This window comes from Pseudophryne corroboree, chromosome 1 (assembly GCF_028390025.1).
Source record: "Pseudophryne corroboree isolate aPseCor3 chromosome 1, aPseCor3.hap2, whole genome shotgun sequence".
NCBI classification, from domain to species: Eukaryota; Metazoa; Chordata; class Amphibia; order Anura; family Myobatrachidae; genus Pseudophryne; species Pseudophryne corroboree.
The window spans coordinates 226,996,576-227,068,664 of NC_086444.1; positions in this window are offsets into that span (position 1 = coordinate 226,996,576).

Genomic DNA, 72,089 nt, shown 5'->3' on the forward strand with positions numbered 1-72,089 from the left:
CCTGTCCCCATTACGGCGCTTCCACATGGGAGCGACTGAATCGCACTCTTTCCCAAAATGCCACCAGAGTGAGGCTGATACCTTTCACTGTCTGTGGGCATGCCCGATTGTGCAATATTTCTGGCATTTAGTTTATGATATGCGGAGGCTAACCTAATAACCTATGTGCCCTTTACCCCTGAATGGGCAGTTCTGGGTATCATTGATCCTGCTCTCCGCATGCCATCGGAATGTAAAAAAAATACTGATAGCCTTAAGTGCGGCAGGGAAAAAGACGATACTACAGGGATGGATAAACAGCACACCACCACAGATACCACTATTTTTAAGTAAGCTAAATTACATTTTTAGGATGGACTGGGTGGAGGCTATTGTAGATAAAGGTAAATTCGTAGAACGATTCTTTAATCTTTGGGAATCCTATATCTCCACTTTACCCCTTAATACACGCCTACACATTCACAACAGCCTCAAGAACACAACATGGTACCTTACTAGAAAAGGAATTATTTCCCCTCACAGCGCTGGTGTTCAGCTGCTCAACTCCAATCCCAGGTGTACACCAACACCTGTAATTAAATACTGCACAAAAGAAAAGGTTTTGGAGAGGAGTATATAGCGCTGAAAACCCCTAAAATCCAGATATGCCTATGTATTTAACACAGTGCCGAATATATCTTCACACATAAAAAGAATAAAAAGTGTACAATAATAAAAACTCAGGTGAGTATCTTAATAGATAAAGAAAACATCTGATATAAAGAGTGTTAAATCAAACATAGGGTAATTGTTATGCAGACTTTGTATCCAGCTGATTGTCAGTGATGAGATCAATTTAAGCAGAGTCCCCGATTTGGCTGTGTTTGCTTAAAGACTGACACTCACTTTAAAGAAACCAATACCAGTTACTTAAAGGTATCTTTATCTTGTCTGGCACCCTCTGGATTCGACACTCCAATAGATCAATACCAAATAGGTAAAAAGAAGTATCCCCATAGGGACTTTATTCACAAGAACTAAACAGATTTTTCTTTAAAAAGGACACAGAACGCATACCCGCTCCCAGATAGAGGCTGTGCTTCACTACTGAGATGTCCGGAATATCTCAGTCCGCTGTAACGGCAAACAGCCTCAGGCGTGCGGGTAAGTCACGGTTCCCTCCTGGATCGATTTCCACGTCACTGCAGCATCAAACAGCTTCAGGCGTGCGGATAAGTCACGGCTCTCTCCTGGATCGATCTCCACGTCACTACAGCACGTCACTGTTTAGTTCTTGTATATTATTTTAATCACACCACTTACATAGCACTTCTGTGCTTCTTATTAACCCCTATTAATTTTCACCTGTGTGCTGACCTGGGGTGGCCGACCTGTGCCGACATCGTGGGGTCCTGCACCCCAGGCCCATACCTAGTATTGGGGACCCCCAGTGACGGAGAAGCCTTGTCGATCGGCCTGGGGGCTTAACCCTATATCTGCAGATATACGCAACTAAGATCTCCGTATAATCTGACTATTATTATGTAGTAATATTACTCACTCGGTGTGCATTAGGGAACACAGTTTTTTTCCTACCCAGAATTACCCCTCCCCTTTTAGCACCTGAGTGACATTACAATTAGAGATGAGCGGGTTCGGTTTCTTTGAATCCGAACCCGCACGAACTTCACTTTTTTTTCCACGGGTCCGAGCGACTCGGATCTTCCCGCCTTGCTCGGTTAACCCGAGCGCGCCCGAACGTCATCATGACGCTGTCGGATTCTCGCGAGGCTCGGATTCTATCGCGAGACTCGGATTCTATATAAGGAGCCGCGCGTCGCCGCCATTTTCACTCGTGCATTGAGATTGATAGGGAGAGGACGTGTCTGGCGTCCTCTCCATTAGAATAGAGATAGATAGATTAGATAGAGAGAGATTGTGCAGAGTCGCAGACAGAGTTAGTTTACCACAGTCAGTGACCAGTGCAGTTGCTAGTTAACTTTTATTTAATATAATATATCCGTTCACTTCTCTCTGCTATATCCGTTCTCTGCCTGAAAAAAAAAACGATACACAGCACAGTCAGTCACACAGTGTGACTCAGTCTGTGTGCACTCAGCTCAGCCCAGTGTGCTGCACAGTCATCAATGTATAAATTAAAAGCTTATAATTAATTGTGGGGGAGACTGGGGAGCACTGCAGGTTGTTAGCAGGAGCCAGGAGTACAATTATATTAATTAACAGTGCACACTTTTGCTGCAGGAGTGGTGACCAGTGCCTGACCACCAGTATAGTATTGTTGTATACTACTAATATCTCTTTAAATATCAACCAGTCTATATTAGCAGCAGACACAGTACAGTGCGGTAGTTCACGGCTGTGGCTACCTCTGTGTCGGCACACGGCAGGCAGTCCGTCCGACCAGAATTGTATTATTTATTATTATATACCTACCACCTAACCGTGGTTTTTTTTTCATTCTTTATACCGTCATAGTGTCATCCTAATTGTTACGAGTATACTACTATCTCTTTATCAACCAGTGTACAGTGCGGTAGTTCACGGCTGTGGCTACCTCTGTGTCGGCACACGGCAGGCAGTCCGTCCGACCAGAATTGTATTATTTATTATTATATACCTACCACCTAACCGTGGTTTTTTTTTCATTCTTTATACCGTCATAGTGTCATCCTAATTGTTACGAGTATACTACTATCTCTTTATCAACCAGTGTACAGTGCGGTAGTTCACGGCTGTGGCTACCTCTGTGTCGGCACACGGCAGGCAGTCCGTCCGACCAGAATTGTATTATTTATTATTATATACCTACCACCTAACCGTGGTTTTTTTTTCATTCTTTATACCGTCATAGTGTCATCCTAATTGTTACGAGTATACTACTATCTCTTTATCAACCAGTGTACAGTGCGGTAGTTCACGGCTGTGGCTACCTCTGTGTCGGCACACGGCAGGCAGTCCGTCCGACCAGAATTGTATTATTTATTATTATATACCTACCACCTAACCGTGGTTTTTTTTTCATTCTTTATACCGTCATAGTGTCATCCTAATTGTTACGAGTATACTACTATCTCTTTATCAACCAGTGTACAGTGCGGTAGTTCACGGCTGTGGCTACCTCTGTGTCGGCACACGGCAGGCAGTCCGTCCGACCAGAATTGTATTATTTATTATTATATACCTACCACCTAACCGTGGTTTTTTTTTCATTCTTTATACCGTCATAGTGTCATCCTAATTGTTACGAGTATACTACTATCTCTTTATCAACCAGTGTACAGTGCGGTAGTTCACGGCTGTGGCTACCTCTGTGTCGGCAGTCGGCAGGCAGTCCGTCCATCCATAATTGTATTATTATTATAATATATACCACCTAACCGTGGTTTTTTTTTCATTCTTTATACCGTCATAGTGTCATACTAGTTGTTACGAGTATACTACTATCTCTTTATCAACCAGTGTACAGTGCGGTAGTTCACGGCTGTGGCTACCTCTGTGTCGGCAGTCGGCAGGCAGTCCGTCCATCCATAATTGTATTATTATTATAATATATACCACCTAACTGTGGTTTTTTTTGCATTCTTTATACCGTCGTCATAGTGTCATACTAGTTGTTACGAGTATACTACTATCTCTTTATCAACCAGTGTACAGTGCGGTAGTTCACGGCTGTGGCTACCTCTGTGTCGGCAGTCGGCAGGCAGTCCGTCCATCCATAATTGTATTATTATTATAATATATACCACCTAACCGTGGTTTTTTTTTCATTCTTTATACCGTCGTCATAGTGTCATACTAGTTGTTACGAGTATACTACTATCTCTTTATCAACCAGTGTACAGTGCGGTAGTTCACGGCTGTGGCTACCTCTGTGTCGGCAGTCGGCAGGCAGTCTGTCCATCCATAATTGTATTATTATTATAATATATACCACCTAACCGTGGTTTTTTTTTCATTCTTTATACCGTCGTCATAGTGTCATACTAGTTGTTACGAGTATACTACTATCTCTTTATCAACCAGTGTACAGTGCGGTAGTTCACGGCTGTGGCTACCTCTGTGTCGGCAGTCGGCAGGCAGTCCGTCCATCCATAATTGTATTATTATTATAATATATACCACCTAACCGTGGTTTTTTTTTCATTCTTTATACCGTCGTCATAGTGTCATACTAGTTGTTACGAGTATACTACTATCTCTTTATCAACCAGTGTACAGTGCGGTAGTTCACGGCTGTGGCTACCTCTGTGTCGGCAGTCGGCAGGCAGTCCGTCCATCCATAATTGTATTATTATTATAATATATACCACCTAACCGTGGTTTTTTTTTCATTCTTTATACCGTCGTCATAGTGTCATACTAGTTGTTACGAGTATACTACTATCTCTTTATCAACCAGTGTACAGTGCGGTAGTTCACGGCTGTGGCTACCTCTGTGTCGGCAGTCGGCAGGCAGTCCGTCCATCCATAATTGTATTATTATTATAATATATACCACCTAACCGTGGTTTTTTTTTCATTCTTTATACCGTCGTCATAGTGTCATACTAGTTGTTACGAGTATACTACTATCTCTTTATCAACCAGTGTACAGTGCGGTAGTTCACGGCTGTGGCTACCTCTGTGTCGGCAGTCGGCAGGCAGTCCGTCCATCCATAATTGTATTATTATTATAATATATACCACCTAACCGTGGTTTTTTTATACCACCTAACCGTGGCAGTCCGTCCATAATTGTATACTAGTATCCAATCCATCCATCTCCATTGTTTACCTGAGGTGCCTTTTAGTTCTGCCTATAAAATATGGAGAACAAAAAAGTTGAGGTTCCAAAATTAGGGAAAGATCAAGATCCACTTCCACCTCGTGCTGAAGCTGCTGCCACTAGTCATGGCCGAGACGATGAAATGCCAGCAACGTCGTCTGCCAAGGCCGATGCCCAATGTCATAGTACAGAGCATGTCAAATCCAAAACACCAAATATCAGAAAAAAAAGGACTCCAAAACCTAAAATAAAATTGTCGGAGGAGAAGCGTAAACTTGCCAATATGCCATTTACCACACGGAGTGGCAAGGAACGGCTGAGGCCCTGGCCTATGTTCATGGCTAGTGGTTCAGCTTCACATGAGGATGGAAGCACTCAGCCTCTCGCTAGAAAACTGAAAAGACTCAAGCTGGCAAAAGCACCGCAAAGAACTGTGCGTTCTTTGAAATCCCAAATCCACAAGGAGAGTCCAATTGTGTCGTTTGCGATGCCTGACCTTCCCAACACTGGACGTGAAGAGCATGCGCCTTCCACTATTTGCATGCCCCCTGCAAGTGCTGGAAGGAGCACCCGCAGTCCAGTTCCTGATAGTCAGATTGAAGATGTCAGTGTTGAAGTACACCAGGATGAGGAGGATATGGGTGTTGCTGGCGCTGGGGAGGAAATTGACCAGGAGGATTCTGATGGTGAGGTGGTTTGTTTAAGTCAGGCACCCGGGGAGACACCTGTTGTCCGTGGGAGGAATATGGCCGTTGACATGCCTGGTGAAAATACCAAAAAAATCAGCTCTTCGGTGTGGAGGTATTTCACCAGAAATGCGGACAACAGGTGTCAAGCCGTGTGTTCCCTTTGTCAAGCTGTAATAAGTAGGGGTAAGGACGTTAACCACCTCGGAACATCCTCCCTTATACGTCACCTGCAGCGCATTCATAATAAGTCAGTGACAAGTTCAAAAACTTTGGGTGACAGCGGAAGCAGTCCACTGACCAGTAAATCCCTTCCTCTTGTAACCAAGCTCACGCAAACCACCCCACCAACTCCCTCAGTGTCAATTTCCTCCTTCCCCAGGAATGCCAATAGTCCTGCAGGCCATGTCACTGGCAAGTCTGACGAGTCCTCTCCTGCCTGGGATTCCTCCGATGCATCCTTGCGTGTAACGCCTACTGCTGCTGGCGCTGCTGTTGTTGCCGCTGGGAGTCGATGGTCATCCCAGAGGGGAAGTCGTAAGCCCACTTGTACTACTTCCAGTAAGCAATTGACTGTTCAACAGTCCTTTGCGAGGAAGATGAAATATCACAGCAGTCATCCTACTGCAAAGCGGATAACTGAGTCCTTGACAACTATGTTGGTGTTAGACGTGCGTCCGGTATCCGCCGTTAGTTCACAGGGAACTAGACAATTTATTGAGGCAGTGTGCCCCCGTTACCAAATACCATCTAGGTTCCACTTCTCTAGGCAGGCGATACCGAGAATGTACACGGACGTCAGAAAAAGACTCACCAGTCTCCTAAAAAATGCAGTTGTACCCAATGTCCACTTAACCACGGACATGTGGACAAGTGGAGCAGGGCAGGGTCAGGACTATATGACTGTGACAGCCCACTGGGTAGATGTATGGACTCCCGCCGCAAGAACAGCAGCGGCGGCACCAGTAGCAGCATCTCGCAAACGCCAACTCTTTCCTAGGCAGGCTACGCTTTGTATCACCGCTTTCCAGAATACGCACACAGCTGAAAACCTCTTACGGCAACTGAGGAAGATCATCGCGGAATGGCTTACCCCAATTGGACTCTCCTGTGGATTTGTGGCATCGGACAACGCCAGCAATATTGTGTGTGCATTAAATATGGGCAAATTCCAGCACGTCCCATGTTTTGCACATACCTTGAATTTGGTGGTGCAGAATTTTTTAAAAAACGACAGGGGCGTGCAAGAGATGCTGTCGGTGGCCAGAAAAATTGCGGGACACTTTCGGCGTACAGGCACCACGTACAGAAGACTGGAGCACCACCAAAAACTACTGAACCTGCCCTGCCATCATCTGAAGCAAGAAGTGGTAACGAGGTGGAATTCAACCCTCTATATGCTTCAGAGGTTGGAGGAGCAGCAAAAGGCCATTCAAGCCTATACAATTGAGCACGATATAGGAGATGGAATGCACCTGTCTCAAGTGCAGTGGAGAATGATTTCAACGTTGTGCAAGGTTCTGATGCCCTTTGAACTTGCCACACGTGAAGTCAGTTCAGACACTGCCAGCCTGAGTCAGGTCATTCCCCTCATCAGGCTTTTGCAGAAGAAGCTGGAGGCATTGAAGAAGGAGCTAACACGGAGCGATTCCGCTAGGCATGTGGGACTTGTGGATGCAGCCCTTAATTCGCTTAACAAGGATTCACGGGTGGTCAATCTGTTGAAATCAGAGCACTACATTTTGGCCACCGTGCTCGATCCTAGATTTAAAGCCTACCTTGGATCTCTCTTTCCGGCAGACACAGGTCTGCTGGGGTTGAAAGACCTGCTGGTGACAAAATTGTCAAGTCAAGCGGAACGCGACCTGTCAACATCTCCTCCTTCACATTCTCCCGCAACTGGGGGTGCGAGGAAAAGGCTCAGAATTCCGAGCCCACCCGCTGGCGGTGATGCAGGGCAGTCTGGAGCGACTGCTGATGCTGACATCTGGTCCGGACTGAAGGACCTGCCAACGATTACGGACATGTCGTCTACTGTCACTGCATATGATTCTCTCAACATTGATAGAATGGTGGAGGATTATATGAGTGACCGCATCCAAGTAGGCACGTCACACAGTCCGTACTTATACTGGCAGGAAAAAGAGGCAATTTGGAGGCCCTTGCACAAACTGGCTTTATTCTACCTAAGTTGCCCTCCCACAAGTGTGTACTCCGAAAGAGTGTTTAGTGCCGCCGCTCACCTTGTCAGCAATCGGCGTACGAGGTTACATCCAGAAAATGTGGAGAAGATGATGTTCATTAAAATGAATTATAATCAATTCCTCCGCGGAGACATTGACCAGCAGCAATTGCCTCCACAAAGTACACAGGGAGCTGAGATGGTGGATTCCAGTGGGGACGAATTGATAATCTGTGAGGAGGGGGATGTACACGGTGATATATCGGAGGGTGAAGATGAGGTGGACATCTTGCCTCTGTAGAGCCAGTTTGTGCAAGGAGAGATTAATTGCTTCTTTTTTGGGGGGGGTCCAAACCAACCCGTCATATCAGTCACAGTCGTGTGGCAGACCCTGTCACTGAAATGATGGGTTGGTTAAAGTGTGCATGTCCTGTTTTGTTTATACAACATAAGGGTGGGTGGGAGGGCCCAAGGATAATTCCATCTTGCACCTCTTTTTTCTTTTCTTTTTCTTTGCATCATGTGCTGATTGGGGAGGGTTTTTTGGAAGGGACATCCTGCGTGACACTGCAGTGCCACTCCTAGATGGGCCCGGTGTTTGTGTCGGCCACTAGGGTCGCTAATCTTACTCACACAGCTACCTCATTGCGCCTCTTTTTTTCTTTGCGTCATGTGCTGTTTGGGGAGGGTTTTTTGGAAGGGCCATCCTGCGTGACACTGCAGTGCCACTCCTAGATGGGCCCGGTGTTTGTGTCGGCCACTAGGGTCGCTAATCTTACTCACACAGTCAGCTACCTCATTGCGCCTCTTTTTTTCTTTGCGTCATGTGCTGTTTGGGGAGGGTTTTTTGGAAGGGCCATCCTGCGTGACACTGCAGTGCCACTCCTAGATGGGCCCGGTGTTTGTGTCGGCCACTAGGGTCGCTAATCTTACTCACACAGCTACCTCATTGCGCCTCTTTTTTTCTTTGCGTCATGTGCTGTTTGGGGAGGGTTTTTTGGAAGGGACATCCTGCGTGACACTGCAGTGCCACTCCTAGATGGGCCCGGTGTTTGTGTCGGCCACTAGGGTCGCTTATCTTACTCACACAGCGACCTCGGTGCAAATTTTAGGACTAAAAATAATATTGTGAGGTGTGAGGTATTCAGAATAGACTGAAAATGAGTGTAAATTATGGTTTTTGAGGTTAATAATACTTTGGGATCAAAATGACCCCCAAATTCTATGATTTAAGCTGTTTTTTAGTGTTTTTGGAAAAAAACACCCGAATCCAAAACACACCCGAATCCGACAAAAATAATTCGGTGAGGTTTTGCCAAAACGCGTTCGAACCCAAAACACGGCCGCGGAACCGAACCCAAAACCAAAACACAAAACCCGAAAAATTTCAGGCGCTCATCTCTAATTACAATCTGATTGAGCAGCTTTCCATTTTGTGTATTGTATATAGAGAGGCATAAATGGGTCAGCATTAGGAGGGATTGCTGACTCCAGAAGTGCCATAGGGGAAGCCAGGGGTATCCCCAGGTAAGCTGGCTCTCAGATGCTGTAGGTGCCATTACCATGTGGCCTTACACTGGGAATTTAACCCAGATATATTTGTAATTATTTATGGGGTGGGTGTGGGGTGCGGTGGCCCCTGTGTCGGTATGGCTGGGCTGCTTCAGGTCGGCACACCCTAACACTTTATTAACACTTATTATTTTTCCTATCACTTTGTATATATTATTTTAATCACACCACTTACATAGCACTTCTGTGCTTCTTATTAACCCCTATTAATTTTCACCTGTGTGCTGACCTGGGGTGGCCGACCTGTGCCGACATCGTGGGGTCCTGCACCCCAGGCCCATACCTAGTATTAGGGACCCCCAGTGACGGAGAAGCCTTGTCGATCGGCCTGGGGGCTTAACCCTATATCTGCAGATATACGCAACTAAGATCTCCGTATAATCTGACTATTATTATGTAGTAATATTACTCACTCGGTGTGCATTAGGGAACACAGTTTTTTTCCTACCCAGAATTACCCCTCCCCTTTTAGCACCTGAGTGACATTACAATCTGATTGAGCAGCTTTCCATTTTGTGTATTGTATATAGAGAGGCATAAATGGGTCAGCATTAGGAGGGATTGCTGACTCCAGAAGTGCCATAGGGGAAGCCAGGGGTATCCCCAGGTAAGCTGGCTCTCAGATGCTGTAGGTGCCATTACCATGTGGCCTTACACTGGGAATTTAACCCAGATATATTTGTAATTATTTATGGGGTGGGTGTGGGGTGCGGTGGCCCCTGTGTCGGTATGGCTGGGCTGCTTCAGGTCGGCACACCCTAACACTTTATTAACACTTATTATTTTTCCTATCACTTTGTATATATTATTTTAATCACACCACTTACATAGCACTTCTGTGCTTCTTATTAACCCCTATTAATTTTCACCTGTGTGCTGACCTGGGGTGGCCGACCTGTGCCGACATCGTGGGGTCCTGCACCCCAGGCCCATACCTAGTATTAGGGACCCCCAGTGACGGAGAAGCCTTGTCGATCGGCCTGGGGGCTTAACCCTATATCTGCAGATATACGCAACTAAGATCTCCGTATAATCTGACTATTATTATGTAGTAATATTACTCACTCGGTGTGCATTAGGGAACACAGTTTTTTTCCTACCCAGAATTACCCCTCCCCTTTTAGCACCTGAGTGACATTACAATCTGATTGAGCAGCTTTCCATTTTGTGTATTGTATATAGAGAGGCATAAATGGGTCAGCATTAGGAGGGATTGCTGACTCCAGAAGTGCCATAGGGGAAGCCAGGGGTATCCCCAGGTAAGCTGGCTCTCAGATGCTGTAGGTGCCATTACCATGTGGCCTTACACTGGGAATTTAACCCAGATATATTTGTAATTATTTATGGGGTGGGTGTGGGGTGCGGTGGCCCCTGTGTCGGTATGGCTGGGCTGCTTCAGGTCGGCACACCCTAACACTTTATTAACACTTATTATTTTTCCTATCACTTTGTATATATTATTTTAATCACACCACTTACATAGCACTTCTGTGCTTCTTATTAACCCCTATTAATTTTCACCTGTGTGCTGACCTGGGGTGGCCGACCTGTGCCGACATCGTGGGGTCCTGCACCCCAGGCCCATACCTAGTATTAGGGACCCCCAGTGACGGAGAAGCCTTGTCGATCGGCCTGGGGGCTTAACCCTATATCTGCAGATATACGCAACTAAGATCTCCGTATAATCTGACTATTATTATGTAGTAATATTACTCACTCGGTGTGCATTAGGGAACACAGTTTTTTTCCTACCCAGAATTACCCCTCCCCTTTTAGCACCTGAGTGACATTACAATCTGATTGAGCAGCTTTCCATTTTGTGTATTGTATATAGAGAGGCATAAATGGGTCAGCATTAGGAGGGATTGCTGACTCCAGAAGTGCCATAGGGGAAGCCAGGGGTATCCCCAGGTAAGCTGGCTCTCAGATGCTGTAGGTGCCATTACCATGTGGCCTTACACTGGGAATTTAACCCAGATATATTTGTAATTATTTATGGGGTGGGTGTGGGGTGCAGTGGCCCCTGTGTCGGTATGGCTGGGCTGCTTCAGGTCGGCACACCCTAACACTTTATTAACACTTATTATTTTTCCTATCACTTTGTATATATTATTTTAATCACACCACTTACATAGCACTTCTGTGCTTCTTATTAACCCCTATTAATTTTCACCTGTGTGCTGACCTGGGGTGGCCGACCTGTGCCGACATTGTGGGGTCCTGCACCCCAGGCCCATACCTAGTATTAGGGACCCCCAGTGACGGAGAAGCCTTGTCGATCGGCCTGGGGGCTTAACCCTATATCTGCAGATATACGCAACTAAGATCTCCGTATAATCTGACTATTATTATGTAGTAATATTACTCACTCGGTGTGCATTAGGGAACACAGTTTTTTTCCTACCCAGAATTACCCCTCCCCTTTTAGCACCTGAGTGACATTACAATCTGATTGAGCAGCTTTCCATTTTGTGTATTGTATATAGAGAGGCATAAATGGGTCAGCATTAGGAGGGATTGCTGACTCCAGAAGTTCCATAGGGGAAGCCAGGGGTATCCCCAGGTAAGCTGGCTCTCAGATGCTGTAGGTGCCATTACCATGTGGCCTTACACTGGGAATTTAACCCAGATATATTTGTAATTATTTATGGGGTGGGTGTGGGGTGCGGTGGCCCCTGTGTCGGTATGGCTGGGCTGCTTCAGGTCGGCACACCCTAACACTTTATTAACACTTATTATTTTTCCTATCACTTTGTATATATTATTTTAATCACACCACTTACATAGCACTTCTGTGCTTCTTATTAACCCCTATTAATTTTCACCTGTGTGCTGACCTGGGGTGGCCGACCTGTGCCGACATCATGGGGTCCTGCACCCCAGGCCCATACCTAGTATTAGGGACCCCCAGTGACGGAGAAGCCTTGTCGATCGGCCTGGGGGCTTAACCCTATATCTGCAGATATACGCAACTAAGATCTCCGTATAATCTGACTATTATTATGTAGTAATATTACTCACTCGGTGTGCATTAGGGAACACAGTTTTTTTCCTACCCAGAATTACCCCTCCGCTTTTAGCACCTGAGTGACATTACAATCTGATTGAGCAGCTTTCCATTTTGTGTATTGTATATAGAGAGGCATAAATGGGTCAGCATTAGGAGGGATTGCTGACTCCAGAAGTGCCATAGGGGAAGCCAGGGGTATCCCCAGGTAAGCTGGCTCTCAGATGCTGTAGGTGCCATTACCATGTGGCCTTACACTGGGAATTTAACCCAGATATATTTGTAATTATTTATGGGGTGGGTGTGGGGTGCGGTGGCCCCTGTGTCGGTATGGCTGGGCTGCTTCAGGTCGGCACACCCTAACACTTTATTAACACTTATTATTTTTCCTATCACTTTGTATATATTATTTTAATCACACCACTTACATAGCACTTCTGTGCTTCTTATTAACCCCTATTAATTTTCACCTGTGTGCTGACCTGGGGTGGCCGACCTGTGCCGACATCGTGGGGTCCTGCACCCCAGGCCCATACCTAGTATTAGGGACCCCCAGTGACGGAGAAGCCTTGTCGATCGGCCTGGGGGCTTAACCCTATATCTGCAGATATACGCAACTAAGATCTCCGTATAATCTGACTATTATTATGTAGTAATATTACTCACTCGGTGTGCATTAGGGAACACAGTTTTTTTTCTACCCAGAATTACCCCTCCCCTTTTAGCACCTGAGTGACATTACAATCTGATTGAGCAGCTTTCCATTTTGTGTATTGTATATAGAGAGGCATAAATGGGTCAGCATTAGGAGGGATTGCTGACTCAAGAAGTGCCATAGGGGAAGCCAGGGGTATCCCCAGGTAAGCTGGCTCTCAGATGCTGTAGGTGCCATTACCATGTGGCCTTACACTGGGAATTTAACCCAGATATATTTGTAATTATTTATGGGGTGGGTGTGGGGTGCGGTGGCCCCTGTGTCGGTATGGCTGGGCTGCTTCAGGTCGGCACACCCTAACACTTTATTAACACTTATTATTTTTCCTATCACTTTGTATATATTATTTTAATCACACCACTTACATAGCACTTCTGTGCTTCTTATTAACCCCTACTAATTTTCACCTGTGTGCTGACCTGGGGTGGCCGACCTGTGCCGACATCGTGGGGTCCTGCACCCCAGGCCCATACCTAGTATTAGGGACCCCCAGTGACGGAGAAGCCTTGTCGATCGGCCTGGGGGCTTAACCCTATATCTGCAGATATACGCAACTAAGATCTCCGTATAATCTGACTATTATTATGTAGTAATATTACTCACTCGGTGTGCATTAGGGAACACAGTTTTTTTCCTACCCAGAATTACCCCTCCCCTTTTAGCACCTGAGTGACATTACAATCTGATTGAGCAGCTTTCCATTTTGTGTATTGTATATAGAGAGGCATAAATGGGTCAGCATTAGGAGGGATTGCTGACTCCAGAAGTGCCATAGGGGAAGCCAGGGGTATCCCCAGGTAAGCTGGCTCTCAGATGCTGTAGGTGCCATTACCAAGTGGCCTTACACTAGGAATTTAACCCAGATATATTTGTAATTATTTATGGGGTGGGTGTGGGGTGCGGTGGCCCCTGTGTCGGTATGGCTGGGCTGCTTCAGGTCGGCACACCCTAACACTTTATTAACACTTATTATTTTTCCTATCACTTTGTATATATTATTTTAATCACACCACTTACATAGCACTTCTGTGCTTCTTATTAACCCCTATTAATTTTCACCTGTGTGCTGACCTGGGGTGGCCGACCTGTGCCGACATCGTGGGGTCCTGCACCCCAGGCCCATACCTAGTATTAGGGACCCCCAGTGACGGAGAAGCCTTGTCGATCGGCCTGGGGGCTTAACCCTATATCTGCAGATATACGCAACTAAGATCTCCGTATAATCTGACTATTATTATGTAGTAATATTACTCACTCGGTGTGCATTAGGGAACACAGTTTTTTTCCTACCCAGAATTACCCCTCCCCTTTTAGCACCTGAGTGACATTACAATCTGATTGAGCAGCTTTCCATTTTGTGTATTGTATCTTAGTTTATATAAAGGCTCAGCAGAGTACCTGGGTGCATGAAGCACTACCTCAGTCAGTAATGCAGGGCACAGCGTGGGGAAAGAGAGGGTGAGGGAAGCCTCCTGATATGGCCCGCAGTACTCTCCACCCCAGCCCCCAATATGTGGTACCTGTGGCTCAAGCTGCACAAGCGCAGGTTAGGGGGACATTTCCCGCAACCACCCGCTCTCTTCCGGTGCTGCCGCTCTGTATGTGAGGAGGGGAAGATGGCCACCATCCCCTGCAACTGTAGCTCAACGGCCGTCCTGGAGAAAACAGAGCCCTTCCCGCGGGCGTAGCGAGGATCGGGTCCCGTCGTCGATGCAACACTTTCAGGAGCTCGGGGTAGGCCCGGTACGCGAGGTCCCGGCTTCAGACGGCGAGGAGGCCACAACCCGCGGGGACTGAGTTAACAGGCCCCCCCGCCTCCGTGACTCGCCTCACCGTGCGGTAGGAACACACTGCAGCCGAGAAGAGCTAAATAGCTCCACTAATAAGGCAATTATAAGGTGAAGCAGCAGGTTGCTTGCCAAGCCACGCCCCCCACTACAGTATTATTAACCTCAATAACATTAATTTCCACTCATTTCAAGACTATTCCGAACACCTCACAGCTCACAATATTGTTTTTATCCAGTTTAGGCCAAAAGGTTGCACCAAGGTAGTTGGACGGAGCAGCATCAGCCCTTTTATGTATATACTGGGAGGACAAAATATTAAAAAAGAGAATGTATTTAAAAAAAGATGCATTAGGCAAGATTTTAGTTCACAAAAAGATGATTAAGGCATAGAAGAATAAAAAAATACAATATTGTAGATTTAATTAATTAAATTTATTTTAATTTCAATTTATTTAAATTTAATTAATTTAATTTATTTAGAATAAAATTCTTAATTTCCTCCAAGATATCTTCGATATGCAGAAAGTTCACTATATGAGTGTGGAGAGTTTATTTATATTCATTTAATTAAAATGTATCTAATTTATAATTATTATTAATAATATTAATTTGAAGTAATTACAATGTGGTGATAAGAAGAGTTATGAAAATAGGACAATAAGTTATAATAAGAATGAAGAATGAAATGGACGGAGCACGCCTGGAAGTATTCTGAGAGGATACAGCACAAAAATATAAAAAAAAGGATGTCTGTTTATTTTGTGTGGACTGACAGAACACCCCTAGATGGAGGAAACAGCTGCAGTCCCTGGATGTATACTGGGATGACACAGCACAAAATATTAATTTAAATCAAAATATATACATATTATTTTTTATATCACATACTTTGTCGCACAAATGAGTCAAAAATATGTAGAAGTATTTTTGATATCGCACACCGGCAGTTACAGTGTCGCATAAATAAATCAGAAATAGATATAATAATTACACACTACAGTTTACTACACCAACAGCGTCGCACAATGTGTTTATGAGTAAGAAATAATGTACTGCAGTCTGACAGGCAGTGTCACAGTACGTATGAAAATAAAATACAAATTGTATAGTACACTTTAGTGGCGTAACTAGAAATTTTTCTCCCCCAAGCCCAAAAATTCTCTGCGCCCCCCCCCCCCTATAATTGTCACAAGTAAAGTGGTGAATCTGCACGTGCCGCAAAAAGGGGGTGTGACCTTGTGGAAATGGGCGTGGCTTTGCGTAAAGGGGCTTGGCATTGCAGGAAAAGACTACCGTATACCCCAATTTTGCAACCTGCACGCCCAGACGTTGGCCACCACAGGAAAAAAAATAATCCTGAATCATGCCCCTAACATTATTTGTCATTTTTCATCCGTATAGTAATGCCCAGTATACATTATGCAACATATTGCAATGGCCCTTAGACATTATGCCACACATAATAATGCCCATGACACAATATGCCACACACCATAATGCCCCCGACACATTATGCCACGCACCGTAATGCCTGTGACACATTATGACAGGCATCGCAATGTCCGTTAAACATTATGACACATACTGCAATGCCCCTGATACATTATAGCACATACCACAATGTCCATGATACATTATGCCACACACTGCAATGACCCTGAGACATTATACCACATACCACAATGCCCGTGATATAGTATACCACACACCGTAATGCCTGTGACACATACCACAATGCCTGTTATACCCTATGCCACACACCGCAATGCCCGTTATACATTATGCCACACACTGCAATGCCCCTGAGACATTATATCATATACCACAAAGCACGTGATATAGTATGCCACACACCGTAATGTCTGTGACACATTATGACACACACCGCAATGTCCGTGATACATTATGCCACACACCGCAATGCCCATTACACATTAAGTCCTACAGTAAGGCTTCTAATTACTTTTAAATGACCTGCTCGTTGACAGAGGTTTCATGCTCTTGGTTCCATGCACGGTGCCAGGGGTTTCATGCTCAGGGTGTCATGCTCATTGCCAGGGGTTTCATGCGGTAGGTGTTATGCTTGTTGCCAGAGGTATCATGTGCTGGGTTTCAAGCTTGTTGCCAGAGGGTAATATTCGTTGCCAGGGGTTTCATGCACTGGGTGTCATGCTCGTTCCTAGGGGGTAATGCTTGTTGCCAGGGATTTCATGAGCTGTGTGTTGTGCTTGTAACCAGGGGGTAATGCTTGTTGCTAGGGCTGTGCTTCCAGTGCCACATATGCCCCTAGTGCCAGATACACATAAGCCCCCAGTGCCAAATATGCACCCCCAGTGCCAGGTACACATATACACCCAGTGCCAAATATGCCCTCCCCCCCCAGTGCCAGGTACACATACACCCCCAGTGCCAAATATGCTCCCCCAGTGCCATATATGCTCCCCTCGTGCCAAATATGCCCCTCCACAGTGCAATTATGCCCCCCCAGTGCCAACTATGCCCCCACCCAGTGCCAGATATGCTCTCCCCCCACCAGTGCCAAATATGCCTCACCAAGTGCCAAATACGCTCTACCCCCCTCCAGTGCCAAATATGCCTCACCAAGTGCCAAATATGCTCTCTACCCCCCTCCAGTGCCAAATATGCCTCACCAAGTGCAAAATATGCTCCCCCCAGTGCCAGGTACAACACCCCCTCTCCGGGCTCCCCCGCTGCTGTGCTGGGAAGGAGGGACATGGAGGGCACAGCACGCGCCTCTCCTGTGACCCTCCTTCATCTCCGGCGGCAGCGGCGTGTATGTTTAATGAAGTGCTGGTTCGGGAGCCAATCAGAGCTCACGAATGGGCACTTCATTAAACTGACACGCTGCTCTCGCCGGAGATGAAGGAGGGACACAGGAGAGGCGCGCACTGTGCCCTCTGTGTCCCTCCTTCCCAGCAGAGATCAGTGACGGTTAGGGCACCCCGCAACCCTGCACGCCTCCAAGCACTCGCAGTGGCTGCGGAACCCCTAGTTACGCCACTGGTACACTGGGGTACAGCACAAACAAAAAATAGATTTTTTTTTAAAGAATTATAATTTTAGTCTTTTTGTTTTTAGCTTTTATTATTTTATTTTTACACTGGGGCAGAGCCCCTGGATGGACGGACAGATACATAATAGAAATATATTTTTGGCTTTGGATCACACACAGATATATAGCAGTAGTGTACGGCAGTACTGGTAGTTGTCACTGAGTAATGTATGAATATAAATCTATTTTTTGCTCTGGATCACACAGAGAGGATATATAGCAGTAGTGTACAGCAGCCACTGTACTAGTAGTCACTGAGTGATGCACCAATATAAATATATTTTTTGCTTTGGATCACACAGATATATAGCAGTAGTGTACGACAGTAGTGGTAGTCGTCACTGTGATGCACCAATAGAAATATATTTTTTGCTCTGTATCACACACAGAGTATATATAGCAGTAGTGTATGGCAGTACTGATAGTCGTCACTGTGTGACATATCAATAGAAATATATTTTTTGCTCTGGATCACACACAGAGGCTATATAGCAGTAGTGTACAGCAGTAGTGGTAGTTGTCATTGAGTGACGCACCAATAGAAATATATGTCTGGATCACTCACAGTAGATATATAGCAGTAGTGTATGGCAGCTGCAGTACTAGTAGTCAGAGTAACACACCAATAGATATATATTTTTTGCTTTGGATCACATACAGAGGATAGTTAGCAGTAGTGTACGGCAGTAAACAGCCCCTTATAGACGGAGAACAACACCTGGTCCTATACACAGCCACAGTATGCTATATGCAGTGCACTGTCTACTATGCAGAGCCCTAGCACAGTGACAGTCACAGCACACCTACACAAGCAGCACCCCTGGTTAACTCAACTCTCCTGCTGCAACCCCTCTGCTCTCTCCTGCCCCCCTTCCCTAACCTGCCTATCTGATTATAGAACAGAATACAGCACATAAGGAACACGTCCTTACTGTGCACTCTTCAAGTCCAGAATGAAGATGGCGCTGATCACCAGGACTATATATAGAATCCAAAACCTGCGAGATCTGACAACGGGATGATGACGTTTTGCCTTGTTTTTGGATTGGAGTTAGGTGCGAAAAACTGAGCCTGACTCGAATCCAGGGTCGGATCTCGAAGTTCATGGGGGTTTGGTTCATAGAGAACCGAACCCGCTCATCCTTACATTAATTCCACATGTCCAGATGAGTTTTCCCCCCAGGTCTTTCTTAATCACGCAGCAAAACCAGTTTAATAGTCTCAGTTGCTAATACATACCCCACTACGGTTAGGCTCAGTACGTGGGGTACTAATGCTTCTGGGCATTACAAATCAGTACATTTTACTTTAACCTAGAAAAGTAAACACAATACTGATGCCCACTGTGTACTTGGCAGAATGATATTCTGATCCTTTTGTACTCACTTTATTCATTGAAGAGCAGGAGCTGAGTTTTGGTCATTCATTTTACCAGATTTTGGTAGTATCTCCAAAAATAGGATTTTGGTACTTACCAGGTAAATCCTTTTCTTTGAATCCATAGGGGGCACTGGAGTACTCTTGGGATATGGACGGTGTTAGCAAGGACAGGCACTGAATTATTAAATTCAGTAACTCTCCTCCCCTCCATACTCCCAGAATACCTCAGTGTTTTTTCCTGAGGCGAACACGAGCGATAGAGAGGATGAACAATGGAGAATTACATATAACATTATAACATAACGGACAACAATAAAGTTGACACATAACGTAACTGACAACTAAACAGTTGACACCATAACCGATAAGTCGGTGAGAATGTGTTACCATAAGATCCACTGAACTTACCACAAACCAGGTAAAACTGCTCTGGGTGGGCGTCCAGTGCCCCCTATGGATTCAAAGAAAAGGATTTACCTGGTAAGTACCAAAATCCTATTTTCTTTTTCATCCACTAGGGGTCACTGGAGTACTCTTGGGACATACCAAAACTTCCACCGTGGGCGGGAGAGCTGTTTGGTACCTGCAACACTAGGCGGCTAAAGCTAGATGCTGATGCCGCAAACGTATTAAACTTGTAAAAGCGCACAAACGTGTGCATTGATGACCATGTAGCCGCACGGCAAAGCTGCGTCGTAGAAGCCCCAGGACCAGCTGCTCATGAAGTTCCCACAGAACGTGTGGAATGAGCTGTTACTGATGTAGGCGGCTGTAACCTAACATGAAGGTAAGCCTGACGTATGGTCAGTTTAATCCATCTGGATAAGGTCTGCTTAGAAGCTGGCCAACCCATCTTGACAGCATCATAGAGAACAAACAACGTATCCGTCTTACGAACTGTAGACGTTCGGGATACATAAACGCGTAGTGCGCGTACCACATCCAAAGTTCCAGAATCTCCTGTTAACACAGGAACTACTATTGGTTGATTGATGTGAAAAGATGACACTACCTTTGGTAAGAAAGCGGGATTCGTCCGAAGTTCCGCTCTGTCATCATGAAACACCAAATATGGTGGCTTGCATGACAAGGCACCCAAATCTGAAACACGCCTTGCCGAAGCCAAGGCTAGGAGAAAAATTGTTTTCCAAGTAAGAAACTTAATATCCACTTGTAAGGGTTCAAAATATGAAGACTGTAGGGAATCTGAAACCAGATTCAAGTCCCATGGCGCTGTAGGTGGAATGAATGGAGGCTGTACTCTGAGGACACCTTGCAGAAAGGTGTGTACAGACGGCAATAGAGCCAAACGTCTTTTAAAGTAAATTGACAAAGCAGAAACCTGCACCTTTAGTGTAGATAAACGCAGTTCTCCATCTAACCCCGTCTGTAGAAATAACTTGAAAGATGATGTCGGAAACTTCCGATCTGCACACCAACCTATATAGGCATGCCAAATTCTGTAATAATGAGCTGCCGTAACTGGCTTCCTAACACGTAACATGGTTGGTATAACCGATTGTGGAATGCCCTCTCTTCTTAAGAGGGCGGTCTCAACAGCCACCCCTTCAAACGCAGCCGCGCTAAATCGGGGTAAAGGAACGGGCCCCTGTTGTAACAGGTCCGGACGTAGCGGGAGCAGCCAAGGATCGTCTGCGAGTAGCCCGCGAAGATCCGAGAACCATGCTCTCCGAGGCCAATGAGGCGCCACTAGTATGACTGTGGCGGACTCTCGTTTGATCCGTTTTAGCAACAGAGGGAGCAGCAGAAACGGTGGAAACAGATACACGAGGCTGTACGGCCACGCGATTGTGAGAGCATCCACCGCCACTGCCTTTGGATCTCACGTTCTGGACACATACTGGGACGTTTGGTGATTGTGGCGAGATGCCATCAGGTCCACTTGAGGGTAACCCCACCTCTGGACCAACATGTGAAACACTTCTGGATTTAATGGCCATTCTCCTGGATGAAAATCCCGACGGCTGAGATCATCCGCCTCCCAGTTGTCCACTCCCGGAATGAACACTGCCGACAGTATCACTTGGTGATGCTCGGCCCAATTGAGGATTCGAGCTACTTCCCGCATGGCGATGCGGCTTCTCGTATCTCCTTGTTTGTTAATGTACGCGACCACCTTTGCGTTGTCTGACTGCACCTGGACAGTCTGAGACCGGAGCATGTGCACTGCTTGTCGTAGCGCATTGTAAATTACCTGGAGTTCCAGGACATTTAGAGACAGCAATCTTTCGTGATCTGCCCAGAGACCCTGGAGCTGACAATTTTGAACCACAGCTCACCAACCTCTGAGACTCGCGTCCATCGTTAGAATTATCCAATTCCAGATGCCGAACCGTTTCCCTGCGGTTAGCGTGTGTACTTTGAGCCACCAGAGTAGAGATAATCTGGCCCGTGGAGACAACCTCACCATCTGGTGAATCTGCAGATGCGAGCCCGACCACTGTGCGAGCACATCCAGTTGAAAAGGACGTGAGTGAAAACTTCCGAACTGAAGCGCTTCGAAAGCCACCACCATATTTCCTAACAGTCGAATGCACAAATGTACCGAGACTGTGCGTGGCTTGAGCACTAATTGTACCAGATGACGAATACTCTGTACTTTCTGTTCTGGTAGGTAAATTCTTTGATCTATCGCATCGAGAATCATTCCTAGGAATTGAATGTGATTTCTTGAAGTTGACAATCCAACCGTGCTGAACTAGCCCATTGTACGTTAGCAACGCATGTTGGAGGATCATCTGTTGAGACAGAACTTTGATGAGTAGATCATCCAAGTACGGAACTATTATCACTCCCAGGGATCTGAGATGAGCTATCATCCCAGACATCAGTTTGGTGAATACCCGAGGCGCTGACGAGAGGCCAAACGGTAGAGCCTGAAACTGGTAATGGTTTCGCCGTACCGCAAACGCAAGAACCTGTGATGAAGTGGCCAAATTGTAATCCTGTAGCTCTAAACCTGCAAATACAGACTGCAGGGATTCCATCTTGAATCTGTAGTAAGTGACGTACTGATTGAGACCCTTTAAGTTCAATATTGGTCTGATCGAGCCATCCGGCTTTGGTCCTACAAAAAAAACTGGAATAATAACCCTGACCTTGTTGGTGAACAGGGACTGGAAACAAACTGCTGAATCTAGCAGAGACTGAATTGCGATTTGCAGAACCCCTTCTTCAAAAACCGCTCTGGTGGGAGACAAACTAACTCTATTTTGTGGAACGTCGGAAGGCGTGCCCCCCACAACTGAAGATCCGACATGGGCTGGGAGAACGTTATGCCCCAGGCTTCTTGGTGGCCCTAATGTTGTAAACCACGTCCTCTACCACATCTACTAGGTGTGGTTGTTCCTCTACCACGGCCTCGAAAAAAAGGCTGAGGTCTAAAGGATTTGAACACTGGTCCAGAGTATTTCCGTCTAGGTACCTGTGGAGGCAATGGTAGGAAAACAGACCTTCCCCCTCGTGGCCTCAGAAATCCATTTGTCCAATTTAGAATTAAACAACTTTTTGTCAGCGTAAGGTAACGCTTTCAGAGAGCCCGTCGTGCCGTAACTAGTGACGCTGAAAGGCGAAAACTGACCTGACAGACGTCAATAGAAGCTGTACATAAATACTCAGCAGCTTCACCGATGTGATCAGCAAGAAGTATAAGGTGGTCGACTTGCAGGCGGACCTGAGTTGTGTTATCAATATAATCACCGCCTTATCTACCCAAATTCCAACCAAACCAGGTCTAAGCAGCACCTCTGCTGCTGTATACATGGACTTCTAGCTTACGCTCTGACGGGTCTTGAAGCGTAGTAGCAGTTGGTACTGGAATGGTTAATTTTTATTTTTTTTAGAAAGTTTTGACACAGACGAATCCACCATTGGAAGATTCTCCCATTTAGAAGTCACAGACTCTGGAAACGGGTAACTAGACTTAAACCGGCAAGGTGTAGAAAACAGTTCATCCGGATTCTGCCATGCCTCTATTAACAGCTTATTAAGAGATTCTGAAAAACACCCTGGAGATCTCTGTCGTTTAGTAAATACCACCTCATCATTTGTCAGAGGTTCTTCAGTCTCTGTAAAATTCAGAGACTGACGTACCGCCCTGATGAGATTATCAATGCCCGGTCCGTCAATATCCTCACTATCTGACTGCTGGTCCAATTCACCTTCCTCATGCTCATCCTGCGCAGTCGCCAGGATGCAATATAGCAGAAACTGGGAAAGTATAAGACAAATGAGAACTATCTTTGTGACCCGAACTAGATTGGGACCTTTGCAAAGACTGAGACCTATCCTGAGACCCCCTGGTATCTCTGGTGGTCTCACCCGAGCCTCAATTCTTGCCGTTTCTCGCTCTTGTCGAGCAGCGGCCCATTCTGTGAGGTAACACACACTGACAGACATTGCAGTTTAACTGCATTTTTGTTTTTGCTGGTGCCTTATTCATTATAATTATAATTCCTACGACTCAGTAAATGTTACTAAGGTGTGTATACGGCTGAAGGCAGTGCACGTGGCCAGACTATAGGAAAACTGATTTAAAAGTCCTACTAACACCTCTACGCCATCCGGTGGAGTATTGTTGTAGGACAGCCCTTCCTGGTAGAAGAAACAGGAAGCATGATTAAAATGGCCTCCAGCCATGTGCTTACATTGTATAACATACCATACTAGGTTATAAAGACGTGCCCTTAAAATCATGCCCTTAACAGTGACAGGGTAACATAAAGCAGTCTCATCTCAATATAATGCAGCCTTTCTCAATATAAAGCAGCCTTTTTTTTTTTTTTTAATAACTGATAATCTAGGCTTAACAGCCTGTCTATTGCTGCTGCTGTGGGCATTATGTCCTCCCCCCCTTCAGCTGCGCTGCATGTAAAGGGGACAGACCACGGCAGCCCTGAGCACTGTCCATGGTCTGAGTGAGGGCTGAGCCGCCGCAACTCCCCCCCCCAGCGTGAGCTCCCGTACTGAGCTGGCAAGCGCTGGCAGCAGCGGCTGTAGCTGGCGTGTAATATCTTCCCCTGGGGAGCGGTGTGGAGCAGGTATTAGCGGGCAGCGGCAACAGGTATTAGCTCGCTGGCTCCCCTCTGCGCCGGATCCTCACACTGGCCGGCGGGTCGGGAGCGGCGGCTAGAGTGGGCGCTAGGGAGCCTGTGACGAGTGGCAGGCAGCAGGGGATTAGCGGCCGGCGGCGGGCAACAGCTATGGCGGCACGCATTCCCCACACACGGCGGGGCGGCAGCGTGAGCTGACCGCCCCGGTCATAAATACCTGCGATCCTGTGCTTGTAGCTGACCTGTGCTCTTGGGCTCTGACGGGGCTTCTGCAGCAAGCTCCGTCCAGTCCTTTCTGCAGCCTCAGCTGAAGTTAGCTGAGCTGCTTGTGGCTGTGAGGGGGCTCCTATTGTGTGAGGCCTGACACGCCAAGAGCTGCACGCAGCAGCTTCTGTAATCCCGGACCCATAGCTTTTGTGTAAGCTGGGAAGGGATTGTAATCAGAAAAAAGTATAGAAAATAAAAACAAAATAATCTAAAAGTAAAATATGTGGAGGAGCTCCATGCTTTGTGCTTCTATCCATGTGAGCACCGAAAAAACACTGAGGTATTCTGGGAGTATGGAGGGGAGGAGAGTTACTGAATTTAAATATTCAGTGCCTGTCCTTGCTAACACCGTCCATATCCAAAGAATACTCCAGTGACCCCTAGTGGATGAAAAAGAAATTTGATAGTTATTCTCTTTCTGTTCAGATATAACCAGGGCCAGTATTTACTAAAAATCCGAGTTTGCCCGATTTGTGTTTTTTTTTCTAAGTCCCAATCCGGGAATTCACTAAGCACCAATCTCGGCAGTGTTTGGACTATTCGTAATGGTTTGAATGACAGCGTTCACAAATACGAATGAATAGACCATCGGTCAAATGCGGCTGTTATTTCATAGAATACGGGCATTCACTATTCATTCATATTTGGGTGTTAGTTTCTGAGTGCTCAAGTGCGGGTCTGTTTTTTTTTCGATTCGTTAAAAAAAGCAGCAATAAAATAGACCTGCTTTTTCCAGTCGAGTTTGGATAACCATGCACGGATCAGTGAGATCTGTGCATGGTTATCTATGGGAAAGGGTCTGTTTAGTGTAAAAACGGGGGAAAAAATTGCGTGGGGTCCCCCCTCCTAAGCATAACCAGCCTCGGGCTCTTTGAGCCGGTCCTGGTTGAAAAAATATGGGGGGAAAATGACAGGGGTCCCCCCATATTTAATCAACCAGCACCGGGCTCTGCGCCTGGTCCTGGTTCCAAAAATACGGGGGACAAAAAGCGTAGGGGTCCCCAGTATTTCTGAAACCAGCACCGGGCTCCACTAGCTGGGGAGATAATGCCACAGCCGGGGGACACTTTGATATCGGTCCCTGCGGCCGTGCCATTAAAACCCCAACTAGTCACCCCTGGCCGGGGTACCCTGGAGGAGTGGGGACCCCTTCAATCAAGGGGTCCCCCCCTCCAGCCACCCAAGGGCCAGGGGTGAAGCTCGAGGCTGTCCTCCCCATCCTAGGGCGGCGGATGGGGGGCTGATAGCCAAGTGTGAAATTGTGAATATTGTTTTTAGTAGCAGTACTACAAGTCCCATCAAGCCTTCCCCGCAAGCTGGTACTTGGAGAACCACAAGTACCAGCATGCGGTGGAAAACCGGGCCCGCTGGTACCTGTAGTACTACTACTAAAAAAATACCCCAATAAAAACAGGACACACACACCGTGACAGTACAACTTTATTCCATACATGCACACCAACATACACACATACTTACCTATGTTCCCACGAGGCTCGGTCCTCTTCTCCATGTAGAATCCTAGGGGTACCTGTGAAAAAAATTATACTCACAAAATCCAGTGAAGAATCCGGCCTTTGAATAATCCACTTACTTGGAAGAAAAAAAAAAACGCAAACCCGACCACGCACTGAAAGGGGTCCCATGTTTACACATGGGACCCCTTTCCCCCACTGCCAGGACCCCCCCTGACTCCTGTCAAAGAGGGCCCCTTCAGCCAATCAGGGAGCGCCACGTCGTGGCACCCTCCTGATTGGCTGTGTGCTCCTGTAGTGTCTGTCAGGCAGCACACGGCAGTGATACAATGTAGCGCCTATGCACTCCATTGTAGCCAATGGTGAGAACTTTGCGGTCAGCGGTTGACCGAAAGTAACCTCACCGCTGACCGCAAAGTTCCCACCATTGGCTACAATGGAGCGCATAGGTGCTACATTGTATCACTGCCGTGTGCTTCTGATACACACTACAGGAGCACACAGCCAATCAGGAGGGTGCCACGACGTGGCGCTCCCTGATTGGCTGAAGGGGCCCTCTTTGACAGGAGTCAGGGGGGGTCCTGGCAGTGGGGGAAAGGGGTCCCATGTGTAAACATGGGACCCCTTTCAGTGCGTGGTCGGGTTTGCGTTTTTTTTTTCTTCCAAGTAAGTGGATTATTCAAAGGCCGGATTCTTCACTGGATTTTGTGAGTATAATTTTTTTCACAGGTACCCCTAGGATTCTACATGGAGAAGAGGACCGAGCCTCGTGGGAACATAGGTAAGTATGTGTGTATGTTGGTGTGCATGTATGGAATACAGTTGTACTGTCACGGTGTGTGTGTCCTGTTTTTATTGGGGTATTTCTTTAGTAGTAGTACTACAGGTACCAGCGGGCCTGGTTTTCCACCGCATGCTGGTACTTGTGGTTCTCCAAGTACCAGCTTGCGGGGGAGGCTTGCTGGGACTTGTAGTACTGCTACTAAAAACAATATTCACAATTTCACACTTGGCTATCAGCCCCCCATCCGCCGCCCTTGGATGGGGGGGACAGCCTCGGGCTTCACCCCTGGCCCTTGGGTGGCTGGAGGGGGGGGACCCCTTGATTGAAGGGGTCCCCACTCCTCCAGGGTACCCCGGCCAGGGGTGACTACTTGGGGTTTTAATGGCACGGCCGCAGGGACCGATATCAAAGTGTCCCCCGGCTGTGGCATTATCTCCCCAGCTAGTGGAGCCCGGTGCTGGTTTCAGAAATACGGGGGACCAGGCGCAGAGCCCGGTGCTGGTTGATTAAATATGGGGGGACCCCTGTAATTTTTTACCCCATATTTTTTCAACCAGGACCGGCTCAAAGAGCCCGAGGCTGGTTGTGCTTAGGAGGGGGGACCCCACGCAATTTTTTTCAGATTTTAAAAGACTTTAATAAACTTTTTAAGGTACACAATGAAGCCCTGCACGGATCTCACAGATCCTGCCGGGATTCCTTGTGTTTTTTCAGGCAGTGTTTTACTCATCACTCCCGTAAAACACTGCCTGATATTACGAATCACATCGACATCGGAAAAAACGATTGTGCAAAACTCGGCAGCTTAGTGAATGATCATATCAGGATTCAAAAAGTTGCAGTAAAATGCACCCGATACCATTCGAGTTCAAACACCCTTCAAAACGGCCAAAACACGAATATTTGTAAATATTGCCCCTGGTGTCTCTTGGGCTAGGCTAACTCTTCCACCAGGCAGTGAGAAACCTGGCTGGTGAAAAAGGGAGCCTGGCATAATGGAAATGGCCATGTACTCCACTGCACAGCAAGGAATGCCCCCACGAAATGTGCCATCTATCTCTGTCTCATTCAGACTTAGAAATATAGAAACATAGAATTTGACGGCAGATAAAAACCTCTTGGCCCATCTAGTCTGCCCCTTTTTTTTATCCTTCAGGTAATCTCAACCCTTTTCGAACCTTAATTCTTTGTAAGGATATTCATATGCCTATTCCAAGCATGTTTAAATTGCTCTACAGTCTTAGCCTCTACCACCTCTGATGGGAGGCTATTCCACTTATCCACTACCCTTTCTGTGACTTCTACAGTAACTGCTTCTCAGCCAAAGATTCTTATTAGTAGGCCCTGATTAAACATGCAACCCAACTTATCATGGTGTTGTAGTTGGTGGAACCTACATTTTACAAAAATACAGGCAACCTAACAATACAGGATTTAAGGATATTCATTTTTAAACAGAGGTGACTAAGGGGTCAATTTACTAAGCCTTGGATGGAGATAAAGTACCAATCAGCTCCCAACTGTCATATTTCAAACCCAGCCAGTGGCATGGCAGTCAGGAGCTGATTGGCTGGTACTTTATTTCTGTACACTTTAGCTCTATCCAAGGCTTAGTAAATAGACCCCTTAGAGGTATATTTATCAAAGTACCAACCAATCTGCTCCTGTCATTTTTCAAATACAGCTTTAAAACATGATAGTTAGGAGCTGATTAGTTTGTACTTTATATCTCCCTCCACTTTACCTCTCTTCTAGGTTTGATAAACCTAGCCTTTAACCACTTGCCTGGCATCACATGTGATCACAACAGAAAGTAAGTGCATTATCTGATCCGGTCACACACGATGTGACCAGTCAGATACACAGTGGGGTAAATTTACTAAGAATCGTATTTTCCCGTTTGAGGTCAAAGTTCAATCACGAATGACATCGAAAGTGTAAATATGCAACTTTTTGAATTGATTACGACTAATTTACTAAGCTGCCGTATTCTGCATTTTCGGTTTTTCCGATGTCGATGTCATTCGTTTTTTTAGGCAGTGTTTTACGTGAGTGACTTGTAAAACACTGCCGACTTTAATACAATGAATCTCGGCCGGATCTGAGAGATCCGTGCTGGGCTTCATTGTGCACCTTGTAAAAAAAAAAAATGTTTAAACTTAAAAAAAAAATTGCGTGGGGTCCCCCCTCCTAAGCCAAACCAGCCTCGGGCTCTTTAAACCGGCCCTGGTTGCAAAATTATGGGAAAAAAATTGACAGGGGTTCCCCCATATTTAAGCAACCAGCAACGGGCTCTGCGCCTGGTCCTGGTTCCAAAAATACGGGGGACAAAAAGCGGTGGGGTCCCCCGTATTTTTGAAACCAGCACCGGGCTCCACTAGCTGGACAGATAATGCCACAGCCGGGGGTCACTTTTATACAGCGCCCTGCGGCCGTGGCATCAAATATCCAACTAGTCACCCCTGGCCGGGGTACCCTGGGGGAGTGGGGACCCCTTCAATCAAGGGGTCCCCCCCCAGCCACCCAAGGGCCAGGGGTGAAGCCCGAGGCTGCCCCCCCCATCCAATGGGCTGCGGATGGGGGGCTGATAGCCTTTGTTGAAAGTTATGAATATTGTTTTTAGTAGCAGTACTACAAGTCCCAGCAAGCCTCCCCCGCAAGCTGGTACTTGGAGAACCACAAGTACCAGCATGCGGCGGTAAACCGGGCCCGTTGGTACCTGTAGTACTACTACTAAAAAAATACCCCAATAAAGACATTACACACACACCTTGAAAGTATAACTTTAATACATACATACACACCACCATATACACATACTTACCTTATGTTCACACGAGGGTCGGTCCTCTTCTCCATGTAGAATCCATGGTGTACCTGTTGAAAAAATTCTACTCACCAAGTCCAGTGTAGAGGGCTCCTCGGATAATCCATTTGTAATCCACGTACTAGTAAAAATAAAAAAACGGACACCCGACCTCGAACTGAAAGGGGCCCCATGTTTTCACATGGGACCCCTTTCCCCGAATGCCAGAAACCCCCTCTGACTTATGTCTAAGAGGGTTCCATCAGCCAATCAGGGAGCGCCACGTTGTGGCACCCTCCTGATCGGCTGTGTGCTCCTGTAGTGTATGACAGGCAGCACACGGCAGTGTTACAATGTAGCGCCTATGCGCTCCATTGTAACCAATGGTGGGAACTTTGTGGTCAGCGGTGAGGTCACTTTCGGTCAACCGCTGACCACAAAGTTCCCACCATTGGTTACAATGGAGCGCGTTGGCGCTACATTGTAACACTGCCGTGTGCCGCCTGTCAGACAGTACAGGAGCACACAACCGATCAGGAGGGTGCCACAACGTGGCGCTCCCTGATTGGCTGAAGAAACCCACTTAGACATCAGTCAGAGGGGGTTTCTGGCATTCGGGGAAAGGGGTCCCATGTGAAAACATGGGGCCCCTTTCAGTGCGTGGTCGGGTGTCCCGTTTTTTTATTTTTACAAGTACGTGGATTACAAATGGATTATCCGAGGAGCCCTCTACACTGGATTTGGTGAGTAGAATTTTTTCAACAGGTACACCATGGATTCTACATGGAGAAGAGGACCGACCCTCGTGTGAACATAAGGTAAGTATGTGTATATGGTGGTGTGTATGTATGTATTAAAGTTATACTTTCAAGGTGTGTGTGTAATGTCTTTATTGGGGTATTTTTTTAGTAGTAGTACTACAGGTACCAGCGGGCCCGATTTACCGCTGCATGCTGGTACTTGTGGTTCTCCAAGTACCAGCTTGTGGGGGAGGCTTGCTGGGACTTGTAGTACTGCTACTAAAAACAATATTCATAACTTTCAACAAAGGCTATCAGCCCCCCATCCGCAGCCCATTGGATGGGGGGGACAGCCTCGGGCTTCACCCCTGGCCCTTGGGTGGCTGGGGGGGGACCCCTTGATTGAAGGGGTCCCCACTCCCCCAGGGTACCCCGGCCAGGGGTGACTAGTTGGATATTTGATGCCACGGTCGGAAGGCACTGTATAAAAGTGACCCCCGGCTGTGGCATTATCTGTCCAGCTAGTGGAGCCCGGTGCTGGTTTCAAAAATACGGGGGACCCCACCGCTTTTTGTCCCACGTATTTTTGGAACCAGGACCAGGCGCAGAGCCCGGTGCTGGTTGTTTAAATATGGGGGAACCCCTGTCAATTTTTTCCCCATATTTTTGCAACCAGGGCCGGCTCAAAGAGCCCGAGGCTGGTTTGGTTTAGGAGGGGGGACCCCACGCATTTTTTTTTTGAAAAATTAAAACATTTCCCACCCCTTCCCACTGAAAAACATGCACGAATCTCATGGATCAGTGCATGCCTATACAAACACGGGATAAAAAAGCAGGTCTGTTTTTTTTTAGCACTTTTTCACGATTTGTATTTCATCACGGCAGTGTTTGGCTATTGTCGGCAGTGTTTGTGTTTTGCACTTTTTAGTAAATTCCCGATTTCTACCAAATTGCAGGCGTATTTGACCGATGGTGTATTGATTCGTGATTTTTACCTAGGCCTTCCAAAATATTACGAATGCCCTCATCACTGCCGTGATTTTTGCTTAGTAAATTACCGAGATGACACTTTGAAGAAAAAACGGCATCTCGGTCAAAATCGGGACCTTAGTAAATATACCCCAGTGTGTGTGGGGACCTTGAGAGTGTCTGACTCTTCCCCAGTGTCTGCCGTGCTGCCGAGCACTGCTTATTGGTCAACACAGCAGGACCTCCCATATAGCAGCTAAATGTAAATGACATCCCCCCCCCCTTACTCAACCTCCCCCAGTGTGTACTGGGTGTCAGGCCACTGGTAAAATGAGCGTCGTGATGGTCGCAGTGTTACCGATGTTCCAGATGGTGATGATCCGATGTTCCAATGTTTGAAAATCTGATATATATTTTTTACAAATATCGATTTTCTTTTTAATAAAATCAATTTGGATATGTTTATATGTTCTTCACCTAATTCAGTCGTACAAAACAAGCCATGACAGTTTCTAATCAGTTTTTTGGGAAAAAATTGTCAGTTAAGGGGTTAATTAATGCCTTAGTCAGTTTAATTATACCACCTGTACACAAGCATGGATATCCTTAAAACCTGGACTGTTGGTGCCTTGAGGACCAAGTTTGAGAAACCCTGCACTATAAGATAAATGATTCCCTAAAATGACATCATTCTCATGGAAAGCAAGCACAAATATGCACATCAACCTTTAAGAGAAAGGCCAGGTCATATGCTTTTATTATAGAATATACGGACTAGACGTGACATACGTACATATTATGCTATGGAAGTGTTTTTAACATACTTAGGGGTAAATTTACTAACATTCGTAATTTTCCGAAAAAGGTCAAAGTTCAATCACGAATGACATCGAAAGTGTAAAACTGCAACTTTTTGAATTTATTACGACTAATTTACTAAGCTGTCGTATTCGGGTTTTTCTTTTCTTCCGATGTCGATGTCATTGGTGTTTTTTTTTATATTTTTACGGCAGTGATTAGCAAAACACTGCCGACTTTTTTTACAATCAATCTCGGCCGGATCTGTGTGATCCGTGCTGGGGTTCTTTTTTTTTTTTTTTTTTAATTAAACAATGTAAAATAAAAATAAAAAAAATGCGTGGGGTCCCCCCTCCTAAGCATAACCAGCCTCGGGCTCTTTGAGCCGATCCTGGTTGCAAAAATATGGGGGGAAAAATGACAGGGGTTCCCCCATATTTATGCAACCAGCATCGGGCTCTGCGCCTGGTCCTGGTCCCAAAAATACGGGGGACAAAAAGAGTAGGGGTCCCCCGTATTTTTAAAACCAGCACCGGGCTCCACTAGCTGGACAGATAATGCCACAGCCGGGGGTCACTTTTATATAGTGCCCTGCGGCCGTGGCATCAAAAATCCAACTAGTCACCCCTGGCCGGGGTACCCTGGGGGGGTGGGGACCCCTTCAATCAAGGGGTCCCCCCCCCAGCCACCCAAGGGTCAGGGGTGAAGCCCGAGGCTGTCCCCCCCATCCAATGGGCTGCGGATGGGGGGGCTGATAGCCTTTGTTGTAAAAGAAAAGATATTGTTTTTAGTAGCAGTACTACAAGTCCCAGCAAGCCTCCCCCGCATGCTGGTACTTGGAGAACCACAAGTACCAGCATGCGGCGGAAAAACTGGCCCGCTGGTACCTGTAGTACTACTACTAAAAAAATACCCAAAAAAAGACAAGACACACACACCGTGAAAGTATAATTTTATTACATACATACACACATACATACATACTTACCTTATGTTCCCACGCAGGTCGGTCCTCTTCTCCAGTAGAATCCAAGGGGTACCTGTTGAAGAAATTATACTCACGAGATCCAGGGGTCCAGGCTCCTCGGGAAATCCAGGTGTAATCCACGTACTTGAAAAAAAAAAAAAAACGGTGTCCCGACCACGAACTGAAAGGGGACCCATGTTCGCACATGGGTCACCTTTCCACGAATGCCAGAAACCCACTTTGACTTCTGTCTAAGTGGGTTTCCTCAGCCAATCAGGGAGCGCCACGTTGTAGCACTCTCCTGATCGGCTGTGTGCTCCTGTCCTCACTGACAGGCAGCACACGGCAGTGTTACAATGTAGCGCCTATGCGCTACATTGTAACCAATGCTGGGAACTTTCTGCTCAGCGGTGACGTCACTTTAGGTCAACCGCAGGGCAGAAAGTTCCCAGCATTGGTTACAATGTAGCGCATAGGCGCTACATTGTAACACTGCCGTGTGCTGCCTGTCAGTGAGGACAGGAGCACACAGCTGATCAGGAGAGTGCTACAACGTGGCGCTCCCTGATTGGCTGAAGAAACCCACTTAGACAGAAGTCAAAGTGGGTTTCTGGCATTCGTGGAAAGGTGACCCATGTGCAAACATGGGTCCCCTTTCAGTTCGTGGTCGGGACACCAGTTTTTTTTTTTTTTTCAAGTACGTGGATTACCCCTGGATTTCCCGAGGAGCCTGGACCCCTGGATCTCGTGAGTATAATTTCTTCAACAGGTACCCCTTGGATTCTACTGGAGAAGAGGACCGACCTGCGTGGGAACATAAGGTAAGTATGTATGTATGTGTGTATGTATGTAATAAAATTATACTTTCACGGTGTGTGTGTGTCTTGTCTTTTTTTGGGTATTTTTTTAGTAGTAGTACTACTACAGGTACCAGCGGGCCAGTTTTTCCGCCGCATGCTGGTACTTGTGGTTCTCCAAGTACCAGCATGCGGGGGAGGCTTGCTGGGACTTGTAGTACTGCTACTAAAAACAATATCTTTTCTTTTACAACAAAGGCTATCAGCCCCCCCATCCGCAGCCCATTGGATGGGGGGGGACAGCCTCGGGCTTCACCCCTGGCCCTTGGGTGGCTGGGGGGGGGGGACCCCTTGATTGAAGGGATCATGGATCCGTGCATACCTATCTAATCACGGGGGGAAAAAAAAGGTCTGTTTTTTTTTAGCACTTTTTTACGAGTTGTAATTTTTCACGGCAGTGTTTGTTTTTTTTTGCTTTGCACTTCTTAGTAAATGACCGAGATTCATACTTAAACAGCCGCGTTTTGACCGATGGTGTATTCATTCGTGATTTTTTCCTAGGACTTCAAAATATTACGAATGCCCTCATCACTGCCGTGATTATTGCTTAGTAAATTACCGAGATGACACTTTGATGAAAAAACGGCATCTCGGTCAAAATCGGGAGCTTAGTAAATGTACCCCTTAGAATGTGCAACAACATTGATCTGTTAACGCTGAATCTTAGTGCTTACACAGGCTTTTGGTTTTTGCCTATTGTTGGTATAAAGCTCCACTGAATTTGCCCGCACGGCTGTGATGTCAGTCCCTACGGCGAGTGGTGAATTTCCCATTAGGCACAAGACTAAGGGCAGCACTTGGATGTTTTTGTTGGTATTATCAGCCTGAAATGTACAGTACCAGCAACTGCAAAATATTTCCACTGTACTGTACCATATGCAACGGCGGTTTCTACCTTTGAGGAGGAGGGGGGCTGCTGCATGCCAGGTTCCGGGAGAAGATGATAGCAGCTGCCGCCATCCAGGTCCCGGGACTGCACATGTGCAAACAAGTGGCGACTTGACTGTGCATGCGCAAGCCCACAACTTCTGTGGACTGTATGAGCTGCAGTCCATGGAAGCCGGGGTTTGCACATGCCCAGTCAAGCTGCCACTTGAATGTTCATGCGCTGATCGCTATCAGGGGAACGTAGCTCGCTCTGACAGTCCCGAAGGGAGGACACACCTCCCAATGAGACTGCCTGTACTGGGGTTGACTGGCAGGTAGGGCTACTAATATAACTCGTGTAGCCAGTACAGTCACATGGTGCAACTGGCTCACTCTGTGTAATGATGGATTTTACTGGGGTGGCTGCAGTGGTATCCGGACTCCAGGTCGACAGCACAAAGGTCGACACACCTTAGGTCGATGCCAATTGGTTGACACACCTTAGGTCGACATGGACAAAAGGTCGACATGGACAAAAGGTCGACAGGAAAAAGGTCGACATGGAAAAAGGTCGACATGAGTTTTTCACGATTTTTTTCTTTTTTTGAACCTTTTCATACTTAACGATCCACGTGGACTACGATTGGAACGGTAAAGTGTGCCGAGCGAAGCGAAGGCACCATGCCCGAAGCATGGCGAGCGAAGCGAGCCATGCGAGGGGACGCGGTGCACTAATTGGGGTTCCCGGTCACTCTACGAAGAAAACGACACCAAAAAAACATAAAAAACTCATGTCGACCTTTTTCCATGTCGACCTTGTTCCTGTCGACCTTTTGTCCGTGTCGACCTTTTGTCCATGTCGACCTAAGGCGTGTCGACCAATTGGCGTCGACCTAAGGTGTGTCGACCTTTGTGCTGTCGACCCTCAGTCCCAGACCCGGCTGCAGTCCTGCAGCCCATAGGTAAATCTGCCACTGAGTCCATATGCCATCTTGAATGGAGTGTAAATTGGTAGTACATGCACATACTGCCCCTGTAAACTGTTATACTTAGATACAGTATAAATAATAAAAAATAAAAAAATGTAATAGTTAGTGGCTTTTTATTATTTTATTAAATTATCCCATGAGGGTTTAAAACCAATCAATGAAAATAATAAAATTAGGCAAGGGGGAAAAGGGGGGCGACCATTACTGTTGTGCCTAGGAGCACAACAGTAACATTACTAAATTCAACCCCAACTACAGCCAGTGTATGTGCAATTGGCGTGTCGCCCGTACACACAGCCAGAAGAGCCATAATATCTGCAGGATATATTGGCATCAGCTTTACTGTAGGGCCGACCTAATGTACTTTATGTCTATAGTGGGTGGGGGTTTTTGGAATCTGCACTGGACCAGATTGTATAATAAATGTCATACAATTTTTATACCATATGCGGCAAGAATGGTAACCAACATAAAGCTACCGACTTCGCCTAAAAGGCTTTTAAGGTAGAACAGGGTTGTCGGTGCTCCCAGACATTAGTTCAGAACAAACTATTTGAGGGTTGTTTTGCAGAGAAGCAAAAGAAAGACTGTTTATTATGTCTCTCTGGGGCACACTTTATTATAATTGAATGATTAGTGAAGTTGTGAAACTTATACAATGTATATGCAAGAATAAAACTTAACTTTTAATATATTATACAGACGAAGAAATAATCTAAAGAATGTTGCTGTATAAATCAGCAGAATTGGTTAAAACTAGAGATGAGCGCCTGAAATTTTTCGGGTTTTGTGTTTTGGTTTTGGGTTCGGTTCCGCGGCCGTGTTTTGGGTTCGACCGCGTTTTGGCAAAACCTCACCGAATTTTTTTTGTCGGATTCGGGTGTGTTTTGGATTCGGGTGTTTTTTTAAAAAAACACAAAAAAACAGCTTAAATCATAGAATTTGGGGGTCATTTTGATCCCATATTATTATTAACCTCAAAAACCATAATTTCCACTCATTTTCAGTCTATTCTGAATACCTCACACCTCACAATATTATTTTTAGTCCTAAAATTTGCACCAAGGTCGCTGGATGACTAAGCTAAGCGACACTAGTGGCCGACACAAACACCTGGCCCATCTAGGAGTGGCACTGCAGTGTCACGCAGGATGTCCCTTCCAAAAAACCCTCCCCAATCAGCACATGACGCAAAGAAAAAAAGAGGCGCAATGAGGTAGCTGACTGTGTGAGTAAGATAAGCGACCCTAGTGGCCGACACAAACACCGGGCCCATTTAGGAGTGGCACTGCAGTGTCACGCAGGATGTCCCTTCCAAAAAACCCTCCCCAATCAGCACATGACGCAAAGAAAAAAAGAGGCGCAATGAGGTAGCTGACTGTGTGAGTAAGATTAGCGACCCTAGTGGCCGACACAAACACCGGGCCCATTTAGGAGTGGCACTGCAGTGTCACGCAGGATGTCCCTTCCAAAAAACCCTCCCCAATCAGCACATGACGCAAAGAAAAAAAGAGGCGCAATGAGGTAGCTGACTGTGTGAGTAAGATTAGCGACCCTAGTGGCCGACACAAACACCGGGCCCATTTAGGAGTGGCACTGCAGTGTCACGCAGGATGTCCCTTCCAAAAAACCCTCCCCAATCAGCACATGACGCAAAGAAAAAAAGAGGTGCAATGAGGTAGCTGACTGTGTGAGTAAGATTAGCGACCCTAGTGGCCGACACAAACACCGGGCCCATTTAGGAGTGGCACTGCAGTGTCACGCAGGATGTCCCTTCCAAAAAACCCTCCCCAATCAGCACATGACGCAAAGAAAAAAAGAGGCGCAATGAGGTAGCTGACTGTGTGAGTAAGATTAGCGACCCTAGTGGCCGACACAAACACCGGGCCCATTTAGGAGTGGCACTGCAGTGTCACGCAGGATGTCCCTTCCAAAAAACCCTCCTCAATCAGCACAAGACGCAAAGAAAAAAAGAGGCGCAATGAGGTAGCTGACTGTGTGAGTAAGATTAGCGACCCTAGTGGCCGACACAAACACCGGGCCCATTTAGGAGTGGCACTGCAGTGTCACGCAGGATGTCCCTTCCAAAAAACCCTCCTCAATCAGCACATGACGCAAAGAAAAAAAGAGGCGCAATGAGGTAGCTGACTGTGTGAGTAAGATTAGCGACCCTAGTGGCCGACACAAACACCGGGCCCATTTAGGAGTGGCACTGCAGTGTCACGCAGGATGTCCCTTCCAAAAAACCCTCCCCAAACAGCACATGACGCAAAGAAAAATAAAAGAAAAAAGAGGTGCAAGATGGAATTGTCCTTGGGCCCTCCCACCCACCCTTATGTTGTATAAACAAAACAGGACATGCACACTTTAACCAACCCATCATTTCAGTGACAGGGTCTGCCACACGACTGTGACTGATATGACGGGTTGGTTTGGACCCCCCCAAAAAAAGAAGCAATTAATCTCTCCTTGCACAAACTGGCTCTACAGAGGCAAGATGTCCACCTCATCATCACCCTCCGATATATCACCGTGTACATCCCCCTCCTCACAGATTATCAATTCGTCCCCACTGGAATCCACCATCTCAGCTCCCTGTGTACTTTGTGGAGGCAATTGCTGCTGGTCAATGTCTCCGCGGAGGAATTGATTATAATTCATTTTAATGAACATCATCTTCTCCACATTTTCTGGATGTAACCTCGTACGCCGATTGCTGACAAGGTGAGCGGCGGCACTAAACACTCTTTCGGAGTACACACTTGTGGGAGGGCAACTTAGGTAGAATAAAGCCAGTTTGTGCAATGGCCTCCAAATTGCCTCTTTTTCCTGCCAGTATAAGTATGGACTGTGTGACGTGCCTACTTGGATGCGGTCACTCATATAATCCTCCACCATTCTTTCAATGGTGAGAGAATCATATGCAGTGACAGTAGACGACATGTCCGTAATCGTTGTCAGGTCCTTCAGTCCGGACCAGATGTCAGCATCAGCAGTCGCTCCAGACTGCCCTGCATCACCGCCAGCGGGTGGGCTCGGAATTCTGAGCCTTTTCCTCGCACCCCCAGTTGCGGGAGAATGTGAAGGAGGAGATGTTGACAGGTCGCGTTCCGCTTGACTTGACAATTTTCTCACCAGCAGGTCTTTCAACCCCAGCAGACTTGTGTCTGCCGGAAAGAGAGATCCAAGGTAGGCTTTAAATCTAGGATCGAGCACGGTGGCCAAAATGTAGTGCTCTGATTTCAACAGATTGACCACCCGTGAATCCTTGTTAAGCGAATTAAGGGCTCCATCCACAAGTCCCACATGCCTAGCGGAATCGCTCCGTGTTAGCTCCTCCTTCAATGTCTCCAGCTTCTTCTGCAAAAGCCTGATGAGGGGAATGACCTGACTCAGGCTGGCAGTGTCTGAACTGACTTCACGTGTGGCAAGTTCAAAGGGCATCAGAACCTTGCACAACGTTGAAATCATTCTCCACTGCGCTTGAGACAGGTGCATTCCACCTCCTATATCGTGCTCAATTGTATAGGCTTGAATGGCCTTTTGCTGTTCCTCCAACCTCTGAAGCATATAGAGGGTTGAATTCCACCTCGTTACCACTTCTTGCTTCAGATGATGGCAGGGCAGGTTCAGTAGTTTTTGGTGGTGCTCCAGTCTTCTGTACGTGGTGCCTGTACGCCGAAAGTGTCCCGCAATTTTTCTGGCCACCGACAGCATCTCTTGCACGCCCCTGTCGTTTTTTAAATAATTCTGCACCACCAAATTCAAGGTATGTGCAAAACATGGGACGTGCTGGAATTTGCCCATATTTAATGCACACACAATATTGCTGGCGTTGTCCGATGCCACAAATCCACAGGAGAGTCCAATTGGGGTAAGCCATTCCGCGATGATCTTCCTCAGTTGCCGTAAGAGGTTTTCAGCTGTGTGCGTATTCTGGAAACCGGTGATACAAAGCGTAGCCTGCCTAGGAAAGAGTTGGCGTTTGCGAGATGCTGCTACTGGTGCCGCCGCTGCTGTTCTTGCGGCGGGAGTCCATACATCTACCCAGTGGGCTGTCACAGTCATATAGTCCTGACCCTGCCCTGCTCCACTTGTCCACATGTCCGTGGTTAAGTGGACATTGGGTACAACTGCATTTTTTAGGACACTGGTGAGTCTTTTTCTGACGTCCGTGTACATTCTCGGTATCGCCTGCCTAGAGAAGTGGAACCTAGATGGTATTTGGTAACGGGGGCACACTGCCTCAATAAATTGTCTAGTTCCCTGTGAACTAACGGCGGATACCGGACGCACATCTAACACCAACATAGTTGTCAAGGCCCCAGTTATCCGCTTTGCAGCAGGATGACTGCTGTGATATTTCATCTTCCTCGCAAAGGACTGTTGAACAGTCAATTGCTTACTGGAAGTAGTACAAGTGGGCTTACGACTTTCCCTCTGGGATGACCATCGACTCCCAGCAGCAACAACAGCAGCGCCAGCAGCAGTAGGCGTTACACGCAAGGATGCATCGGAGGAATCCCAGGCAGGAGAGGACTCGTCAGAATTGCCAGTGACATTGCCTGCAGGACTATTGGCATTCCTGGGGAAGGAGGAAATTGACACTGAGGGAGTTGGTGGGGTGGTTTGCGTGAGCTTGGTTACAAGAGGAAGGGATTTACTGGTCAGTGGACTGCTTCCGCTGTCACCCAAAGTTTTTGAACTTGTCACTGACTTATTATGAATGCGCTGCAGGTGACGTATAAGGGAGGATGTTCCGAGGTGGTTAACGTCCTTACCCCTACTTATTACAGCTTGACAAAGGGAACACACGGCTTGACACCTGTTGTCCGCATTTCTGTTGAAATAGTTCCACACCGAAGAGCTGATTTTTTTGGTATTTTCACCAGGCATGTCAACGGCCATATTCCTCCCACGGACAACAGGTGTCTCCCCGGGTGCCTGACTTAAACAAACCACCTCACCATCAGAATCCTCCTGGTCAATTTCCTCCCCAGCGCCAGCAACACCCATATCCTCCTCATCCTGGTGTACTTCAACACTGACATCTTCAATCTGACTATCAGGAACTGGACTGCGGGTGCTCCTTCCAGCACTTGCAGGGGGCGTGCAAATGGTGGAAGGCGCATGCTCTTCACGTCCAGTGTTGGGAAGGTCAGGCATCGCAACCGACACAATTGGACTCTCCTTGTGGATTTGGGATTTCGAAGAACGCACAGTTCTTTGCGGTGCTACTGCTTTTGCCAGCTTGAGTCTTTTCATTTTTCTAGCGAGAGGCTGAGTGCCTCCATCCTCATGTGAAGCTGAACCACTAGCCATGAACATAGGCCAGGGCCTCAGCCGTTCCTTGCCACTCCGTGTGGTAAATGGCATATTGGCAAGTTTACGCTTCTCCTCCGACAATTTTATTTTAGGTTTTGGAGTCCTTTTTTTACTGATATTTGGTGTTTTGGATTTGACATGCTCTGTACTATGACATTGGGCATCGGCCTTGGCAGACGACGTTGCTGGCATTTCATCGTCTCGGCCATGACTAGTGGCAGCAGCTTCAGCACGAGGTGGAAGTGGATCTTGATCTTTCCCTAATTTTGGAACCTCAACATTTTTGTTCTCCATATTTTAATAGGCACAACTAAAAGGCACCTCAGGTAAACAATGGAGATGGATGGATACTAGTATACAATTATGGACGGACTGCCGAGTGCCGACACAGAGGTAGCTACAGCCGTGAACTACCGTACTGTGTCTGCTGCTAATATAGACTGGTTGATAAAGAGATGTCGTAGTATGTATGTATGAAGAAGAAAGAAAAAAAAACCACGGTTAGGTGGTATACAATTATGGACGGACTGCCGAGTGCCGACACAGAGGTAGCCACAGCCGTGAACTACCGTACTGTACTGTGTCTGCTGCTAATATAGACTGGTTGATAAAGAGATGTCGTAGTATGTATGTATGAAGAAGAAAGAAAAAAAAACCACGGGTAGGTGGTATACAATTATGGACGGACTGCCGAGTGCCGACACAGAGGTAGCCACAGCCGTGAACTACCGTACTGTACTGTGTCTGCTGCTAATATAGACTGGTTGATAAAGAGATGTCGTAGTATGTATGTATGAAGAAGAAAGAAAAAAAAACCACGGTTAGGTGGTATACAATTATGGACGGACTGCCGAGTGCCGACACAGAGGTAGCCACAGCCGTGAACTACCGTACTGTACTGTGTCTGCTGCTAATATAGACTGGTTGATAAAGAGATGTCGTAGTATGTATGTATATAGAAGAAAGAAAAAAAAACCACGGTTAGGTGGTATACAATTATGGACGGACTGCCGAGTGCCGACACAGAGGTAGCCACAGCCGTGAACTACCGTACTGTACTGTGTCTGCTGCTAATATAGACTGGTTGATAAAGAGATGTCGTAGTATGTATGTATGAAGAAGAAAGAAAAAAAAACCACGGTTAGGTGGTATACAATTATGGACGGACTGCCGAGTGCCGACACAGAGGTAGCCACAGCCGTGAACTACCGTACTGTACTGTGTCTGCTGCTAATATAGACTGGTTGATAAAGAGATGTCGTAGTATGTATGTATAAAGAAGAAAGAAAAAAAAACCACGGTTAGGTGGTATACAATTATGGACGGACTGCCGAGTGCCGACACAGAGGTAGCCACAGCCGTGAACTACCGTACTGTACTGTGTCTGCTGCTAATATAGACTGGTTGATAAAGAGATGTAGTAGTATGTATGTATGTATAAAGAAGAAAGAAAAAAAAACCACGGGTAGGTGGTATACAATTATGGATGGACTGCCGAGTGCCGACACAGAGGTAGCTACAGCCGTGAACTACCGTACTGTGTCTGCTGCGACTGGATGATAAATAATGATATAAAAAATATATATATATATATCACTACTGCAGCCGGACAGGTATATATATTATATAATGACGGACCTGCTGGACACTGTCTGTCAGCAGAATGAGTTTTTTATAGAATAAAAAAAAAAACACCACACAAGTGAAGTCACACGACGAGTGTTTAACTTTTTCAGGCAATCACAATATAGTATACTACTAACTATACTGGTGGTCAGTGTGGTCAGGTCACTGGTCAGTCACACTGGCAGTGGCACTCCTGCAGCAAAAGTGTGCACTGTTTAATTTTAATATAATATGTACTCCTGGCTCCTGCTATAACCTATAACTGGCACTGCAGTGCTCCCCAGTCTCCCCCACAATTATAAGCTGTGTGAGCTGAGCACAGTCAGATATATAATATATACATAGATGATGCAGCACACTGGGCTGAGCAGTGCACACAGATATGGTATGTGACTGTCTTGTACTCCTGGCTCCTGCTATAACCTATAACTGGCACTGCAGTGCTCCCCAGTCTCCCCCACAATTATAAGCTGTGTGAGCTGAGCACAGTCAGATATATAATATATACATAGATGATGCAGGCATGCAGCACACTGGGCTGAGCAGTGCACACAGATATGGTATGTGACTGAGTCACTGTGTGTACCGTTTTTTTCAGGCAGAGAACGGATATATTAAATAAAACAACTGCACTGCTGGTGGTCACTGTGGTCAGTCACTAAACTCTGCACTCTCTTCTACAGTATCAGCCTCAGGTCAATCTCTCTCTCTCTCTCCTAATCTAAATGGAGAGGACGCCAGCCACGTCCTCTCCCTATCAATCTCAATGCACGTGTGAAAATGGCGGCGACGCGCGGCTCCTTATATAGAATCCGAGTCTCGCGAGAATCCGACAGCGTCATGATGACGTTCGGGCGCGCTCGGGTTAACCGAGCAAGGCGGGAAGATCCGAGTCGCTCGGACCCGTGAAAAAAAACATGAAGTTCGTGCGGGTTCGGATTCAGAGAAACCGAACCCGCTCATCTCTAGTTAAAACAAGTATTAAATCACATATATTAAGTAACGATATGGTGATATGTCACTCACTTGATGTAAAGTGGGTGGCAGAAAGTTTGTCTGTGCACCCACTGGATTTTGAGCGAGTATTAATGTTCGACGTTTGTCAAAAGCGAAAATATGAAAATTCTTGTTATCTCTATCAACTTATGAATTGTACTTTATGTCTATGAATGACAAAAAAATTATCAGCTCTGGATTTGATCTGTTAAGCCTTGAGTAGTATTGGGACATCTATTTGGAGATAGCAGGGCCCTCATTTCTAGTTGATTGCTAGATGCTTTCGTTCGCACCGCGGCAATTAGTTGAAAAAGCGGCACTTCTGCGCATGCGTACGGGCCGCAGTACGCACACGCAAAGTACTTTCACACAAAACTATGCAGTTTTACACAAGGTCGAGCGACGCTTTTCAGTCGCACTGCTGATCGGTGAGTGATTGACAGGAAGTGGGTATTTCTGGGCGGAAACTGACCGTTTTCGGGGAGTGTGTGTAAAAACGTAGGCGTGCCAGATAAAAACGCAGGAGTGGCTGAAGAAACGGGGGAGTGGCTGGCCGAACGCAGGGCGTGTTTGTGACGTCAAACCAGGAACTAAACAGTCTGCAGTGATCGCAAGGTAGGAGTAAGTTTCGAGCTGCTCAGAAACTGCATGAAATTTTTTACGAGCAGTTCTGCTAACCTTTCGTTCGCACCTCTGCTAAGCTAAGATACACTCCCAGAGGGCGGCGGCCTAGCGTTTGCACTGCTGCTAAAAGCAACTAGCGAGCGATCAACTCAGAATGAGGGCCAATGTACAGTGAGAAGAGCAGCAAGTTGGGGACAGAGGTCTGTGAAACTCTTACAGAAAGCAAGTGTGGAAATGCTGTAAGAGTGGGTGGATAGGTGGGAATTGCACCAGTAAAAATCTATGGGAATATAAAACCCAAATAAACATCTATGTGGGATATAGAGCCTTTTATTGAAAATGTTAGTAAATTGCACAAGACAAATATTATTTCTGCACTTGTTAATCAGAGCTACCACACACATGCATATGTACACACAACTGAAATCAATGTTAAGTACTGTATGTCTATCATGTGCCTATGATGTCCCATATAGATATTAATGCACGATCGGCAGGGGCTTATCTAGAGAGAAGCAGGCCCATGTGCAGGCTCCATCTTGGCCCCCTCATCTCTATCTACCAGCGCTGTAGAGCTCTGGGTGCTAGGATACCTAGGGGACCCTAGCGCTATCCCAGAGCCTAGTGCACATGCGCAGATCTTCTGGAAAATAATGGTGCAGGGATTGCGGTGTGGGCCCTCCTGGACCCCGAGGGCCCGTGTTCACCCTACACACTTAACCTATTATAAATATGCCAGTGGTGTTTGGATCTGATACATCTCATTTCATAGCCAGAAATCCGGCATAGCTTCATTTGCGATCTGAGACTGTCACTTTCAGATTGATATAAAGAGAGAAAAGTTACAAAAATAAAGTGGATTATTGGGTCGCAATCTCTGCAGGTTTTTCAAGCACTCATTTTCACATGCAAGAGTCGTTATTAACGCTGGAACTAAGGAAATGAATTAGGCATGTGGCGCTTCCTAATAGAGAAATTCAGGAGTAATTTTAAAAAGATTATGAATTTAATTCACAGAAGGTATTTTTTTTTATACATAACATGACAGAAACAATATAAAGAGTCCATGGGGACATCAGCCTCATTATTTTGACGTAATCTTTGTGATGACTCTGTGTGAATAAAATATGCCTGCTGTGACCCATTCCAACGGCTGCCTAATATACTTAATGCTGCCTACGTCCCTTAATGAACTAGCAACATTACTTATACATATGAAGTTTTTTTCTTTTTATTGAATTATATCCAGCGTGACAGCTAACTTTGTTTCTGCAGCTTCAGGGTACTTATGGCTGGCACTGATTTCATTTTACATCTTTTATTCGCCAGCATGGCGCCTTAAAGAAAATGAGCTTAAACCTAAATGTACATTTCTAAAAGATTTTCAAATATTAACACAATTCAAAGTCTTTTTGTAATAATACTTTCCGGTAAATGATTACAGTATATGTGTAAGTATATACAAAGCTTGTATGTTATTCAGCTCAAGAGATGAGTGTTAATATAATGTCTGAAAAGAGAGAGTGATAAAATGATTGTATAACACATTTCATTGCGCGTACTGTACATCTAGCACACTATTGATTAATCCACAGATACAGACTATTCTTTCTGTTTCATCAATTGATTTAGTGTTTCATAGCAAAATGAAAGATAAAGGGGTATATGTAAGATGGCCCCAGTTTGCTGGAGGTGCGCGTCAGCCATATTTTTAAAGCGACAATCATTTACAAGGCAAAACCTGGTTGATTTTTCCTGGTAACTGATTGTCGCTTTAAAAATATGGCCATTCTCAACCGACATCCCTCACCTCTGGCAAACTCGGGCCATCTTACATATACCCCAAAGTCTTTTAAGTAAGTTTTAGATACAGATAATAATTACAGATGTGTACCGGACACTTTTCAAGGTTTTGTGTTTTGGTTTTTCATCTGGATCTCCTTTCGTGCTTTGGATCTGGATTGGTTTTGCCAAAACCACACTTTCGGGTTTTGGTTTTGGATCAGGATTTTTTTTTTTAACATAAAAACAGCTAAAATCACAGAATTTGGTTTCTTTTTCTTTTTTTTTGTCCTACAGTATTATTAACCTCTATAACATTCATTTCCACTCATTTCCAGTCAATTTTGACCACCTCACTGCTCACAATATTGTTCACCAACATAGGCCAAAGCCTGGCTGGCTAAACTTAGCAACAGAGCAGCGGCACAAACACAAGGCAGTAATTTACAAATTAGTACTGTATTAGCAATAACCAAACCAACCAACTCACAAGTACTATCAATAGAAATCAATCCAACACCGAAATTTCCTGAGAATCATGTGTACAATATTATTGCTCTAAAGTACTTAACAAACAGTAAAGAAACAAAAACTGAAACCATGTGTAATAAGCAACAGCAGACATTCATGCCCCCTACTCAAGTGCACATGCCCCCAGCACATGCCTATTCTCAGTGCCCAGTCTGTACCTCCCACCTGGGGGCCCTGGGTCACTGATATTTGGCACTCTGTGCCCATGTAAAGCCCTGATCAATCAGCCTTTTTGTCGATCATTTCCCAAAATCTACCCAATCACAAAAAACAGCATTCTGTACCTGCGTAGCACAGTGCAGAATACTTTGGGACACACAGTTAAATATTGACCAGGTTACAGTGCTAGTCAGATACAGTGTGGGTCAGACATAATGTGGGTTACAGTGCAGGTTTATTATACAGCTGGTCGGATACAATGCAGGTTACAGTATGGGTCAGATACAGTGAAGGTGGATACAGGGCAGGTCAGATACGGTGTAGGTGGAATTCATTGCGGGTTGTATATAGTGCAAATTGCATACAGTGTGGGTTGGATACAGTGTGGCTCAGATACAGTGCAGGTTACAGAGCGGGTTGGATACAGTGCAGGTTGGAGTGTGGGTTGGATATAGTGCGCAGTGGCTACAGTGCAAGGTCGGATACAGTGCAAGATACAGTGCAGGTCGGAGTACGGGTTGGATATAGTGCGCATTGGCTACAGTGCAAGGTCTGATACAGTGCGAGATACAGTGCAGGTCAGATACAGTGCGGGATACAGTTCGGGTCGGATACAGTTCAGGTCAGAGTGCGGGCTGGATACAGTGTGGGTTGGATACAGTGTAGGCTACAGTGCATGTTGGATACAGTGCGTGTCGCATACAGTGAGGGTTGGCTACAGTGCAATGTCAGATACGGTGCGCGTCGGATACAGTGCGAGATACAGTGCAGGTTGGATATAGTGCTCGTTGGCTACAGTGCAAGGTCAGATACAGTGTGAGATAGAGTGCAGGTCAGATACAGTGCGAGATACAGTGCAGGTCAGAGTGCGGGTTGGATATAGTGCACGTTGGCTACAGTGCAAGGTCTGATACAGTGCGAGATACAGTGCAGGTCAGATACAGTGCGGGATACAGTTCGGGTCGGATACAGTGCAGATCAGAGTGCGGGCTGGATACAGTGTGGGTTGGAAACAGTGTAGGCTACAGTGCAGGTTGGATACAGTGCATGTCGCATACAGTGAGGGTTGGCTACAGTGCAATGTCAGATACGGTGCGCGTCGGATACAATGCGAGATACAGTGCTGGTCAGATACAGTACCGGTCGCATACACTGGGAGTTGTATATATTGTGGGTCAGATACAGCGTGGGTCGGATAAAGTGCAGGTTACAATGCGGGTCAAATACAGTGTGGCTTGGATACAGCACAGGTCAGATACAGTGTGGGTTGGATACAGTGGAGGTCAGATACATCATTGGTTACAGTGCAGGTCGGATACAGTGCAGGTTAGATACACCAATAGTGCACTTACTGTGAGAGAGGGTCTTCAGTGCAGTGGTGCCGGCAGTGTCCTCAGAGCAAGGATGCCAGCGGTGTCCTCAGTACGGTGGTGCCGGCAGTGTTGACAGTGCAGGGGTGCCAGTGGTGTCCTCAGTGCAGGTGGTGTCGCTATTAGATCTGTGGGGACATCCATCCTGCCCATAGTAGCCTATTGGGAGATGCTGAATGGCTGAGAGCCGTGGCAGATGGCTCTCTCAGCCAATCAGCGGTCTTCCATAGGTTACTATGGAGACCAGCGTATGAGGTAAAACCTCAGGATTCAACAGTGGGATCCTGAGGTTTTGCCTCGAATGGGGATCCGAGTCAGACAGGGAGATCCGAGCCTGACTCGGATCCCCAAGTTCAGGCGGGTTCGGTTCTCAGGGAACCACACCCGCTCATCCCTAATAATAATGCTCCCACATGTGTTTGAAATGGGTTGGGTGATCGGCAGTCGGGATCTTGGCGGTCAGCATACTGACACCGGGATCCCAGCCGCTATGATGCAGGCAGGGGGTGAGCGCAACAAAGCTCTTGCGGGCTCGCTGCACTCACCATACTGCGGGCTTTGTGGCTCACTGCGCTCGCCACAGGTTCTATTCCCACTCTATGGGTATCCTGGACATCCCGAGTGGGAATAGCCCTGGGCCCCTTGCCGGCATCCTGATGACCAGGATCTCAGCGTCTGTATGCTGACTGCCAGGATCCCGACCACCGGTCACCTGACTACATCCCGTTTGGAACACAGGGGGGAGATTTATCAAAGATAAATTAAATTGTTTGAAATATATAACAAGAACAGTTTAGTCCAAAAGTAGTGCATATTCACACTGTCGTATCTAGTGATATTATTAGAATTTTTTTTATAGGGTATAGTTATTTTTATACACTATAAAACATGTTACGTGCAGTGAGGTTAGCTGCATCCACCAGTGAGTTACAGGTACAATCCATACTGCAGTAAGTATGCAGCAATATACATTTACCATGGAGATGAGTGTTCTTGCTGCATTCAATACAGTATGTAATGGATGCCGCTAGATAACTGCACTGCAACTAAAATTCACTTGTTTTATGTATTGATGGTTATCTAGTGTGTTTGAGCCTATAGAGCAAATACTGCAAACTTACAAATTTCCAATCACAGTTATTATTATACAATCCCATGCTTTGTGGTTGACTGCCACTACTCATCAAAAATACATAACATGCATGTCTTTATTGTCATACCCTATCCCCAGATATCTACCATATCACAAGCTACACAATATATTTCTATAGAATATAATAATAGTGACACCTCACTTGCATCATTTTATGTCACTCTAAGGTATGTAATGCCAGAAGGATAGTTAAATGAGGACACATCTGTCTGTACAACTCTGCAATTACATTGACACAATCCACCTCCTCAGTTATTGGGTCATCAGCAATCACAAAAAAAGATTCACTGACTAATTTAACGATTCTTCAATACACCAAAATGCCCCCATACATTGGCGATATTTCTCAGTGATTTGCATGCAGATCTTTTTCATCCAATGATTGGATCTGGGAATCATGAAAGTGACTATACATTAACTAAAAGGGTTATTTTACTAGTCACATGTAAAGAAAAGATTGTTTTATCATCAAAACGGCACACCGGCTGGTAGTTTCCATACACTGGCAATTTACAGCCCCGATTGGTCTGTGAATCCAACATGTTGGACAACGTGATTCAACTATTTTGATAATTTTTTGGACAGAAGCGGTGATTGGTGAACCCAATACATTGCCCTTTTTTTAGACAATCAATTGATTGATGATGTATAGGTGCCATTAAACTTAATCAGAGATGTGTATGACTGTGCATCACTCATAGTTGCATGCATTTAGTTTTGTGGCACAATGTAAAAAACTACAAGATTTGTTCAGCAAACAGACTTATGTTCAACTCTGCAGTGGCCCCAATGTTTTATAACTGGTCAGTTCAATGGCAGTCATAAAAATGTGTATATTCATATATTTCCCTCTTTAACACATAGCATGCTTGTGGTTGGAAGTGCAGAGAATTCCATTCTATCTAAGGGGGTCATTCCGACTCGATCGCTCGCTGCGGTTTATCGCAGCGCATCGATCGGGTTGGATCTGCACATGCGCCTGTGCCGCAGTGTGCCGGCGCATGCTGGACGCCCGAAGGCCGTTGTTCCCTAGTGATCGCCTCTGCCTGATTGGCAGGCAGAGGCGGTTGCTGGGCGGGAGGGGGCTGGACGGCGGCGTTAAGCCGCCATTTAGGGGGCGCGGTCCGGCCAATGTAGGCGTGGCCGGACTGTTGGGACCCGGCAGTAAAGAGGTTCTCCCGGCCAGCCGCAGGAGCTGCGCTGGCCGGGAGTTACTCCTCAAATGCAAAAGCAACGCCGCTGTATGAAAAAGTAAGAAAAAAATAGAAAAACTCACGTCGACCTTATGACCTGTCGACCTAGAACATGTCGACCTATAAACCCTGTCGACCTTCTGACCCTGTCGACCTAGTGACTGTCGACCTATAGTGGTCAACCTAAACATTGTCGACCTAGACACTGTCGATCTTCAGACCGGATCCCCTGAAAACACTAATTGAAAATAGTATAGAAAGGGAAAGAATAATTCCAAGACAACTATTACTCCAATGTATTACAGCCAGATCCATTATTACAGGATATAATTCCCAGGACTCCACAAGTAGTTTTTAAATGAGCTAATTCTGTAAAAAAACTGTTTGGCACCCAGCCTATTTCAAAATGTGGAATCTAAACAATGGTTAAAAGGAACAAAATGTTTTTTTTCCCTGTTCAAGATGTAAAGTGTGTAAATTTTCCAGCCCTGTGAAAGATAGTTTTTCCAATTTTGATAAAACCAGGTCCTTTAAAATAGACAGTTTAATGATTTGTTTATCCACCCATGTTATATATATATGATTGAATGCCAGTGCAGTATGAAGTACATTGGTAAGACAAAACGTCATCTCAAGCTGCGAGGGCTAGAGCATATGAGGAACATATTGGGGGGAATTCAAATGTTTGAAAAGTCGGTTGGGTGTCTGTTTTTCCTATCTATTAGATAGGAAAAAACAGACACCAAACGGACTTTTCAAACATTTGAATTCCCCCCATTGAATAAAGTTACCAATCATTGTGTACCTCGACATTTGCTGCGTGTCAGAATTCATCACTAACAAATTTTAAGTTTAAAGCTATTGAATGGGTCACACAGGATGTAAGAAAAGGTGACCAGCTTAATAGACTGGCAAAAAAAAACAAAAAACATGGTGAATACACAAATTAAATACTCTGTGCCCCAATGGTGTGAATGAAGGGTGCAATATAGTGCCTTTTTTGGTCTGAAAAATGACACTCCTCTTGGTTCTTTCTTGTGTGGGATGTGAATGCTGCGTCTTGGTCAGAGCGGTTGTTGGGTGATTTCACCCCTGTTTTGACCTGAATGGTGCAGTTTTTCATGTCTCCATTGTTTTCCTGCTATTCGTATATAGATGGTTATAAATATATATGGAATATATAAATATACTATGGAAATATGCATTTTTGAAATATATCTATATAAGTATCCTAAGAAAAAACGCTATTTTTGCTGACGTAATATAGTGGTTATGAATTTATTCAGAAACAAGGGTTGTTCCTTTTACATGTAATTTATTTTAGTGTATTTCTGCTATTTTAATGTATTTTATATGTAACTACTGTATATGCTTTTTGTGTGCTTACTGATACATACTGATACATACTGTAGTGCTATATAGCTTTAAGGAAAGGCAATGTGGGTTGCATATGAATGTAAGCTCTAGTAAATGAATATCTTTTTAGAGTACAGATGGGTTATAACCACTGATGGTATATCAGCATTTAACTAACCTAAGAGATATATGCAATAATAAAAAGTGTAAAAATAGAATAGCACCTACTAATTGCTTATAATAGTATTTGGACTACATAAAAATGGCACCCGTATGGAGCATATAGTATATCAGTAAGCAGAAACCGTTCCTCTAGTTCCTGAAAAAAGTTTAATGTGTTTTGGAAATGGACATGTGATCGGAGCTATGAGCTATTTATGACTTAGTAATGATGGTGTTAGCCACATCCACTGATGAAGTCCTATTGGACGAAACTCATCTGGGCATGGCTGCTGACGAAAACACTGACGTGGCACTGGAGCATTTGGAGTCCTGGAGACAGGGCTGGCAAGCGTGGAGAGCACTGTTAATGGAGACTCAGCTAAGCGGTCCCAGCATGAGAAACCACATGCCTTTGTTATAATGCACTTTCTGTGATATTGCATATATTGCATATGTTCCTTGTGAGTGGTTTTAATCAATTGATGTAAAGCTAAAAGAGTTTTTAAAGTACTTCACTCTTGTGTGCCTCTTATTTTTTCAGTATACAAATAAATTCACCTTTGGAAAAAGGCTATTTGGGAGTGCAGCATGACATATTGGAACAAGCCTGAGAAGCCTGGAGATACATGATTAACAATGATTGCGCAAACGAGAGAACTCTGTGTATTCGAGATATATATTATATATATATATATATATATATATATATTAGAGATGAGCGGGTTCGGTTCGTCGAGATCCGAACCCCCCCGAACTTCACCTATTTTACACGGTTCCGAGGCAGCCTCGGATCTTCCCACCTTGCTCGGTTAACCAGAACGCGGCCGAACGTCATCATCCCGCTGTCGGATTCTTTCGAGATTCGTATTCTATATAAAGAGCCGCGCGTTGCCGCCATTTTCACTCGTGCATTGGAGATTGAACGGAGAGGACGTGGCTGCGTTCTCTCCCTGAAAAGCTCTGTATCTGTGCTCAGTGTGCTGCAAATATCTGTGCTCAGTGTGCTGCAAATATCTGTGCTCAGTGTGCTGAAAATATCTACGTTCTCTGCCTGAAAACGCTCCATATCTGTGCTCAGTGTGCTGCAAACATCTGTGCTCTGTGTGCTGCATTGTGGGGACCACCAGTATATAATTATAGTAGTACAGTACAGTAGGCCATTGCTGTATCTTGCAGCTCTGTGTCAAGTATACTATCCATATCTGTGCTGCATTATTGTGAGCAGTATATAGTAGGACAGTGCAGCATTTTGGTGACCAGCAGTATACATATATTACAGTACAGTAGGCCATTGCTGTATCTTGCAGCTCTTTGTCAAGTATACTATCCATATCTGTGCTGCATTATTGTGAGCGGTATATAGTAGGACAGTGCAGCATTTTGGTGACCAGCAGTATACACATAGTACAGTACAGTAGGCCATTGCTGTATCTTGCAGCTCTTTGTCAAGTATACTATCCATATCTGTGCTGCATTATTGTGAGCGGTATATAGTAGGACAGTGCAGCATTTTGGTGACCAGCAGTATACACATAGTACAGTACAGTAGGCCATTGCTGTATCTTGCAGCTCTGTTTCAAGTATGCTATCCATATCTGTGCTGCATTATTGTGAGCAGTATATAGTAGGACAGTGCAGCATTTTGGTGACCAGCAGTATACATATAGTACAGTACAGTAGGCCATTGCTGTATCTTGCAGCTCTGTGTCAAGTATACTATCCATATTTGTGATGCATTATTGTGAGCAGTATATAGTAGGACAGTGCAGCATTTTGGTGACCAGCAGTATACATATAGTACGGTACAGTAGGCCAATGCTCTATCTTGCAGCTCTGTGTCAAGTATACTATCCATATCTGTGCTGCATTATTGTGAGCAGTATATAGGACAGTGCAGCATTTTGGTGACCAGCAGTATACATATTGTACAGTACAGTAGGCCATTGCTGTATCTTTCAGCTCTGTGTCAAGTATACTATCCATATCTGTGCTGCATTATTGTGAGCAGTATATAGTAGGACAGTGCAGCATTTTGGTGACCAGCAGTATACATATAGTACAGTACAGTAAGCCATTGCTGTATCTTGCAGCTCTGTTTCAAGTATACTATCCATATCTGTGCTGCATTATTGTGAGCAGTATATAGTAGGACAGTGCAGCATTTTGGTGACCAGCAGTATACATATAGTACAGTACAGTAGGCCATTGCTGTATCTTGCAGCTTTGTCAAGTATACTATCCATATCTGTGCTGCATTATTGTGCGCAGTATATAGTAGGACAGTGCAGCATTTTGGTGACCAGCAGTATACATATAGTACAGTACAGTAGGCCATTGCTGTATCTTGCAGCTCTGTTTCAAGTATGCTATCCATATCTGTGCTGCATTATTGTGAGCAGTATATAGTAGGACAGTGCAGCATTTTGGTGACCAGCAGTATACATATAGTACAGTACAGTAGGCCATTGCTGTATCTTGCAGCTCTGTGTCAAGTATACTATCCATATCTGTGCTGAATTATTCTGAGCAGTATATAGTAGGACAGTGCAACATTTTGGTGACCAGCAGTATACATATAGTACAGTACAGTAGGCCAATGCTGTATCTTGCATCTCTGTGTCAAGTATACTATCCATATCTGTGCTGCATTATTGTGAGCAGTATATAGGACAGTGCAGCATTTTGGTGACCAGCAGTATACATATAGTACAGTAAAGTAGGCCATTGCTGTATCTTGCAGCTCTGTGTCAAGTATACTATCCTTATCTGTGCTGCATTATTGTGAGCAGTATATAGTAGGACAGTGCAGCATTTTGGTGACCAGCAGTATACATATATTACAGTACAGTATGCCATTGCTGTATCTTGCAGCTTTTTGTCAAGTATACTATCCATATCTGTGCTGCATTATTGTGAGCGGTATATAGTAGGACAGTGCAGCATTTTGGTGACCAGCAGTACACATATAGTACAGTACAGTAGGCCATTGCTGTATCTTGCAGCTCTGTTTCAAGTATGCTATCCATATCTGTGCTGCATTATTGTGAGCAGTATATAGTAGGACAGTGCAGCATTTTGGTGACCAGCAGTATACATATAGTACAGTACAGTAGGCCATTGCTGTATCTTGCAGCTCTGTGTCAAGTATACTATCCATATCTGTGATGCATTATTGTGAGCAGTATATAGTAGGACAGTGCAGCATTTTGGTGACCAGCAGTATACATATAGTACGGTACAGTAGGCCAATGATCTATCTTGCAGCTCTGTGTCAAGTATACTATCCATATCTGTGCTGCATTATTGTGAGCAGTATATAGGACAGTGCAGCATTTTGGTGACCAGCAGTATACATATTGTACAGTACAGTAGGCCATTGCTGTATCTTTCAGCTCTGTGTCAAGTATACTATCCATATCTGTGCTGCATTATTGTGAGCAGTATATAGTAGGACAGTGCAGCATTTTGGTGACCAGCAGTATACATATAGTACAGTACAGTAGGCCATTGCTGTATCTTGCAGCTCTGTTTCAAGTATACTATCCATATCTGTGCTGCATTATTGTGAGCAGTATATAGTAGGACAGTGCAGCATTTTGGTGACCAGCAGTATACATATAGTACAGTACAGTAGGCCATTGCTGTATCTTGCAGCTTTGTCAAGTATACTATCCATATCTGTGCTGCATTATTGTGAGCAGTATATAGTAGGACAGTGCAGCATTTTGGTGACCAGCAGTATACATATAGTACAGTACAGTAGGCCATTGCTGTATCTTGCAGCTCTGTTTCAGGTATGCTATCCATATCTGTGCTGCATTATTGTGAGCAGTATATAGTAGGACAGTGCAGCATTTTGGTGACCAGCAGTATACATATAGTACAGTACAGTAGGCCATTGCTGTATCTTGCAGCTCTGTGTCAAGTATACTATCCATATCTGTGCTGCATTATTCTGAGCAGTATATAATAGGACAGTGCAACATTTTGGTGACCAGCAGTATACATATAGTACAGTACAGTAGGCCAATGCTGTATCTTGCAGCTCTGTGTCAAGTATACTATCCATATCTGTGCTGCATTATTGTGAGCAGTATATAGTAGGACAGTGCAGCATTTTGGTGACCAGCAGTATACATATAGTACAGTACAGTAGGCCATTGCTGTATCTTGCAGCTCTGTGTCAAGTATACTATCCATATCTGTGATGCATTATTGTGAGCAGTATATAGTAGGACAGTGCAGCATTTTGGTGACCAGCAGTATACATATAGTACGGTACAGTAGGCCAATGATCTATCTTGCAGCTCTGTGTCAAGTATACTATCCATATCTGTGCTGCATTATTGTGAGCAGTATATAGGACAGTGCAGCATTTTGGTGACCAGCAGTATACATATTGTACAGTACAGTAGGCCATTGCTGTATCTTTCAGCTCTGTGTCAAGTATACTATCCATATCTGTGCTGCATTATTGTGAGCAGTATATAGTAGGACAGTGCAGCATTTTGGTGACCAGCAGTATACATATAGTACAGTACAGTAGGCCATTGCTGTATCTTGCAGCTCTGTTTCAAGTATACTATCCATATCTGTGCTGCATTATTGTGAGCAGTATATAGTAGGACAGTGCAGCATTTTGGTGACCAGCAGTATACATATAGTACAGTACAGTAGGCCATTGCTGTATCTTGCAGCTTTGTCAAGTATACTATCCATATCTGTGCTGCATTATTGTGAGCAGTATATAGTAGGACAGTGCAGCATTTTGGTGACCAGCAGTATACATATAGTACAGTACAGTAGGCCATTGCTGTATCTTGCAGCTCTGTTTCAGGTATGCTATCCATATCTGTGCTGCATTATTGTGAGCAGTATATAGTAGGACAGTGCAGCATTTTGGTGACCAGCAGTATACATATAGTACAGTACAGTAGGCCATTGCTGTATCTTGCAGCTCTGTGTCAAGTATACTATCCATATCTGTGCTGCATTATTCTGAGCAGTATATAGTAGGACAGTGCAACATTTTGGTGACCAGCAGTATACATATAGTACAGTACAGTAGGCCAATGCTGTATCTTGCAGCTCTGTGTCAAGTATACTATCCATATCTGTGCTGCATTATTGTGAGCAGTATATAGGACAGTGCAGCATTTTGGTGACCAGCAGTATACATATAGTACAGTACAGTAGGCCATTGCTGTATCTTGCAGCTCTGTGTCAAGTATACTATCCTTATCTATGCTGCATTATTGTGAGCAGTATATAGTAGGACAGTGCAGCATTTTGGTGACCAGCAGTATACATATAGTACAGTACAGTAGGCCAATGCTGTGTCTTGCAGCTCTGTGTCAAGTATACTATCCATATCTGTGCTGCATTATTGTGAGCAGTATATAGGACAGTGCAGCATTTTGGTGACCAGCAGTATACATATAGTACAGTACAGTAGGCCATTGCTGTATCTTGCAGCTCTGTGTCAAGTATACTATCCATATCTGTGCTGCATTATTGTGAGCAGTATATAGTAGGACAGTGCAGCATTTTGGTGACCAGCAGTATACATATAGTACAGTACAGTAGGCCATTGCTGTATCTTTCAGCTCTGTGTCAAGTATACTATCCATATCTGTGCTGCATTATTGTGAGCAGTATATAGTAGAACAGTGCAGCATTTTGGTGACCAGCAGTTTACATATAGTACGGTACAGTACAGTAGGCCATTGCTGTATCTTGCAGCTCTGTGTCAAGTATACTATCCATATCTGTGCTGCATTATTGTGAGCAGTATATAGTAGGACAGTGCAGCATTTTGGTGAACAGCAGAATACATATAGTACAGTACAGTAGGCCATTGCTGTATCTTGCAGCTCTGTTTCAAGTATGCTATCCATATCTATGCTGCATTATTGTGAGCAGTATATAGTAGGACAGTGCAGCATTTTGGTGACCAGCAGTATACATATAGTACAGTACAGTATGCCATTGCTGTATCTTGCAGCTCTGTGTCAAGTATACTATCCATATCTGTGCTGCATTATTGTGAGCAGTATATATTAGGACAGTACAGCATTTTGGTGACCAGCAGTATACATATAGTACAGTACAGTAGGCCATTGCTGTATCTTGCAGCTCTGTGTCAAGTATACTATCCTTATCTGTGCTGCATTATTGTGAGCAGTATATAGTAGGACAGTGCAGAATTTTGGTGACCAGCAGTATACATATAGTACAGTACAGTAGGCCATTGCTGTATCTTGCAGCTCTGTGTCAAGTATACTATCCATATCTGTGCTGTATTATTGTGAGCAGTATATAGTAGGACAGTGCAGCATTTTGGTGACCAGCAGTATACATATAGTACAGTACAGTAGGCCATTGCTATATCTTGCAGCTCTGTGTCAAGTATACTATCCATATCTGTGCTGCATTATTGTGAGCAGTAAATAGTAGGACAGTGCAGCATTTTGGTGACCAGCAGTAGTAGTACAGACAGTACAGTAGGCCATTGTTATTGATATATTACTAACATATAATTCCACGCATTAAAAAATGGAGAACAAAAATGTGGAGGGTAAAATAGGGAAAGATCAAGATCCACTTCCACCTCGTGCTGAAGCTGCTGCCACTAGTCATGGCCGAGACGATGAAATGCCATCAACGTCGTCTGCCAAGGCCGATGCCCAATGTCATAATAGAGAGCATGTAAAATCCAAAAAACAAAAGTTCAGTAAAATGACCCAAAAATCTAAATTTAAAGCATCTGAGGAGAAGCGTAAACTTACCAATATGCCATTTACGACACGGAGTGGCAAGGAATGGCTAAGGCCGTCTTTTATGTTCCTCATGACTAGTGGGTCAGCTTCACATGAGGATGGAAGCACTCATCCTCCCACTAGAAAAATGAAAAGACTTAAGCTGGCAAAAGCACTGCAAAGCACTGTACGTTCTTCTAAATCACAAATCCCCAAGGAGAGTCCAATTGTGTCGGTTGCGATGCCTGACCTTCCCAACACTGGACGGGAAGAGGTGGTGACTTCCACCATTTGCATGCCCCCTGCAAGTGCTGGAAGGCGCACCCACAGTCCAGTTCCTGACAGTCAAATTGAAGATGTCACTGTTGAAGTACACCAGGATGAGGATATGGGTGTTGCTGGCGTTGAGGAGGAAATTGACAAGGAGGATTCTGATGGTGAGGTGGTTTGTTTAAGTCAGGCACCCGGGGAGACACCTGTTGTCCGTGGGAGGAATATGGCCATTGACATGCCTGGTCAAATTACAAAAAAAATCACCTCTTCAGTGTGGAATTATTTTAACAGAAATGCGGACAACAGGTGTCAAGCCGTGTGTTGCCTTTGTCAAGCTGTAATAAGTAGGGGTAAGGATGTTAACCACCTCAAAACATCCTCCCTTATACGTCACCTGGAGCGCATTCATCAGAAGTCATTGACAAGTTCAAAAACTTTGGGTGACAGCGGAAGCAGTCCACTGACAATTAAATGCTTTCCTCTTGTACCCAAGCTCCTGCAAACCACACCACCAACTCCCTCAGTGTCAATTTCCACCTTAGACAGGAAAGCCAATAGTTCTGCAGGTCATGTCACTGGCAAGTCTGACAAGTCCTCTCCTGCCTGGGATTCCTCCGATGGATCCTTGAGTGTAATGCCTACTGCTCCTGGCTCTGCTGTTGTTGCTGCTGGGAGTCGATCATCATCCCAGAGGGGAAGTCGGAAGACCACTTGTACTACTTCCAGTAAGCAATTGACTGTCCAACAGTCTTTTGCGAGGAAGAAGACATATCACAGCAGTCATCCTGTTGCAAAGCGGTAACTCAGGCCTTGGCAGCTGTGTTGGTGTTAGACGTGCGTCCAGTATCCGCCGTTAGTTCACAGGCAATTAGAGAATTTCTTGAGGTAGTGTGTCCCCGGTACCAAATACTATCTAGGTTACACTTCTCTAGGCAGGCGATACCGAGAATGTACACAGACGTCAGAAAAAAGGCTCACCAGTGTCCTAAAAAATGCAGTTGTACCCAATGTCCACTTAACCACGGACATGTGGACATGTGGACATGTGGAGCAGGGCAGACTCAGGACTATATGACTGTGACAGCCCACTGGGTAGATGTATTGCCTCCTGCAGCAAGAACAGCAGCGGCGGCACCAATAGCAGCATCTCGCAAACGCCAACTCGTTCCTAGGCAGGCTACGCTTTGTATCACCGCTTTCCATAAGAGGCACACAGCTGACAACCTCTTACGGAAAGAACATCATCGCAGAATGGCTTACCCCAATTCGGACAACGCCACCAATATTGTGCGTGCATTACATGTGGGCAAATTCCAGCATGTCCCATGTTTTGCACATACATTGAATTTGGTGGTGTAGAATTATTTAAAAAATGACAGGGGCGCGCAAGAGATGCTGTCGTTGGCCCAAAGAATTGCGGGCCACTTTCAGCATTCAGCCACCGCGTGTCGAAGACTGGAGCACCAGCAAACACTCCTGAACCTGCCCCGCCATCATCTGAAGCAAGAGGTGGTAACGAGGTGGAATTCAACCCTCTATATGCTTCAGAGGATGGAGGAGCAGCAAAAGGCCATTCAAGCCTATACATCTGCCTACGATATAGGCAAAGGAGGGGGAATGCACCTGACTCAAGCGCAGTGGAGAATGATTTAAATGTTGTGCAAGATTCTGCAACCCTTTGAACTTGTCACACGTGAAGTCAGTTCAGACACTGCCAGCCTGAGTCAGGTCATTCCCCTCATCAGGCTTTTGCAGAAGCAGCTGGAGAGATTGAAGGAGGAGCTAAAACAGAGCAATTCCGCTAGGCATGTGGGACTTGTGGATGAAGCCCTTCATTCGCTTAACCAGGATTCATGGGTGATCAATCTGTTGAAATCAGAGCACTACATTTTGGCCACCATGCTCAATCCCAGGTTTAAAGCCTACGTTGATCTCTCTTTCCGGCAGACACAAGTCTGCAGAGGTTCAAAGACCTGCTGGTGAGAAAATTGTCAAGTCAAGCGGAACGTGACCCGTCAACAGCTCCCCCTTTACATTCTCCCGCAACTGGGGCTGCGAGGAAAAGGCTAAGAATTCCGAGCCCACCCGCTGGCGGTGATGCAGGGCAGTCTGGAGCGAGTGCTGACATCTGGTCCGGACTGAAGGACCTGCCAACGATTACTGACATGTCGTCTACTGTCACTGCATATGATTCTGTCACCATTGAAAGAATGGTGGAGGATTAAATGAGTGACAGCATCCAAGTAGGCACGTCAGATAGTCCGTACGTATAGTGGCAGGAAAAAGAGGCAATTTGGAGGCCCTTGCACAAACTGGCATTATTTTACCTAAGTTGTCCCCCCTCCAGTGTGTACTCTGAAAGAGTGTTTAGTGCAGCCGTTCACCTTGTCAGCGATCGGCGTACGAGGTTACTTCCACAAAAAGTGGAGAAGATGATGTTCATCAAAATGAATTATAATCAATTCCTCCGTGGAGAGATTCACCAGCAATTGCCTCCAGAAAGTACACAAGAACCTGAGATGGTGGATTCCAGTGGGGACAAATTAATACTCTGTGAGGAGGGGGATGTACACAGTGAAAGGGGTGATAAATCGGACGATGAGGAGGTGGACATCTTGCCTCTGTAGAGCCGGTTTGTGCAAGGAGAGATTGATTGCTTCTTTTTTGGTGGGGGCCCAAACCAACCAGTCATTTCAGCCACAGTCGTGTGGCAGAACCTGTCGCTGAAATGATGGGTTTGTTAAAGTGTGCATGTCCTGTTTATACAACATAAGGGTGGGTGGGAGGGCCCAACGACAATTCCATCTTGCACCTCTTTTTTGTTTTTATTTATCTTTGCATCATGTGATGTTTGGGGCTAATTTTTTTTAAGTGCCATCCTGTCTGACACTGCAGTGCCACTCCTAGATGGGCCAGGTGTTTGTGCCACCCACTTGGGTCGCTTAGCTTAGTCATCCAGCGACCTTGGTGCAAATTTTAGGACTAAAAATAATATTGTGAGGTGTGAGGTGTTCAGAATAGACTGGAAATGAGTGGAAATTATGGTTATTGAGGTTAATAATACTTTGGGATCAAAATTACCCCCAAATTCTATGATTTAAGCTGTTTTTTAGGGGTTTTTGGAAAAAAAACACCCGAATCCAAAACACACCCGAATCCGACAAAAAAATTTCAGGGAGGTTTTGCCAAAACGCGTCGGAATCCAAAACACGGCCGCAGAACCGAATCCAACACCAAAACCAAAAAAATTTCCGGTGCACATCTCTTATATATATACATAATATAAATATTATATATATATATATATATATATATATATATAGCAAAAACTTGCTTGAATCGCACACGTCTCCAAAGTATTAATGCGGGTGCCGGTCAAAAATAATTAATCATGTAGTCCATCCATGGGCCACTGTTGGTACAGGACAAAGCATGGGTAGCCAGCACACCAATTTCAATGCATAAATTTTAATGGTTATATCAAAACCAATGCATCGGCATGAAAGCATAGAATATCATCATGCTGCAGTCAAAGTATGGGCATATGCATATTGTCAACCATTCCTCATTTTAAGGGTTTCAGACACCCCCCATCGTACAGCCAACAATACCGTTTCGATGGTATTGCCACCATCCTGCTATCAATCCTGTATATATCTTGTGGGTTTTTGAGATTCAAGTGTTTGATTTTCCATTTTTTTACATTCAGATGTAGTTGTCATGCTCTTTACTATTCCTTTTTTTTACCTAGATCCTCAATCATTTGTTTTACCCCTCCTGGTGTGTCTACCCTGCTGCATACCTTTTGTTTCACCTGCAAAAAGGCATACTTTCCCTTAAATACCAGTTACAATGTTACCAATAAATATATTAAAAAGCACTGGTTGAGGGTCTGGATGAAAATGCTAATAAGCTTATCCACCATGGGGGTCATTCCGAGTTGTTCGCTCGTTGACGATTTTCTCAATGGAGCAATTAAGGCGAAAATGCGCATGCGCATGATACGCAGTGCGCATGCACTAAGTATTTTAGCACAAGAATTTTCATAGTTGAAGTGATCGGAGTGTGATTGACAGGAAGTGGGTGTTTCTGGGCGGAAACTGACCATTTTCTGTGAGTGTGCGGAAAAACGCAGGTGTGCCAGGATAAAACGCGGGAGTGTCTGGAGAAACGGGGGAGTGGCTGGCCGAACGCAGGGCGTGTTTGTGACGTCAAACCAGGAACGAAACGGGCTGAGCTGATCGCAGTAAGTCTCGAGCTACTCAGAAACTGCTAAGAATTTTCTATTCGCAATTCTGCTAAACTTTCGTTTGCAATTCTGCTATGCTAAGATACACTCCCAAAGGGCGGTGGCCTAGCGTGTGCAATGCTGCTAAAATCTGCTAGTGAGCGAACAACTCAGAATGAGGGCCCATATTCTTAATGCAGCTAGATGTATAGTGGCTAAAAACCTTGAAACTCCCCCATTAAGTATGGTAATGGTAAAATTTGGTATATTTCTACCATGGGGAAGATCACCGCATCATCGCACAACTGTTTGGTTAGGTTTGATATAATCTGGGAAACATGGTTTTTGTATAATAACTCTTCTGTTCCTAAAATCTGATGTATTAGAGTACGTAGCATGGTCCTGGATATTTCTAAGGAGACTACCTTATAGGGTATATACTTTGGATGGCTTATGAGTTTACTGATGACTACGGCTGGTATATGTGAATGATTAATCAAATACCGGTTGAGATTATAAGAGGTTGACCAGGTAATCTGGTCTTTCATGGGGGTCCTGTCACCCCTTTTTTTCACCCCTACTCCTCTCCTTATTCTTTTCCCATATACAGGTTGAGTATCCCTTATCCAAATATTCTGAGATACGGAAAATTCCAAAATACAACATTTTTTGAGTGAGATAGTGAAACCTTTGTTTTCTGATGGCTCAATGTACACAAACTTTGTTTATTAATACACAAAGTTATTCAAAATATTGTTTTAAATGACCTTCAGGCTGTGTGTATAAGGTGTATATGAAACATACATGAATTGTGTGAATGAACACACACTTTGTTTAATGCATAAAGTTATAAAAAATATTGGCTAAAATTACCCTCAGACTGTGTGTATAAGGTGTATGTGAAACATAAATGCATTCTGTGCTAAGACTTAAGTCCCATCACCATGATATCTCATTACAGTATGTAATTATTCCAAAATCCGATATCCAAAATACTTCTGGTCCCAAGCATTTTGGATAAGGGATACTCAACCTGTAGAAAAAATTGATTGAATGTCTTAAGGTTAAGCAATATACAGTAGTAGGCAATCTGATTTTTAGCTTTGGTGGCTCAGTATTTAATGTATTGGAAGGTATGAAATTTGTGCATGTATTTTCGCTGTATATTTGATGTTTTTCTCTATCTTCATTCAATAAAACAAAAGTGTTAACAAAAAGCACTGGTTCAAGTACAGATCACTGGGGTACTCCACTGGTAAATTCTCCATAGTAACCCAGTGGAACACTGTCAAAAGACTTAAAAAAGTCTAGATAAGCTACATCTATGGCCCCCCATTTGATAGACAGAGCAGCAGAGAAGGGAGTGAGGTCAGACAGAGTCCTGTTTCTAGTATATATGTTTGTTTAGTATATATGTCAGTTATAGTAAATAATATAGATTTTTTTTATATAGCGCTTTTCTCCTGCAGAGTTGGTGCAGCCATTTTGGGCAATAAATTCCACAGTTTACATAACCCACCCATTAAATGTTCTAAGTGAGGCAGCCATTTTGGGCACACTACATAGGTTACCCTGCGTGGCATAGGCAATGCCAAGAAGAGATTACACAAAATGGGCAAGTTGCAGTTTACTGGAGCTAGAAGCAGAACCCGTATATAACCATCAAAGGTGTACCAGGTGATGCAGCTATCTTGGGTGCACTACAAAAGTTACAATGGGCTGGATGTAATGAAGTCCGAGTTCAGTGGCCATGCAGGATGCCAGCCGAACTCAGACGTTTAAAAAAAAAATGGGCAATCATTTACAAGGCACGGTTACATGGTTACAAGGTTTATCCTTGTAAATGATTACCCCTTTAAAAAAAAGTGTTAGTTCAGCCGGCATCCTGCATGGCCGCTGTACTCTGACTTCATTACATCCAGCCCAATGTGTGAGATAAACCATACAAAAAAACTAAAACATATACAAGTGACTAATACATGTGTAGTATGGTACTGTACGTAGTGAATAGTTTCTCGTGTTGTGCATCCTGCACAAGACAGAAACATCCAAGGCAGGTATATGGGGTGCACAATGTAGGCTACATATGGCAGGGTGCGCAATTATCAGAAGTATAACATTCAGATGGTGGGGGAAGAAGAAAAATAGAAAGGCACGAAACAGTAGTAATAAAACAATGGTGACAACACTATAAGTATATAGTTATAGATATCTTCATCCCTGAATGTGTGCACCCAAGAGTTTGGCACTGCTGAAGATCTACAGTTACCAGGGAGTACTACTGCTGCTTTTACAAGGAAAGTTGTTTACACTATATTCTCTATAAAGCTGATAATAACTAATAAAATTAACCACTATATACAGTAAAGTTTCAGAAATGGATCATATCTCAGGGAATATTCTTGCGCAGGGGCGGATTGGCCATAGGGCTCACAAGGAACATTCCTGTTAGGCCGACGTGTCAGTGGGGCCTGTTTTGTATGTTGTCACGTGGCCCCACCTCCCACATGACAGGCAGCCCACCACACTGAGTACACTGCATTGTCCCCATTCATTCTGTTATACCAACTCTGCCATCCATTGATGCTGCCATGGCTACACGGTATGTTATACCTCTTGTACTGCCCATGTCAGTCCACTTCTGCAAAATTTTGCTGGGTCACTTTTAGTTCGCAATTCACCCCTGGGGCTAGATATAATGGCTTGCGAGACTGGTTGGTTTTGCCTTGTAAATGTTTGATGCTTTAAAAAATAGGATTTTAAATACCTACCGGTAAATCCTTTTCTCGTAGTTCGTAGAGAATACTGGGGACCACTTTAGTACCAAGGGGTATAGACAGGTCCACTAGGAGCCATGGGCACTTTAAGAGTTTAATAGTGTGGGCTGGCTCCTCCCTCTATGCCCCTCCTACGAGACTCAGTCTAGAAACTGTGCCCGAGGAGACGGACAAACTTCGAGAGAAGGATTTAACAGAACAGTGGTGAGATTTGAACCAGCACACACACAACAAAAGGAAAGCCATGCTAACCAAACTTGAACATGAACAGCAACAGCTGAACCAAATACTTAACCAAGTAACGAAGCAGGAAACACAAAGCACTGGGCGGGCACCCAGTATCCTCTACGGACTACGAGAAAAGGATTTACCAGTAGGTATTTAAAATCCTATTTTCTCTTACGTCCTAGAGGATCTGGTGTCCACATTAGTAACAATGGGATGTACCAAAGCTCCCAGAATGGGAGGGAGAGTGCTGAGGTTCCTGCAGAACTGATTGAACAAACTTTATGTCCTCAGAGGCCAAAGTATAGAACTTGTAGAACTTAGCAAATATGTTCGAACCAGACCAAGTAGCCACTCGGCAAAGCTGTATAGCCGAGACACCCCGGGCAGCCGCCCAGGTAGAACCCACTGAACGAGTAGATTGGGCCTGTACAGATCTTGGAATCGGCAATCCTGCCGTGGAATAAGCATGCTGGATAGTTAGCCTGATCCAGTGAGCAATTGTCTACTTAGAAGCAGGACACCCAAACTTGTTAGGACCATAAAGCACAAACAACGCGTCCGATTTCCAATGACGAGCTATCCACTACACATATACCTTTAAAGCCCTCACAACATCCAAGGACATTGAAGTCGCCGTAGTGTCAGTAGCCACTGGCACCACAATAGGTTGGTTGATATGAAATGCTGATACAACCTTAGGAAGAAACTGCTGACGCGTTCTGAGTTCAGCTCTATCCTCATGGAAAATTAAGTAGGGGCTCTTGTAAGACAATGACCCCAACTCTGACACACGTCTTGCTGACGCCAAGGCCAACAGTGTGACAGCCTTCCACGTAAGAAACTTTACATCTACCTCCTGTAAAGGCTCAAACCAATCTGATTGCAGGAACCACAACACCATGTTAAGATCCCAAGTTGCCGTAGGAGGCATAAAGAACGGTTGGATGTGCAGACTCTTTCAAGAATGTCTGAACCTCAGGCAGGGCAGCCAATTGTTTCTGGAAGAAAATGGACAAGGCCGAAATCTGGACCTTTATGGAGCCCAGTCGTAGGCCCACATCCACACCTGCTTGCAGAAAAAAGAGGAAACCCCCTAGTTGAAACTCCACCGAGGGAAACTTCTTGGATTCACACCAAGACTCATATTTTTTCCAAATACGATGGTAATGCTTAGACGTTACTCCCTTCCTAGCTTGGATCAGAGAAAGGAACCTCCCCATCCGGAATCCCCTTCCGGGCTAAAATCTAACGCTCAACTTCCATGCCGTCAAACGTAGCCGTGGTAAGTCTTGATAGACGAACGGCCCCTGCTGTAGAAGGTCCTCAAGAAGAAGAAGAGGCCTCAGATCCTCTAGTAGTAATTCCAGAAGATCCGCGTACCAAGCCCTTCTTGGCCAGTCTGAAGCAATGAGGATTGCCTGAACCCTTGTTCTTTTGATGCTTTTGAGAATTCTTGGGATGAGCGGAAGTGAAGGAAACACATACACCGTCTGGAACACCCATTGAGTTACCAGCGCGTCCACAGCCACTGCTTGTGGGTCTCTCGACCTGGAACAGTACTGCTGGAGCTTTTTGTTGAGATGAGAGGCCATCATGTCTATCTGAGGTATTCCCCACCAGCTTGTCACCTCCGTGAACACCTCCGGGTGGAGGTCCCACTCTCCTGGATGGAGATCGTGTCTGCTGAGGAAGTCTGCTTCCCAGTTGTCCACTCCCGGAATGAAGATTGCCAACAGCCCCACTGCGTGTCTCTCTTCCCAGAGAAGAATTCTTGTTACCTCTGACATTGCAGCTCTGCTCTTCATTCCGCCCTGTCGGTTTATGTAGGACACCGCCATTACATTGTCCGACTGAACCTGAATGGCTTGATCTTGAAGAAGATGTGCCGCTTGTAGAAGGGCATTGTATATGGCCCTTAGTCACAGAATGTTTACTGGAAGGATGGCTTCCTGACTTGACCATTTTCCCTGGAAGTTTTTCCCCCAGGTGACTGCTCCCCAACCTCTGAGGCTTGCATCTGTGGTTAGAGGAAACCAATTTTGAATCCCAATCTTGCGGCCTTCGATCAGATGAGAAGCCTGCATCCACCAGAGGAGCAAAATTCTGGCTTTTGGTGACAGGCGTATCCGCTGGTGCTTGTGAAGATGTGATCCGGACCACTTGTCCAGGAGCTCCAGCTGGAAGAACCTGCATGGAATCTTTCATACTGCAATGCCTCGTAGGTGGCTACCATCTTCCCCAGTAGGCAAATGAATGCACTGATGAACTGATACCCGGGTTGGTTCAGGACATCCCAGACCATTGACTGGATCACCAAAGCTTTTTCCAATGGAAGAAATACCCTCTGTACTTCCATGTCGAGTATCATCCCCAAAAAGGGAAGTCTCCTTGTTGGTTCCAAATGTGATTTTGGAAGGTTCAGAATCAATCCATGATCCTGGAGTAGTTGAATTGAGAGAGCAATACTCTACAACAACCTCTCCCTGGAAGAAGCGTTTATCAGAAGATCATCCAGGTATGGAATAATGTTCACTCCCTGCTTGCGAAGGAGGAGCATCATCTCTGCCATGACCTTGGTGAACACCCTCGGTGCTGTGCAGAGGCCAAATGGCAGGGCCTGGAACTGGTAGTGATAGTCCTATAGTGCAAACCTGAATACGAAGGTACTGTACGCATCCTTGATATCCAGGGATACCAAGAATTCCCCTTCCTCTTCAAGATTACCACTCTCAGAGACTCCATCTTGAATCTGAATACCCGCAAATAGGGGTTCAGGGATTGTAAGTTTAAGATCGGACTTACGGAAAAGTCCAGTTTCGGTACCATGAACAGGCTGGAATAATAACCTTTGTTCTGTAGGTGGGGTGGAAGGAACAATGACCTGTGTTTGTAAGCCTGATTTGAAGAATCTTTTTGACACAGGGATCTAGGTATGATGTTGCCCAGATGTGACTGAAATCTTTTAACCATGCTCCCAACTGCCTGTTCTTCAGGCAGTGTGGTCCATCGTCATGCTGAAGGCTTTGAGGAAGCAGAACCTGAGGTCTGTTCCTGAGAACCCGTCACTGCAGGTTTTCTGGATTTTCCTCAACCCCCTCTGAAGGCAGTGGAGGAACCCCTGGATTTGTTTTTAAATTCTGCTGTCTGACTGCAGTGTAGGTGCAGGATATGATTTCCTAGCACGGTGCAGCTGCGGAAGAAAGATATGTCGACTTACCTGCAGTTGCCTTGGATATCCACGTATCCAGTTCGTCATCGAACAGTGCCTCACCTGTGAAGGGCAGTCTCTCCATGCCTCTCCTGGAGTCTGCATCCACAGTCCATTTGCGTATCCACAGTCCTCTGTGTGCCGAAACTGCCATAGCTGTAACCCATGCGTTAAGCAGGCCAACTTCCTTCATGGCTTCCACCATGAAGCTTGCAGAATCCTGTATGTGACGTAATAGTAAGTCAATTTCACTCCTATTCATTGAATCTAAATCATCAATTAGGTTACCTGACCATTTTACAATGGCCCTAGAGATCCATGCAAAAGCAATAGTGGGTCTCTGGGCCACGCCTGCAGCTGTGTACAGTGATTTGAGTGTAGTCTAAATCTTGCGGTCAGCCGTATCCTTTAAGGGACAGGTAAAACAACCTTTCGTGATAATCTAGACACAGAGGCATCCACAATAGGTGGGTTTTCCCACTTTTTCCTATCCTCCTGAGGGAAAGGAAAGGAGATGAGTAACCTTTTAGGGATCTGAAAATTTTTCTCTGGGTTTACCCAAGTTCCTTCAAAGAGGGAGTTTAACTCCTTTGATGCAGGGAAAGTAACAGAGGATTTCTTTTTTTACATTAAATTAAGACTCCTCATCTTCAACAAATACCCTCTCTGAAATCTGCAATACATCCCTAACGGCCTCAATCATAGCTTGCACCCCTTGGGTGAGAGCTGCATCCCCCCCCCCCCAGATCCACCTCACCGTCCCCTGTATCTGAGACATTGTCTTCAGTGTCAGTCTGCAATATCTGGGCCAGTGTATGCTTTTGTGGATACGTGGGTGGGGTGAGAGGCGCATTTGTGAGGGCTGAGTCTTTATTCATCAGATCCTCCACAGATTTTCTCGAAAACTGTGTCTCCTTCTCAGTATGGGATAACCCATGGGGGTTCGGACCCAGAAGCCTGAGAATGTGTACTGTTTTGAGTACATTGTATAGACTCTCCAGGAGAAGAGAAACACTATGCTGTACAAGACACAGTCTTTTGACATTGTAATGTGAGTTATATGCACACACACGCACACACGAGAAATGTCAAACACAATTTCCCAGAGTCCTTCAGAGAGCCACAGAGTATGAGGAAACCAGCCACACAGCGCCCTTCTTAGCTAATAATAAAGCTAGCCAGGCGCAGACTAACTACCCTTGATAGGGCATTTAGTGCTAACAAACTTGCTCCCCTTCCCCTCATAACTCCCGGGTACCGCAGAGCTAGGCTGGAGTTGATGTTGAGGGGCAGCGCTTCCCTGTCAGCATCCTCTGTATAGATCTGCAGGGAGAAAATGGCACTGGTGAGCTGCTGGGTCCATTCATAGTGAAGCCCAACCCCCCGTATTGACGCTCGGCTTCCCGCATTTTCTTTATACTGGCCTGAGGTATTTTAGTGAAATTGTAAAACAGAAGTGACAGAAAACAGACAAGAATGCGCTAGGGGATGTGATAAAATAAAAATAAAACTGAATACGTTCACCACTTTTTTTCTCTTCCACGTTTTGCGTATGTGGATATAATCCTCATGTGCATGTAAGGAAATTAAAGAGAAAAATATGCCTTATGGTGAAGCACAGTTTAAGACATTAAATACATATCACAATTTCCAACATCAACATTTAAAAAGTGCAAGTGCAAATAAAATAACAACAGGTGTGGGGAATCCTTTGGAGGCTGCAAAGTGAACAATTACCGGCTGGATGAAAGACAATTCACAAGGAACAATCCTGGCAGTGCATCAGTCCGTTAGATGACCCGGGTTCCGCAGATGGTTCTCCTGTCGGTTTTTCGTCAGATCAGCTGCCTCCGTCACCCCACACGTCCACCAACGCGTTTCAACCTGCCAAATCGGGTCTTTTTCAAGGTGTGTATCCGGTAAGAATATGTCCATCCCCATCAGAATATCCCTTTTTAAATGAACTCAGTCCAATCCCCGGCCGGCGAGCGCAGCTGATTCCTATACATAGATTAAGCTACAAGTTCCATGAATCCCTGCTGCGCTCGTGCCGCCGACTTCCGATTTCCTCCGTTTGCCGATACGTCACTTCCGGTGGGTAACCATAGTGACGCTTCTATAGCTCCCTCGGCCATTTACTCGGAACAAATGTCTCTTATATCAATATTCATAATTCTCCATATTTCCAATATAGCACCTCCAAGGAAAAGGGGACACAAAAATTAGAACAGATCCTATCTATAATAATAGGTATAAGGGACGAACTTCTAAAAACTCCAATATGCAAACAATAAAAAAACAATTCATTTTAAAACCACAATTTATTCCATAAAGTGCCCAGTGCATAGATGTAAGTAACTAGTGCAAATAGGCAGAGTAGTAATATACATCTATGCACTGGGCACTTTATGGAATAAATTGTGGTTTTAAAATGAATTGTTTTTTTATTGTTTGCATATTGGAGTTTTTAGAAGTTCGTCCCTTATACCTATTATTATAGATAGGATCTGTTCTAATTTTTGTGTCCCCTTTTCCTTGGAGGTGCTATATTGGAAATATGGAGAATTATGAATATTGAT